This window comes from Sorex fumeus, unplaced genomic scaffold, assembly GCF_029834395.1.
Source record: "Sorex fumeus unplaced genomic scaffold, SorFum_2.1 ptg000101l, whole genome shotgun sequence".
Classification (NCBI taxonomy): Eukaryota; Metazoa; Chordata; class Mammalia; order Eulipotyphla; family Soricidae; genus Sorex; species Sorex fumeus.
This window is the reverse complement of record NW_026606158.1, coordinates 1,232,314-1,302,641: the sequence shown is the minus strand read 5'-3', so window position 1 is coordinate 1,302,641 and position 70,328 is coordinate 1,232,314. Positions and strand designations below refer to the sequence as shown.

At 48.8% G+C, this 70,328-nt stretch overlaps 3 protein-coding genes across 5 annotated transcripts; 2 read left to right on the top strand and 1 right to left on the bottom strand.

Moving 5' to 3' along the window:
- The first annotated feature begins 7,480 nt into the window (after positions 1-7,480).
- Positions 7,481-19,756, top strand: AICDA (activation induced cytidine deaminase). The gene is made up of 5 exons (XM_056134717.1): positions 7,481-7,488; positions 15,407-15,554; positions 17,880-18,150; positions 19,003-19,118; positions 19,703-19,756. The coding sequence occupies exons 1-5, from the start codon at positions 7,481-7,483 to the stop codon at positions 19,754-19,756; spliced, it is 597 nt and encodes a 198-aa protein (XP_055990692.1).
- Positions 19,757-32,979: 13,223 nt separating this feature from the next.
- Positions 32,980-44,090, bottom strand: APOBEC1 (apolipoprotein B mRNA editing enzyme catalytic subunit 1). The gene is made up of 5 exons (XM_056134716.1): positions 44,023-44,090; positions 42,130-42,157; positions 38,114-38,508; positions 35,103-35,221; positions 32,980-33,114 (listed from the first exon to the last, which is right to left on the bottom strand). Exons 1-5 carry the CDS (start codon positions 44,036-44,038, stop codon positions 32,980-32,982), a joined length of 693 nt encoding a protein of 230 aa, XP_055990691.1. The 5' UTR covers positions 44,039-44,090.
- A 6,204-nt stretch (positions 44,091-50,294) lies between these two features.
- On the top strand, positions 50,295-68,286 carry LOC130042511 (C->U-editing enzyme APOBEC-1-like). Of its 3 annotated transcripts, none has more exons than XM_056134692.1 (6): positions 50,295-50,474; positions 51,123-51,595; positions 54,108-54,135; positions 57,810-58,204; positions 63,417-63,535; positions 66,775-68,286. In XM_056134692.1, exons 2-6 carry the CDS (start codon positions 51,580-51,582, stop codon positions 66,916-66,918), a joined length of 702 nt encoding a protein of 233 aa, XP_055990667.1. In that variant the 5' UTR covers positions 50,295-50,474; positions 51,123-51,579; the 3' UTR covers positions 66,919-68,286. The 3 variants fall into 3 exon arrangements, with proteins under 3 accessions (XP_055990667.1, XP_055990665.1, XP_055990666.1); XM_056134690.1 differs by having other exon boundaries at positions 51,101-51,595; XM_056134691.1 differs by having other exon boundaries at positions 50,295-50,505; positions 51,101-51,595.
- Positions 68,287-70,328: the final 2,042 nt, after the last annotated feature.

The window sequence follows — 70,328 nt, the reverse complement described above, 5'->3', positions numbered from 1 at the left end:
AATGTTCCAATTTCCCTTCCACCCACCCCCCCTATCCTTCACACTTCCTCTCCCTCTTCCCCCACCCAAAGCATTATGGCTTCCAGTACAGGTACTGACAGGTTATCATGTATAACCTTTATCTACTTTTAGTACTCAATTCTTGTTCAGAGAGGACTTGTCCAACGGTCATTGTCATACTGACATTGACACTAAAGGCATCTTCAATGATAAAACACCACTGACCAGGGCTGGAGTGATAATACACCAGGTTGGGTGTTTGCCTCGCACGCGGCCAACCAGGGTTCAATTCCCAGCATCCCATGTGGTCCCCTGAGCACTGTCAGGAGTAATTTCTGAGTGCAAAGCCAGGAGTAACCCCTGTACCTTGCCGGGTGTGAAAGCAAAAATAAACAAATGGAACTATATTAAATTACAAGCTTCTGTACCTCAAAATAAGCAGCACTTAAGATATGAAGACAGCCTAAGGAGTAGAAAAAGTTATTTAGCCAATAATATCTGACAAGGGATTAATACCAAGGGCGCTGGTAGAACTGCAAAGCAAAAAACATCCAACCCCATCAAAAAGTGGGGAGAAATGAACAAGCTTCCTCAAAGAAGAAATACAAATGGCCAAGAGGCACATGAAAAAAAATGCTCTAAATAGCTAATCGTCAGGGAGATGCAAATCAAAACAACAATCTCATACCACATCAAAAGAACAAGAGCAGCCAGTGTGGCGTAGATGTGGGGGTGAAAGGACTGTCCTTCATTGTTTTGGGGAATGCCAACCGGTCTGGACTTTTTGGGAAAACAATATGGACATTCCTAAAAAAAACTAGAAATTCAACTTCCATGTGACTCAGCAGTACCATTCTGGGAATATACCCTGGGAGCCCCAAAATGCTTAGCAGAAACCTCATGCACACTTTGGTGTTCATTGCAGCACTATTCAGAATCGCCAGAATCTGGATAATGATTTTTTTATTTGCAACTGACCCAATTTCCCTAAGCCAAGTTTCCTTTCTTACTTTGGACAACCTGGCAGGCTACCGAACGTAACCTGCCCACACGGCAGAGTGTGGCAAACTCCTCCCCGTGGCATACCCAATATGCCAAATACCAGTAACAATGATGGGTCTCATTCTCCTAGCCCTGAAAGAGCCTTGAATATGGCACTTTTTAAAATCTCAGGGCTAGGACGAAGGAGACATTACTGGTGCCTGCTTGAGGCAATCAACGAACAACAGGATGATCATGATCATGATCGTGAAGTTTCCTTTACTAATTTTCCTTCTGTATTGAGCAGCTTTTGGAATACATTATTAGCCACACCGGGCAGTGCTCAGGACTTATTCCTGACTCTGCCCCAGGACCACACCTGGAGATGCTCCGGGGACTATTTGCAGTACCAATGATCCAACCTGGGCTGGCCACATGCAAGGCAAGAGCTTTACCTATGTTACCTCTCTGGCCAGGTGTACATTATTTAAATTATTCTATTTTTTAAATTTTTTCATTTGGTTTGGGGACCACACCTAGCTGTGCACTCAGAGATCATTCCTGGCGAGTTTCGGGGTACCATGAGATTCTGGGGATCAAACCAGGGTTAGCTGCATGTAAGGCCAGCTCGCTACCCACTGTGCTATCATTCCATCCCCCCCCCCTTTTTTTTTAAAGAAATTGGGACAGGACCCACACCTGGTCATACTCAGGACTTACTCCCGGCGGTGCTCACGGTGCCATAGATTGAACCTGAGTCCATTGCTCACAATGTAAGCAAACTACCCACCCCCCACTGTGTTAGAGAGACTTTCTCACGCTCACGTCAGGAGCTTCTCTTGTTCATTTTCCCAAAACGGGGGCTGAAGTAGCACAGCAGGTAGGGCATTTGCCTTGCACGCGGCCGACCCGGGTTCGATTCCCAGCATCCCACATGGTCCCCCGAGCACTGCTGGGAATAATTCCTGAGTCCATGAGCCAGGAGTAACCCTTGTGCATTGAGTGTGACCCAAAAAAAGCAAAAATAAATAAATAAATAAGTAAAAAACAGGGGCTGGGGCCATAGCACAGCATGTAGGGTACTTTCTTTGCATGCGGCTGACTTGGGTTCAATACCCAGCATCCCATTTGACTCCCTAAGCACTAAGAGGAGAGATTCAGAGTACAGAACCAAAAGTAACCCTCAGCACAGCTGGGTATGGCCCAACCTCTAAATCCCCCCCCAAAATTACCCATCAGAAACAAGACCCGAGTGACAGTATAGAGGGGTAGGGTGTTTGCCTGGCATTCGACCATGTCGGGTTCGATACCCGGCATCCTATGTAGAGCCAGGAATCACCCCTGTGCACTGCCAGTGTGACTCAAAATTAATAATAATAATAATAATAATAATAAATAAAAAGAAATGACGCCAAAAAAGGAAAAAGGGAAAAAAAATTTTTAAGTGATGCCTTAATAAAATAACCCTGTTCCCAGAGGCTCTCTCGAGGCTTTTAATGAATGTGTTTTAGTGTTCGAGCTCACTGAACTCCGGGCAGCTGTCTGGCTGAGGTCAAGTGCGTGAGTAATTTCTGTCTATGTTTAAAGGTCTGCCCCTTTCTTCTTGACACCCCCAGAAAAATACAATACCATGACTGGTGGTCGTAAAGTGAGAAAAACAAAATTTGGGAAATGCAGAAGTTGAAGCACTCCAAAAGCCACATTCACCCACACAGACCCCTTTTTTGGGGGCTCTTTCAAAAACAAGCTAGTATCATATTGAGCAATCAACCTGGAGTTCACAAATAGCCACTGGGGAGTCATTGTGGGAGCGGGCTGGCTCTCAGGCCCAGGAATGTACCCCCTGGAGAACCCCGGGGCAGAGGGGCCACTCCGGACCCACACCTTGGGCCCTGTGAAACCCCGGCCTGTTCTCATCGTCAAGAATCAGGACCGTGGCCCAGGTGGCCAGGCTCCAAATTTCCTGACGCAGGTTGTTTTGTTACAATAACGCTAAGCCAGTTGTGCTGCGGTTTTTCAAGAGAAGTGGGTGCGTGGATAGGGGCATGAGTAAGGAGAACGGCGTTGAAAGCAGAGCTGAATAACCCTCCCGCCCCGAGGTAGTTATTTTTCACATCACACTGATGATTGCAAGTCATCAGGAATAAATGTGGCACCCCAATGATACATCTTCGCCTTCCTCGGAAAGATGGTCCGCTTTCAGAGAAACTGTTGTTCGCTAAGCATATACAACATTGCCTTTCTCATACCTGACTTTCTAAATAGCCATTAGAAAGACTCCTTAATTTTGATTTTGTTAGAAGTTTTGTTATTGGGGCCAGAACGATAGCACGGCGGGGAGGGTGTTTGCCTTGCACCTGGCCAAACCGGGTTGGATCCCCAGCATCCCGTAGGGTCCCCTGAGCAACACCCGGAGGAATTCCTGAGCGCAGAGCCAGGAGTCACCCCTGAGCATCGCCGGGTGCAACTCAAAAAGACAGCAAGGACAACGACAACAAAAAAAAAACCGACAACAAAAAGGTTTTGTTAGCAAGTTTTCTGCCAGAAAACTTGCCAGAAGCTTATATGAAACCCAGATAGCACTGATTGTGTGGGTCAGAGAGAGAGTACAGAAGGGTAAGAGGGTAAGGCACTTGTGTTGCACGTGGCCAGCCTGGGTTTGATTCCTGGCACTGCATGTGATCTCCAAGCACTGCTAGGAATGATCCCTGACCACAGAGCCAAGAGTGAGCCCTGAGCACTTTGGGTGTGATACACAAGTCCGAGCACGCACATGCATGCATGCGTGCACGCACACACACAGACACACACACACACACAGACACACACACACACACACACACACACATGCACACTTATGGGCTATGTCTCAAATCAAATTTACAGCTTATAATTGCTAAATACAATAGGAAGCTCACAGTCCCAGAGTCCTGCCTTGGCATCAGCTGTTCCTAAACAACCCCTCCAAGAATCATGTTTTTTTCTTTCTTTTTTTTAATTTTTGGGTCACACCCAGCAATGCTCAGGAGTTACTTCTGCCTCTGCACTCAGGAATCACTCCTGGTGGTGCTTGGGGTACTATATGGGATACCAGGGATCGAACCCAGGTCAGCTGCGTGCAAGGCAAATGCCTTGCCCGCTGTGCTATCGCTCCGGCCCCGAATCATGTCTTCTTACGCATAAACTTTTATGACAGAGGCTGGAGTGATAGTACAGTGGGTAGGGCATTTACCTTGCACGCGGCCGACGTGGGTTCGATTCCTAGCATCCCCTGTGATCCCCCAAGCACCGCCAGGAGTAAGAGCCAGGGAGTAACTGTGCATCGCCGGGTGTGACCCAAAAAGTAAGAAAAAAGAAAAACCTTTTATGATTTCCTTAAGGTCTCCACCAGGTACCGTGCCTGAGGCTTGAGGGCTTGAGGTGGCATGTAGCACCTAAGGAAGATTCTCCTCTCCCTCCAAACTCCAGACACCAAGCGTGGGATCCAAACTCGGAAAAGGAGGGGACCCCTGTTTGAACCGGTTGCCTCAGAGAATCACAGAAATGAGAACATGAGAAAATGACTCTTTTCTCATTTCATCCCACGGTGTAACTGTCCTATAAAGAGGAATAAGGTAAGTGCTGAGGGGCCAGAGCGACGGCACAGTGTGGTAGGGCGCTCGCCTTGGACTCGGTCAACCCAGGCTAGATCCTGGGTTCGATTCTTGGCACCCCAAGTTCCCTGAGCACCACCAGCAGTGATCCCTAAATACATCCGATGGTAAATCCTGAGCACCGCTGGGTGTGCTACCACATTCCCGACTCCCCACACACACACCCCAAATAAATGTAAGAACACATGTGCTGATGGGGAAACGGGTAAGTTGAGGCCATGTACAGAGGCTGGCTCAAACCTGAGCCTCACAAGCATTGCATCCTTTTCCTCTCTCTCATCAGCACCCGAAAGCCTTTAAGTGCTGAGACAACTTGGTTTGATTATTCTGCGGCTAGCCTAATGCCATGCCTGGATTTAGGCCTCTATCCACACAGTCTAGTTCTCCCTCTCGGAGAACCCCACACGGCAGGGCCTGGCAAGCTCCCCCCTGGCGTATTCAATATGCCAAAAACAGTGACAATAACGGATCTCATTCCCCTGACCCTGAAAGAGCCTCCAATATGGCAGCATTAGGAAAGACGAGTAAGGAGAGGCTGCTAAAATCTCAGGGCTAGGACAAGTGGAGATGTTACTGGTGCCCGCTCGAGCAATCAGTGAACAACAGGATGACAATGATCCAGTGATCCACATACACACACATGTTTCTTTTTGAGCTACTTTTTGAGGTGGATGGTTACTAAGGTCCTTCCATTTTGAGGTGCTTCTATTCTGCGGCTTCTAGATTTGTCTTTTGTCAGCATTTAATTCTTTTTTTCCCATTATTTCTTTTCAAAGCCCCATACAAAATCGTAATTCCCCTGAGGAACTATAAAGTATCATGTTGCCCCATTCAAAGCTACTTTATGTTTTTTTCTCATCTAGGATTATGTTGCTTTTGTTTTGTTTTGCTTGGGGGCCCAAACTGGTGATGCTCAGGGGTTATTCTTGCACTCAGGAATTACTCCTGAGGGTGCTTGTGGACCCTCTGGGATGCTGGAGATCAAATTGGGGTTGGCTGCTTACAAGGCAAACCCCCTCCTTGCTGTACCGTCCCACCAGCCCCATGTAAGCTTTCAACACATATTCACTGAACTTCAGTCTTTGAAAACAGTGCTCATACCAGTCCTAAGCCCTGAGCACCACTAGGTATGACCCAGAAAACAAAGTTCTGAAGAGGATCGGAGAGACAGTTTAGCAGGTAGAGTGCTGGCTGACAGCTTTGATCCTTGGCACCCCATGCGGTCCCCTGAGAAACTACAGGGGTGACACTACAGTGCAGAGCCAGGAGTCAGCCCTGAGCACAGCAAGTTGCGGCCCCAAACACCCCCCCCCCCAAAAAAAAAACACTGATTAAATAAATGAGTATTTGCTTATGTCTAAGTACCACTAAGGATTTTTTTTTTTGCAAATGGTTTTGGGGCCACACCCAGATACTTCTGACTCTGTGCCCAGGGATTACTCCTGGTAGGAAGTGGGGGATCATCAGGGATGCCAGGGACTGAACATGGGTTGGCCATGTGTAAAGCAAATGTCTTGTCTGTTTTACTTTCTCCTCCTATTGTGACCATGACTGATGCAATTGTCTCTGGGTCTTTTACCTAGTGGACAGGGAGTAGATAATTTTTTGAAAGGATATCCTGAAAGAACCTACAATTTAAAAAAGTGGCATTCTTGATAGAGTGTTAAGTAGAATTCATCTGCCTCACAGGAATTGGGAGGGGTGGGAGGGGGGTATATTGGGGTTCTTGGTGGTGAAAAATAAGTAGATGAAGGAAAATGTGTTTGATCATTGCATTACCGAAACTTAAACCTGAAAGCTTTGTAACTTTTCCCACAGTGATTTAATAAATATATATTTTTTTAAAAAGTGGCATTCTTGGGGTCCTGACTATCATGCCTAGACACTGCCTCCAGGCACCATCTCAGAGCATGGATGGCCTTGATCCAGAAACTCCCAAATGAATCTCAAAATGGATTAACTCTAGGACCGGAGTGATAGTACAACGGATTGGGTGTTTGCCTTGAACGTGGCCGACCCGGGTTCAATCCCCAGCATCTCATATGGTCCCCTGAACACCGTCAGGAGTAATTCCTGAGTGCAGAGCCAGGAGTAACCCTTGAGCATCGTCGGTTGTGACCCAAAAATTAAAAAAAAAATTAAAAAAAAAATTAACTCCCTACAGAGATGTCTCTGGGCCCCAATCATTTACAATTTTAGACTTCCAGAAGCACGCGACTGCAAAAGTGACCACACGACCTCTCAGGATATTCATAATAAACAATGTAAAAATAAATTATCTAGCATCAGCCCCTGGCAGGCAGCCTTGAACGGTGGTGGGAAAATTCGAAATAATGGTAGTGGGAAGGTGTCATAGTGGTGGGATTGGTACTGAAATATTGAATGTAACCAATCAATGGGAACCTTATGAAAATAAAATTTAAAAAGGGGGTGCTGGAGCATAGGGCGTTTGCCTTGCACACCTGGGCCAACCTGGGTTCAATTCCCAGCATCCCATATGGTCCCCTGAGCAACACCAGGGGTGATTCCTGAGCACAGAGCCAGGAGTAACTCCTGTGCATAGCCGAGTGTGACCCAAAAAGCAAAAAAAAAAAAAAAAAAAAGGAAGGTGGCATCCAATCCTTCTCGCCCGTGTGACCCCGCCCCTCTTCACTGCACCCTAACAGGAGGAAGGCCCTTGGGGTACCCAGTGGTGGCAAAGATGCAGGGGTGGAGGAGGAGGAGCCCTCCAGAGTTGGCTCAAATTTGAATGTGTGGGGCCCTGGTGTTATCAGAGAGGCAGCGCTGCTTGAGCAAGCTCCCCTTGGCCTGGTTTGCTCAGAGAGACAGACACCCTGGATTGCTCTATGGACAGGTAAGGGGGCGGCTGCCCCGGCCAGCTGCATTGGCTTCTGCTCCCCTGACTCACTCACTGACCACGCTGACCTGTCTAGCTCTCTCAGCAGCCCTTCTGCACTCACCCTTTCTCTTCTGCCTGGTTCCTCCCTGGCAGTCCCATTTCAAAGATCTTTTTGCAGGATGTGCAAAAAGAGACCTGGGCTTTGCATCTCTCAGTTCCAACTTATCTTATGGTGCTAATAGGCAGGGAATGTTTGGGAAACCCTCACCATATTAAGGGGGTAGCTCTGGGAGCCAGAGTGATAGCACAGTGGGTAGGGCATTTGCCTTGCACACGGCCGACCCAGGTTCGATTCCCAGCATCCTATATGGTCCCCTGAGCACAGCCAGGAGTAATTCCTGAGTGCAGAGCCAAGAGTAACCCTTGTGCATCACTGGGTGTGATGCAAAAAAAAAAAAAAAGGGTTGCTCTGGCTCAGTGGCTATAAACAGGACGGGGTTCATCATTGTATATAAATAGTCAACTGTCAAAGAGCTTGAAAATGAACTTTCTTGGCTGAATAATTTTGTTACAAAGGAAGCGATTCCGTCATGCCAGAACTGATGGCAGGAAAATAAGGTGCTAGGGCTGTGGCCCCTGACAAGGAGAAAGAAAAGCTGTCACGTATAGTATCGCATATTATTTAAAGTGGCTGGCTCATGGTGGGGCAGCGAAGGGCGCTGTCACTAGATCTCATCTTTTTCATTTCTTCTCTTTTCAATGCGCAATGTGTAAAAAAGAAAAAAAAAAAACCTCACAGCACCTGTGTGTGCTCCCTCGACAGTGAAGTTATTTCCTCAGAAATTCATTCCTAGGGGCTGGATCGATAGCACAGTGGATAGGGCGTTTGCCCTGCATGCAACCAACCCGGGTTCAATCCCCATCATCCCGTATGGTCCCTGAGCACCACCAGGAGTAATTTCTGAGTGCAGAACCAGGAGTAACTTCTGTGTGTCGCCGGCTGTGACTCCAAAAGCAAAAAAAAAAAATAAATAAGAGAGAGAGAGAGAGAGAGAGAGAAAGCTGGAGCTGTAATACAGAAGGTAATAAATCCATCCCTAGTTTTATGAAGAAATGCCTGAGAATCAGACCTAACCACTAGGATTACTCCTGGCTCAGGGATCACTGTTGAGGCTCAGGGCACAATGTGGGATGCCTGGGCTCAAATCCAGGGTGTCTGCATGCAAACAAGCACCCTATCCACTGTACTATCACTCCAGCCCCCAACTTAATTCTTCAGCCATTTCTACTAGAGTTCATTTTTTTTCTTTATTTTTTTAGTGATAGACTAAGTGTTCTTCAGAAAACCTTCCTGAGGGCAAGAAAGCTAAACCTCTGCTTCATTGGCAAATGAAATTTTGAACATTTAGTCTGATGTGTAAGCTAGAGACCAAGGATCTGTAGTCTCTAAGGAAATGCAAAGCAATACACGGTGGAGTTGTTACTTAAAATTGGAAAAAAAAATGATGCAATTCAATCCAAAGAAATTCAGGATTTTCAGGGCTGGAGCAATAGCACAGCAGGTAAGGTGCTTGCCTTGCATGCTGCTGACCCAAGTTCGATTCCCAGCATCCCATATGGTCCCCTGAGCACTACCAGGAGTAATTCCTGAGTGCAGAAACAGGAGTAACTTCTGAGCATCACTGGGTATGACCCAAAAGGCAAAAAAAAAAAAAATCAGAATTTTCTTTTAATCACTGTTTGTACAATATGATCACATGAGTGGCCAGCTTATTTTTAACTCACTCCTCTCTGGCTTGCACTGCTGGGCATGCAGTCACGTTCCGCCTCAAGGGGCACAGCTGTACAGAGCAGCTGTCAGCCTAGGGGCTGGACAAACTACCTGCACAGGGGCCAGAGATAGTAGTGGGTAAGGCGCTTGCCTTGCATGCAAGTCCGCCCTGATTTGATCCCCAGCATGCATGGGGTTCCTTGAGCACTGCCAAGAGTGACTCCTGAGCAGAGTCAGAATTAAGCGCGGAGCACTGCCAAGGATGGCTCCAATGTCAACAACAACAACAAAACAAAGACTCTGCATCAAAAGAGAGTATGGGGGAGATTGTCTGCCATAGAGGCAGGGGGAGAGGCTGGAGCAATAGCACAGCAGGGAGGGCGTTTGCCTTGCATGCGGCTGACCGGGTGCAATCCCTGGCATCCCATATGGTCCCCTGAGCACTGCCAGGAGTAATTCCTGAGTGCAGAGCCAGGAGTAATCCCTGATCATCCCTGGATGTGACCCAAAAAGCAAAAAAAATGGGGGGTTATGAGGAGGAAGGATACTGGGGTTCCTGGTGGTGGGAGATGTGAACTGGTGGAGGGTTGGGTGATCAATCATTGTATAACTGAAACTCAAACAGGAAAGCTTTGTAACTGTATCTCAGTTATTAAAATAATAAAATAAAATTAACATTCTGAATAAAAACAAAATAATGGGGAGGTCATGCCCAATTCAATCACCTTAATCAATGGCTGAATAAATTGCAGTACTCCTATATAAAAAGAAAGAAAGAAAGAAAGAAAGAAAGAAAGAAAGAGAGAGAAAGAAAGAAAGAAAGAGAAAGAAAGAAAGAAAGAAAGAAAGAAAGAAAGAAAGAAAAACTCCCATCAAATCCTTGGAGCCAGGAAGAGAAGAGCAAGATTCTGAGAGAGAACAGGATTCTGGGTAGAATGTAAAGAAAATGATGGCTCCAGAAGGCAACCCAGCCCGAGAGACATGTCACATCCACGGAAAGAACTCATGTCCCATTGGCCCTTGAACAGATCTTGCTGTTGGACCAGAGAGACAAGGCAGCAGGGAGGGTGTTCGCCTTAGATGCAGCTGAACCGGGTTTGATCCCTGTTATCCCATATGGTCCCCAATCACTGCCAGTAGTGACCACTGAGCACAGAGTCAAGAGTCAGCCCTGAGCACCACATCTTGGTGTGTTGTGGGTCCCACACAGAGAGATGCTCTTGCCAACACATGCTACAGGCCAAATGCCATCATTTTTTTAGGAGACAATTGGAGGTGCTTGGGGTTATTCCCAAGGGTGTTCTGAGGACCCTGCAGTGCTAGGAGTCCAATGCTCCGGCCAGTGAAGCTCTCCAAGGCCTGTGAGCCATCTCCCTGCTACTCAGAGCTTTCTCTACCCTTCTTGGTCTTTTGGTTCTTTTCTTTTGGGAGGGGGGGCGGTCACACCCGGCGAAGCACAGGGGTTACTCCTGCCTCATGCACTCAGGAATTACTTGTGTCAGTGCTCGGGGGATCATATGGATGCTGGGAATCAAACCCAGGTAGGCTGTGTGCAAGAAAAATGCCCTACCCACTGTGCTATCGCTCCAGGCCCAGTCTTTGGATTCTTTCTGTTTGTTGGGTTTTGGCCTCACCTGGGTGATACTCAATGCTTACTTCTGGCTATGTATTCAGGGATCACTCCTGGAGGGGTCTTGAGGACCACATGGGGTGCTGGGGATCCAACCTGGGTTGGGTACATGCAAGGCAAGCTCCCTACTCGTACTATTTCTAAGGCCCCAATTTTTTTTTAAATTTTTATTAGTGAGACATCATGAGGTACAGTTGTCGACTTACAAATGTTTGTGCTTGGGTTTCAGTTATACAATGATCAAATGTCCACCCTCCACCAGTGCCCATTTCCCACCACCATGGATCCCAGTATCCCTCCCACCCCCCACCTCCCCCATCTCACCCTGCCTCTGTGGCAGGCCATTCCCTTTTCTTCTCTTTCCTTTTGGGTGTTGTGGTTTGCAAAAGAGGCCTTGAGTGGCAATCATGTTTGGTCTATTGTCTACTTTCAGCATGCATCTCCCATCCTGGGAGGATCCTCCCAACACCCTTTATTTGGTGCTCCCTTCTCTATCTGATCTAAGGCCCCAATTTGTAGATTTTTTTTTTCAGTGCCCCTAACCAATGACCAGCTGTATTTTCATAGGGAGCAGAAGGTAAAAAAGTAGGCACCGATTCCTTCACATCTTTCACTTCTGTTGTTGCAGTTTTTGGTTCTTCAGGAGATTCTCCGACCTCTGTTCTTGGGGGTTGTTCCCTGTGGTTCTCAGGGGACCATTCATGCTGGGAGCCAAACCCAGGGATCCTGATGTGAGGCACTGAGCGGTCACATTTTCATCTCTACTTTTTCCTTCCCTATAACAACAGGATGCCCTGCCCCCACTCCACCCAGTCCCACCTATAATGCCTGATATTCTTATCCATATAACTCAGGGGGGCGTATTACAGGTACAAAGGAGACTATACTTGATGCATTTAACACTGGCCAGGGCCAGAGAGAGTACAGCTAATGAGACAGCTACCTTGCCTGGATTCAATCCGACATCCCATGTGGTCCTCTGAGCACCGCCAGGAATAACCTGTGAGCATCAACAGATGTGGCCCAAAATGCCCTCTACCTTGAAAAAAAAAAAAAAAGTTTGGGACCATGCCTAACATTGCTCAGGGCTTACTCCTGGTTTCCTGGTTTTGCACTCAGGGATCACTCCTTGCAGGGTTCAGGGTGCCATATGGGATGCTGGAGATTGAGTCTGGGTAAGCTGCATGTAAGGCAAGCACCCTACCTGCCTTCCTATAGGTACTATCTCTGTACTATCTCTCCAGCCCTGAAAAAAATCAATTTTTAATATTACTTGACATATGTGTATACAGGTGCTCACTGGAACTCTACCCTAAAGTATATTCACAAGAATTCTGTACATGCGCATGCCTGCAAGTGCACAGACATGTACATCGAAAAAACTCCTGTCCTCCACTAGTAAGGTTGACATTTACCTGTGTCTTTTATCCAAATTTAACTTTGAAATTCAGCATCTTATGCATCGCATTCCCATATTAACATTCTCTGCACAAGAGCAGCCAACGAATCCCAGCGGCTTCCCAAAACGAGCAAGCCATAAGTGTCAGCACACAAGGAAAGGCTTATAGAGGCAAAATTAGCTGCAGAGACGCACAACACCATGAAAGAAAGTTGTGGACACTGCCAAGTGAAAGGAGTCGCACATAACGGAAGAGATCATGCCTGATGGATATGAAATTCTAAGAAATCAGAAAGCTATGGAAAGCAGAAAGAGAAAGTGGAGGCCTGAGTGACAGCATGTAGGGTGCTAGCCTTGTGCACTGCAGACCCGGGTTCGATTCCCAGCACCCCATATGGCCCCCAAGCACTGCCAGGAGTAACCCCTGGGTGCAGAGCCAGGTGTAAGCCCTGAGGACTGTAGGTTGTGGCCCCAAACAAAAAGTTGTGGAAAATAGATTTATAGTGGGCTGGATGAGGGGAGAATTGATTGCAAATGAGTCAGTGGGCCTGAGAGATAGTACAACGGGTAGGGCACTTGCCAACTCAGGTTTTATCCTCAGTCCCCCACATGGTCCTCAGTTCCCAGCCAGGAGTGATTCCCTGAATACAGTCAAGTTTGTCCCCCGACACACCTTCCTTTAAAAAATAAAATGAGGAGCTGAAGAGATAGCACAGCGGGTAGGGCGTTTGTCTTGCACGCGGCCGACCCGGGTTCGATTCCCAGCATCCCATATGGTCCCCTGAGCACCGCCAGGAGTGACTCCTGAGTGCAGAGCCAAGAGTAACCCCTGTGCATTGCCAGGTGTGACCCCAAAAAATAAATAAATAAATAAATAAAAAGCAGTGCGGGGGATGGGGGGAGATGATGGGGGGGAAACTGAGGACTGGGAAATGTACTGGGGGAAACTGAAACTGAGTGCTGGGAAATGTACACTGGTGCAGGGATGGGTGCTGGAACACTGTATGACTGAACCCTAATGATGAACAGCTTCATAAGGGTCTATCTCACAGTGATTTAATAATAAAAAGCTTTGAAAAAAATTTTTGAAAAAATGCAAATGAGACAAGCAAGCCCTGGAAATGTTCTGTCCCCTGATTCTGGTGGTAATTTAGGGTGGTGTTTACATCTCCCAACCTTCATAGAACTGGACAATTTAAATAGGCGATGTATGTAAATTATACCTCCGTGCTTAAAAAAAAAAAAAGGAAAGTAGAGGCAAGTTTCAATTCTCCTGCCAGCAAACCGTATTCAAATTCCTCGCTAGGTTTACTCTGATTAGTTCTCAGCACGTTTGCAAAGACCATTAGGTACCGACAGTGTGACTCTGGGTTGGATAAATGCATTCCTGCGGAAGACTCAGAACTATAGCCAGGGAGCACTCAGCCCCATGCCAGCCACCCTGCCTGGCCTCCCCGGGGGGTGCCCATACCTGCTATTTCCCATAATTGCGATGCTGGTGGCATCTAAGATGTGGCTAGGAGCTAGGAAACAGAACCATCTAGGCCTGATTTAGATTATAACCCCATTTAACAAGCAGCAGTAGGGGGCTGGAGCGATAGCACAGCAGGGAGGACGTTTGCCTTGTACCCAGCTAGCTGACCCAGGTTCGATCCCTGGCATCCCCTAGTGTCCCCTGAGTAACGCCAGGAGTTAAATTCCTGAGTGCAGAGTCAGGAGTAATCCCAGGTGCAAACCCAAAAAGCCCTCCCACCAAAAAAAAAAATATATATATATATATATATAAAGTTAAAATAATTTTTTAAAAAAGCAACAGAAGAGGGGGTTATCTGCTGGAGCGATAGCACAGCGGGAAGGGCGTTTGCCTTGCACGTGACTGACCCGGGTTTGATTCCCAGCATCCCATATGGTCCTCTGATCACTGTCAGGGGTAATTCCTGAGTGCAGAGCCAGGAGTAACCCCTGAGCATCGCCGGGTGTGACCCAAAAAGCAGAAAAAAAAAAAAGCAACAGAAGAGTAGGGAGGTAACACGCAAGGTTGGAGCACCCCCTATTGTATGAAGAAGCCCCTGGCTTGATTCCCAGCACCACAAGCGCCCCCTTTAAGCCCCCCACTAGGAGAGACCCTGCAAATAATCATTTCAAAACTTCAAAGCATCGGAGTATGAAATTACACAAAATTCGAAATCATGTAATTATAGGCCTTACAGAAAACAGGACGGACAAAAAAACTGGTCTCGGACATTATGGAAATTCAGGAGTTTAGCACTGTAATGATGGATAAGAAGACTCACCACATTCAAAGTTCCAACGCCATCCCACCGAAGAACCCTCTAATCATGGTCCCCGTACTATTTTCTTCTCTCCAAAAACCACTTACTGCTATAAATGAGAAACCATTGAGCTTGCTTTTTCTCTTCATTGAAAAAATAATTTTAATTGAATCCCTGTGAGAACACAGTCACAAAGTTGCTCCTGATTGGGTTTCAATCATACAATGTTCTGACACCCATCCCTCCACCAGTACACGTTTCCCACCACCAATGTCCCCAGTATCCCTCCCGCCACCACCCCCATCCCCCATCCCAAGTTTTGCCAGTTCTCTTTCCACTTATTCCCATTCCATTTGTGAGTGAATCCATCCTGTGTCTTTCACTTCCTGACTTATTTCACTCATCTTTTCCCATGATTTTCTGCCCAAAGGCAAGCTGTTGGAGGGGCACACTTGGCAGTGCTCAGGGCCAGTACTCGTGACTGTCCACTCAGGGATTCCATCCTGGAGATTCTCATAGTGATTCAATAAAAAGTTTTTTAAAAAATGGATGAGGGGCTGGAGTGATAGTACAGCGGGTAAGGCATTTTTGCCTTGCATGCGGCTGACCGGGGTTCGATTCCCAGCATCCCATAAGGTTCTGCGAGCACCGCTAGGATTAATTCCGGAGTGCAGAGCCAGGAAGAACCCCTGTACATCATCGGGTGTGACCCAAAAAAGCAGAAATATAAATAATGGATGAGTGGAGTAACTAGGTAGAAGCTGGAGAAGCCCACACAGCAGGAGGAACCCAGGGCTGGGGTCGGGTGGGGGCTGGGAGGTCACCAATCTGTATTCTTCCCTCTTTCTCCCTGACTGCAGCCTCCTAATGAAACAGAAGAAGTTTCTTTACCACTTCAAAAACGTGCGCTGGGCTAAGGGGCGGCATGAGACCTACCTGTGCTACGTGGTTAAGCGGCGAGACAGCGCCACATCCTTCTCCTTGGACTTCGGTTACCTTCGCAACAAGGTAGGGACTTCAGCCACTGGCTGCGGAGTGACTTCCTGCTAGTCCTCAAATCCCTTCCCCCAAAATACACTTTTTTTTCCCCCTCCTTATGGGTCACACCCGGCGATGCTCAGGGCTTACTCCTGGCTCTGCACTCAGGAATGACTCCTGGCAGTGCTCGGGAGAACTTCTGGGATGCCGGGGATCGAACTTGGATCCACCACGTGTGAGGCAAACACCCTCCCTGCTGGACTATTTGCTCCGGTCCCTTGCTTCCATTTAGATTGTGGAAGTACCTTTCTCCAATTGTCTCCCTTGCACTCTGGATGGGCTGGAGCAATAGCACCGCAGTAGGGCGTTTGCCTTGCACTGCGGCCAACCTGGCCGACCCAGGTTCGATGAACCCGGCAAGCTACCATGAGTATCTCACCCACACAGCAAAGCCTGGCAAACTACCCATGACATATTCAATATGCCAAACACAGTAACAACAAGTCTCCTGATTGGAGACGTTACTGGGCCCGTTCGAGTAAATCAATGAACAACAGGTGGACCGTGCTACCATGCACTCTGGATGGAGTCGGTGACATGTGGGCTTTGCTCTCATCCTTAACACCTAGGCAGTGATGCAGTTCAAGGGCTGGAGCATAGGCTTAGCAGGCTGGAGTGGAACTTGCAACCCCAACGCTTTAAGTTCTCCCTTGCCCTGCCTCACCCAACACCTTCTGGAACAATCCCTGACCTTCCAGATGTGGCCCAAGTACAACAAAAAAGCCAAACAAGAAACAAGCAAGCATGGGAAGGTGTTGGTCTGAGCTCATGGACTGTGCTTTTCAAGTTGCTGTTGCTTATACCGCTGTAACATGTAAAGACAGAAGTACAGGAAGAGGGGCTGGAGCGATAGCATGGGGGTAGGGCATTTGCCTTGCACGCAGCCGTCCCGGGTTCGATTCCCAGCATCCCATAGGGTCCCCCGAGCACCACCAGGAGTGATTCCTGAGTGCAGGAGCCAGGAGTAACCCCTGAGCATCGCCAGATGTGACCCAAAAAGCAAAAAAAAAAAAAAATACGAGGAGTAAACTGGAACCATAGTACAGCAGGTAGGGTGCCTGCCTCGCACCCTACCAGATGCCAGGCATCCTATAATGGTCCCCCCTCCCCGCAGAGCCCACAAGGATTGAGCCCTCTGTGCAGAGCCAGGAGCTGGCCCTGAGCACTGCCAGGGACAAGCAGCAACAACAAAGGAGCAAGGGGCCAGAACAGTCATCCAGCAGGTAGTGCACTTGCCTTGCCTGGGGGTTCAATCCCCTGCACCCCATTAGGGTCTACTGAGCCCAATCAGGGGTGATCCCTGAGTGCAGAACCAGAGCATACTCAATAAGCCCTGAGCATAGCTGCAAACAATAGCACCGAGGGCCCAAGCAATAACACAACACATTAAGCACTTGCCTTGAACCCGGGTTTGAATCCCAGCACCCCATGAGGGTCCCCTGAGCCCAGCCAGGATGATCCCTGCGTGCAGAGCCAGGAGTCAGCCCTGAGGATAGCCGGAAATGAACAAGGAAAGCGCAGAGGGCCAGAGTAATAACAAAACAGGTAGGGCGCTCGCCTGGTACCCGGGCTCAATCCCCTGCACCCCAGAGGGCCCCCCTGAGCCCAGCTAGAGCAGAGACAGAATATACTCAGTGAGCCCTGAGTATAGCAGGAAACAACAAAAGCTCAGAGGGCCGGAGCAATAATTCGATGGATAGGGTGTTTGCCTTGAACCCGGGTTCCCTGAGTCCAGCCAGGAGTGATCCCTGAGTACAGAGCCAGGAGTCAGCCCTGAGGATAGCTGGAAATGAACAACAAAAGCCCAGAGGGGGGCTGGAACGATAGCACAGCCGGTAAGACGTTTGCCTTGCATGAGGCTGACCTGGGTTCCATTCCCAGCATCCCATAGGGTCCCCCAAGCACCGCCAGGAGTAATTCCTGAGTGCATGAGCCAGGAGTGACCCCTATGCATCGTCGAGTGTTATCCAAAAAGTGAAAAAAAAGAAAAGAAAGAAAGAAAGAAAGAAAGAAAGAAAGAAAGAAAGAAAGAAGCGCAGAGGGCGCTCGCCTGGTACCCGGGATCAATCCCCACACCCCAGAGGGTCCCCCTGATTCCAGCCAGAGCAATAGTACAGCAGGTAGGGCGCTCGCCTGGCACCCAGGCTCAATCCCTGCACCCCAGAGGGTCCCCTGATGATCCCAGCCAGGGGTGATCCCTGACTGAGTGCAGAGCCAGCGGCCGGCCCTGAGCACCGCCGGGCGCGTGGTGGCCCCCAGAGCCCCGGTCACGCCCGCTGTCTGCTGTCCCCGCAGTCCGGCTGCCACGTGGAGCTGCTGTTCCTCCGCTACATCTCCGACTGGGACCTGGACCCCGGCCGCTGCTACCGCGTCACCTGGTTCACGTCGTGGAGCCCCTGCTACGACTGCGCGCGCCACGTGGCCGACTTCCTGCGGGGCAACCCCAACCTCAGCCTGCGCATCTTCGCCGCGCGCCTCTACTTCTGCGAGGACCGCAAGGCCGAGCCCGAGGGGCTGCGGCGGCTGCACCGCGCAGGGGTGCAGCTGGCCATCATGACCTTCAAAGGTGCCTGCAGGGCAGGGCGCGGTGGGGGAGGTTGGGGGGCCGGCCAAGCCCCAAATTGTGCACTGGAATGGGGTGGGGGGAGGGGTGTCAGAGTAGGAAAAGATGAGAAAAGATGAGAAAAGGGGCATCTAGTTGGCACCAACTCTGGTTTTATTTGGGGGAGGGGGCGGGGTGGCCTCACACCCGGTGATGCTCAGGGCTCACTCCTGGCTCTGCATTCAGGAATTACTCCTGGGGATGCTCGGGGGACCATATAGGATGCTGGGGATCGGAAGTCCAGGTGGACCGCATGCAAGGCAAACGCCCTCCTTGTTGTATTATTACTTTCAGCCCCTAGCTGATGTCAGTCTGATGCCCAAACACACACAGGATGCCTCTCCCAGCAAAGAGCCAGGTAGAGCCCTGGGCACTACCAGGTGTGGTCCCCCAAACCCTCAAATTAAGGGGGACTAGAATTTTATTGTTTTGAAATCATCTTGTCCACCCTCCATGCTCCAAGCCCGTTTTAAAATGTTTTGGGGGGCAGGAGAGATAGTATAGTGGGTAGGGTGTTTGCCTTGCAATGCAGCCAACCCGGGTTGGATCTCCGGCATCCCATATGGCCCCCGGAGCACTGCCAGGAGTGATTCCTGAGTGCAGAGCCAGGAGTAAGCCCTGAGCATCGCCAAGACAAAACAATAATCTAAAATACTTTGGTTTTTATTTGGGGGCGGTACCCAGTGGTGTTCACAAGCTTACTCAGGACTCGGTGCTCAGGGATCACTCCTGGCAGGGCTTGGAGGACCGCGTGTAGTGCTGGGGTTGAGCTTGGGTCGACTTTAACCGCTGTGCTATCTCTCTGGACCTTTAAAGATTATTTTTATTGCTGGAATACTTTTGTGGAAAACCGCGAGAGAACCTTCAAGGCCTGGGAAGGGCTGCACGAAAATTCGGTCCGTCTTTCCAGACAGCTGCGGCGTATTCTTTTGGTACGTTTCCTTAGTGTTTCTTTTTTTTTGTTTTTGTTTTTCCTGGCTTTTTTTCCTTGTGCATAACTCACATTTTCACTCTATCCTATACATCAAACCCAACACGCCTGAGTATACTTTTTTTTGGGGGGGGGGGGGTCATGCCTGGCGTTGCACAGGGGTTCCTCCTGGTTCATGCACTCAGGAATTACTCCTGGCAGTGCTCAGGGGACCCTATGGGATGCTGGGAATCGAACCCGGATCGGTCGCGTGCAAGGCAAATGCTCTACCCGCTGTGCTATTGCTCCCGTGTATACATTGATATCGTCTGTAATCACACAGAAAATACACTCAGCATGTATTTGTCACTTGGCCCTTTATGAAATACTTGTTTTCTCTTGTGTTTTTTTGTTCTTGTTTTCTCTTATGTTTTTTGCACTTTTCCTACAATAGCTGGTTCTATATTTCATAGTCCTAAGATTCCTTTCCCTTCCACCCCGGTTCTCATGTTCAATTTTCCTTCCCTCCTGGTCCCTCCGGGGCCTCTTCCCTTTCTTCCAAAGCCTCAGCCATTCACTCCTTTTCTTTCCTCTCTTCCTTCACAGCCCCTGTATGAAGTGGACGATTTACGTGATGCATTTCGTACTTTGGGACTTTGATACTGATACCTACAACAAACTGCCTCCGAAGTTTTCCGTTTTTCTACTTAGAGAAACATATGACTTGAAAAGAGAAAAAAACCCTTGAAAATCGGAGCGGAGGTATAACTGGACATTGTTAAGGCTATGCCTCCCCCTGCTGGGATATGATGGAATTGCAGGGTCTGGGACCGCCTTCTAGGGCTAGTCTCCAGGAAGGTCGAAAAGCAAAATAGAATTTTCAAAATCGTTTTATTATGAGTATACAACGAAATTGGGTTTTTGTTTTCCTCTTTTCCTCTGGAGCTTACTCTGAAGTGATGTCTCAGATGCTCTTAATGAGGAACTACAGCACCAACCTCTCCAGAGCATGAATATCCATGCACATTTGGCTGATTGGTTTTTCTTTTAGAGCTGATGTTTTTGTGCCTGGGATGGAGATATAGGAGAAGCATCCACTTAACCTCTGAACTTCGACCCCTAGGACGTTTTCCTGTTAGTACAGTTTTTTTTTTCCTTACCGTTGAATAGGTAAGGTCACCTTCTGACTAGGTTATAAAGGATCATAAATTATGATCGTGAATTTAACTTTACACGTGAATTGAAGGCCAGAAGGATAGTACAATGGGCGGGGTGTTTGCCTTGCACGCAGACCACCCTGGTTCCATGCTCAGTACCCTACATAAATGGTCTCTACCAGGCGTCACCCCTGAGCACAGGGCCAGGAGCCGTTACTTGGTCCTAGACACCAAAATAAAGTTTTAATCGATGCCCTGATGGAGCCAGAAGCAGGATTCTGGGAAACAGCTCACCTTCCAGAAGTTACCACGACCCCTCTCACCCTTGACACATGATGATTGCAAGGCGAGTCCTACAGGGCTGGATAGAGAAATTTGCCCCAAGCAGGTCAACCAGCAGAAAACACTTAGCACTGCCTGGAGTCATCCCACATCCTAAGCACTGCCAGGTGTGGCCACAATTCTTCTCCACACAAATAAAACCCGTGAGACTACACTTATTACAAAGTACCCTTGCATGAAGATGAATCGATTCAAAGGTGAAAAGTTAGAACGTGGGATGGGGAAATAGAACAGGAGGGATGGCGCTTGCCTCGCATGGAGCCAACCCGGATTCAATCGCAGGCGTCCCATATGGTCCCCTGATCCTGTCAGGAATGATTCCTGAGTGTAGAGATGGTAGTAATGTCTAAGTACTACTGCCTGGTGTGTGACCCCCAAAACAAAAGATAAGTATGTTGCCTTGTTTTAATTTTATTGTACATAAATTTGTAAAAAAAAAAACAGTTAATTAAAATCTCTCATCTGTTTTATATTATACTGCCTGGAGTGTCTTTTTAACTTTCTTTGCCGATAATAAATGTATTTTAATTATTTCGTAAGTTTATGTTGGAAATAAATGAAAACAAATAACTAACGTAGATGAATATTGTAATCGTTTTGCTATGAAAGCTTTTTTTTATTTTTCGTACATGTTCCCATTGCAAATTTCACTCTTGCTTAATTCAATCAACTGAACAAATGATTATTTTGGAGGTACTAGGAAAAAAATCATTCCAGGGACCAGAGAACACAAGGTGCTAGCCTTGCACAAGGCCAATAAGGTTCACTCCCCAACACCTCATGTGGTCCACCAAGCACTGCCAGAAGTAATCCCTGAGCACAGTCAGGAGTAAGCCCTGAGGCACAGCCAGGTGTGACTAGAGAGATAGCAGGTAAGGCACTTGCTTTGCACGTGACCAACTCCAGTTGATTCCCGGCACCAAATTTGGTCCCCAGAACATCACCAGCAATCACCCCTAAAGACCACTGTGTAGTTTTCTCCACAACACACACAACCACCACCACCACCAAAATTAAGCATGCTGGACTAGGAATCAGCCAGTACACTAATGCCTGTACCCACACAAAAGGCAAAGGGGCCAGGACATGCTGGAAATATTCTTGAAACAAATGGTTTAGGAACTGCAAAAGAATTCATGTGGTCCCCTGCCACCTGTCGTGTGCAAAAATTTTAACTCAAAAAAGTGTTTGCGGGGCTGGAGCAATAGCACAGCAGGTTGGGCGTTTGCCTTGCACGCGGCCGACCCGGGTTCGATTCCCAGCATCCCATAGGGTCCCCTTAGCACCGCTAGGAGTAACTCCCAAGTGCAGAGCCAGGAGTAACCCCCTGTGCATCACCAGGTGTGACCCAAAAAGCAAAAAAAAAAGTGTTTGCTTTTTGGGTCACACCAGCAATGCTCAGGTGTGACTCCTGACTCTTGCACTCAGGAATGACTCCTGGCAATGCTTGGGGGACCCTATGGAATGCAGGGGATCGAACCCGGGTTGGCCGCGTGCAGGGCAAATGCCCTACCCGCTGTACTATCACTCCAGCCCCCAAATAACTCAGAATTTGTAGAATACCTAAACATGGGGCCAGAGAGATAATACAGCACATAGGGGCACTTGCCTTGCACGCAGTTGACCTGGATTCAATGCCCAGCACCCCATATGATCTCCTGATTCCTGCGAGAAGTCATTCCTGATCACAGAGCCAGACAGAACTAAGGCCTGAGCACAGCCAGGGATGCTCAGGGATACCCAAACCCAAACCAAACCTGAATGTGGAAACTAAACTATAGAAAAAGTGTAGTTTGAGCATTTACCCTTCCCAGAGGTGCGTCAAAGCTACAGTTTACAGTAGCTTTACTGTCTTGCAGAAAACTGACCCCTAGAAGAAATCTTTGTGACCTTGGATAAGACAATTCTCAAAGAATTAGGCCAAGGTCCCTCCTCACCACAGCATGCACCAGCTTCTCCCCTGCACCGGGTGTGGCCCCCAAAGCAAAAGGAAAACAAACGAATTCTCAGTTTGTTTTTTATTTGGTTTGGGGGCCACACCCAGTGGTGCCAGGAATTGGGGGGAGAGCGGGCGGGAAAGGAAACTAATGTTTTTAGTTTATTGTCACAACAGGCTGTGCTCAGGGATTACTCCCGAGGCTCTGCACTCAGGGATCACTCCTGGTGGACCGAGGCGACCATATGGGGTCCCAGGGACTAAATCCCGGATCGGCCATATGCAAGGCAAGCTAAACAGACTAAGATGTTTGGGATGCTCAAGCCTGGGTACCACGTGGTCTCTTGAGCATAGCAAGGAGTGGACACTGAGCTAGGAGTCTGCTGGAGCATTGTTGGCCGCCGACCCCCCACCCCCCCCAAAAAAAAACACCTTTTTTTCCCTCAGAAATGATGTTGAAGCTATGGAGCCATACAGGAGTCAGACACAGCAGTGCTCAGGGCTTCTTCCTGGCTCTGTGCTCAAGAATTATTCCTGGCATGCTCAGGGGACCATATGGGATGCAGGGGATTGAACCTGGGTGGGAGGGAGATGGCAGGAAGGAATAGATGAACTAAAAGTGACATAAGAATGGGGGTGCGGGGGGAGTGGAGTGATGGTCCAGCGGGGAGGGCAACACAGCCGACTTGGGTTCGATCCCCAGCATCCCATATGGTCCCCTGAGCCAGGAGTGCCCCGAGCAAGGTCAGGAGTAATTGCTGAGTGCAGAGCCAGGAGGAATCCCTGAGCATCGCCAGATGTGACCCAAAACAAGCCCAAAATATATGTGACATGAGTCAGGAGGTGTCTTAGGGACTTTGATGTTTGAGGGGGTGGGTGTAGTAACCGTACAAAGCCATAAATGTCACCTCCTCTATAAACTTTTTACCCAAAACACAGTTAAAAAGATCTTTGAGAGTCAGAGCAATAGAGCAGTGGGTAGGTGCTAGCCTTGCACGCAGCCGACCTGGGTTCGATTCCCGTATTTGGTCCAAAGAGCCCCACCAGGAGTGATCTTTAAGCTCAGAGCCAGGAATAAGCCCACCCTTACCCCACCGCCCCCGAAAAAAAAAAAAACAACTTCTCCAGGTTTTCCCCAAGCTCCTGGGGATCAGGTGAGTTCAGTGGGACGCCAACATAGACTATACGTTTCCCATTCGCAACACAGCAAAGCAAATCACGATCCCACAGTCAAAAAAAAAAAAAAAACCACGCCAAATTCACTTTCTCCCGAACAAATCCAGTTTTTCCTGCCGGCACTCCCAAACTGTTCAGAGAGCCCGGCAAACTACCAAGAGTATCCTGTATCCTACCCACACGGCAGAACCTGGCAAGCTCCCCGTGACATATTCGTTATGCCAAACACAGTAACAGCAAGTCTCACAATGGAGACGTTACTGGTGCCCCCTCGAACAAATCAACGAACAATGGGAGGACAATGGGAAAGTGCTACTCCCAAACTGTAGGGCCCAAACTCAAACCAGTCCCTGCGAAACCATCAGTGAGGGTGGGAAAAACAAACAGGCTTACCTCCCAAGGCGCAGGCAGGCCAAGCCAAGCAAGCTGTAATGCTGGACGTGAAGTTTGTGACTGACTGTCAGCCAGTCTGCAAGAGCCTTAACGCTCTGGCTTTAAATCCTGCCAAGGGTGGGGTTCATGCCCAATTGAATCAGCTTAATCAATGGCTGAACAAATAGCAGTACTCCTACATTATTAAAAAAAAAAAATCCTATCAAAGCCCGGAAGCAGACCCGCCTACATTCATTCCCCAGGAAGCCCACAGGTCAGCTGATGTCACAGTGAAGGAGCATCTGTGATACACCTCAGAGCCACACCCAGCATGTCTCTGGGTCCTAGCTAAACTTTAGTTTGTTGGGAGCTGGAGTGATAGCAAAGCGGGTAGGGCGTTTGTTTGCCTTACATGTGACCGACCCGGGTTCGGTCCCCAGCATCCCATAGGGTCCCCTGAGCACCGCCAGGAGTGATTCCTAAGTGCAAAGCCAGGAGGAACCCCTGTGCATAGCCCAGTGTGACCCAAAAAGCAAAAAGTAAATAAATAAACTTTTGTTTTGTTTGGGTTGGGGGTCACACCCAGCAGTGCCTAGGCTCCGGGTTCTACTCTCATTCCTGGACGGGCTCCTGGGGACCGTTATGGGGTGTCAGGGATCAAACCCAGGGTGCCGGGCCACTGCCCTACCTGCTGTACTCTCTCTGCCCTCCTTTCTAGCTAAATTCACAAGAGGAAACGTTATCAGGGCCAGAGATACCTCAGGGCCATGGTGCCTGCCTTCCAGTAATCCTTACATCCTCTGGTGTCGTAAGCACAGAGATGAGAGTCCCCCCCACAAACCTTGGTGTGGCCCAAATCACCTTGCTCCCTCCCCCTCCCAAAAAAAAGACACAAAAAGAATATAGAAAGCATCAAAGTTAGCATTTTTGATTGGGGGGCCCAGGGTGATAGTATAGCAGGGACATCTTATCAAAATTTGGACAAACTTGCAGGCTATCGAATGTAGCCTGCCCACAGGGCAGAGTCTGGCAAACTCCCCGTGGCGTACCAAATATGCCAAATACCAGTAACAATGATGGGTCTCATTCTCCTAAAGAGCCGTGAATATAATCTCAGGGCTAGGATGAAAGAGACGTTACTGGGGCCTGCTCGAGGCAATCGACGAATAACAGGATGATGAAATGAAAAAAGTATACTAGCACAGAATTTTAAAGAGAGGGGCCAAACAATAGTACATCAGGGAGGGCGTCTGCCTTGCACGCAGCTGACCCCAGAATCCCAGATGGTCCCCCGAGCACCACCAGGAGTAAATTCCTGAGTGCAGATCCAGGAGTAACCCCTGAGCATCGCTGGGTATGACCCCAAAAGTACTGTAGCACTCTATCACTGTTGTCCCGTTGTTCATTGATTTGCTCAAACAGGTACCTGTAATGTCTCCATTCGTCCCTGTCGCGTGCTAGTGTAGCCCAATGGCATCTGCTCGCTTCAGGAACACAAAGTGAGACTTGTTGTTACTGTTTTGGGCATATCGAATATGCCAGGGAAGCTTGCCAGGCTCTGCTATGCAAGCGGGATACTCTGGGGAGCTTGCCGGGCTCTCCGAGAGGGACAGAGAAATCAAACCCGGGCCGGCCGCATGCAAGGCAAACGCCCTACCCGCTGTGCGATGGCTCCAGTCCAAAAAGCGAAAAAGAAGCGTTTTAAAGAGAAAATGAACATTTTTGACTTTACTTGCTGTCTGTGCTTCAGACCTCCCGTCCCGCCCCCCAGACCTTCCAGTAAGCTTCCAATGTCAGCTTTTCTAAAGTGGATTTAAAGGGGATCTGCCAAGGAGGTGGGGTGCATATTCAGCTGCTCCAGGCACTGCTCCCTCCCCAGCCCTGCTGGCCTTGGTGGCCTAAAGCAACATCAGCAGCCCACCCCGCCCAGAGCCTTAGTATAGCGGGGAGGGCATTTGCCTTGCACATGGCGACCTGGGTTCGATCCCCGGCATCCCATATTGTTCCCCAGCACCACCAGGAGTTATTCCTGAGTGCAGAGCCAGGAGGAACCCCTGAGTATCGCCCCCCAAAAAATAATTTTAAAAGAACAGCATGGTGGCACATGGGACGTAAGCATTCAGTGGCTGAGAACCGTTCCCCTGGCTGGTCCACGGTGATGGATGGAAAAAGGACCGAGAATGGAGAAACAGGGCGCCAGTCTGGTTGCTAGACAGATTATTTCTCTGTCCTCCCCCCATAGTTCCATCTCTCCCCTGACGTAGTCATAGTTTTGGTCGTGGTCCCAGTCATCATTGTTCCATCATTCTAGTCTCCTCGTAGGCCTCAAAAAAGTGAAAGAGGAAAAAAAAAGAAAGAAAGAAAGAAAGATGGGGCTGGGCCAGAGCAATAGTACAGCAAGGGTAGGGTGTTTGCCTGGCATGCAGCCGACCCAGGCACACGGCAAAGCCTGGCAAGCTACCCGTGATGTATTCAATATGCCAAACAGTAACTTGTGTCACAATGGAGACGTTACTGGACCTGCTCAAACAAAATTGATGAACAACGGGGGGAGGGGGGGAGGAGGACAGAGGACAGTGTAGTGCTACAGTGTTTGTTGTTGTTGTTGTTGTTGTTTTTGCTTTTTGGGTCACACCCAGCAATGCACAGGGGTTACTGGCTCTGCGCTCAGGAATTATCCCTGGCAATGCTCAGGGGACCATATGGGATGCTGGGAATCGAACCCGGGTCGGCCGCGTGCAAGGCAAACTCCCTACCCACTGTGCTATTGCTCCAGCCCCAACAGTGTTTTTTTTTAAATTTTATTTATTTATGGCTTGGGGCCCACACCCAGTGGTGCTATAGGGCTTACTCCTGACTCTGTGCTCAGGGATGACCCTTGGCAGGCTCAGGGGACCCTATGGGATGCCGGGGATTGAATCTGGGTTGGCCACATGCGAGGCAAACACCCTCCCCGCTGGATTACTGCTCCAACCCCAGACCTGGGTTATTTTTTAGAGCCAGATATAGACAGCGTTGCCTGAAAACACACCAACACATGGAAAAGGGGGGCTTCGGTGGCATGAAGGTCACCAGTGCGGGCTAGAGAACCGTTTCTGAGAGAGGAAGGAGTCAGGGCCGGTTTAATGTGGAGAGAGGTGGGGTGGCTTAGAAGATTCCTGGAGTGTTTCGGGGAGAAGGTGAGCACATGCAATTGAGGGGCACGCAATAAACACACACTATGTGTGTGCAGGGAAGTATTGGGGTGTGATATTACATGTTTGGGGGGTTAACCCATGAAGCAGGGTTCAGGGAGCCAGAACAATCAATAGTGGGGCTGGAGCAATAACACAGTGGGGAGGGCGTTTGCCTTGCACGCAGCCAACCCGGATTCTATCCCTGGCATCCCATAGGGTCCCTTGAGCACTGTCAGGAGTGATTCCTGAGTGCAGAGCCAGGAATAAGTCCTGAGCATTGCCCAAAAAAGCCAAAAAAAAAAAAATCAATAGCACAGCTGGTAGGATGCCGGCCTTATGTGTAGCCAACCCCATTGCAACCCCGGCACCCTGTTTGGTCCCCCAAACCCTGACATGAGTGATCCCTAAGAGCAGAGCCAGGACTAAGCCTTGAGCACCGCCAGGTGTGGCCCCAAAACCAATAACAACAACAACAAAAAGCCGGCCATATGCCACCTGAGCCCATGTACTGCTTGTGCCCACGTGGCCGAGCACACGTGTCCCCCCGTATCTCCCCTCTTGAGATTGATGTAGGCAGGTAGACAGGGAAAGGTCCTTGGCAATAAAACTTAGGTCAACAGGGACTGGAGCGACAGCACAGCGGGTAGGATGTTTGCCATGCAGGCGGCTGACCCGGGTTCAATTCCCAGCATCCCATATGGTCCCCTGAGCACCACCAGGAGTAATTCCTAAGTGCAGAGCCAGGAGGAACCCCTGTGCATCACTGGGTGTGACCCAAAAAGGAAAAAAAAAACCACAGCAGCTTAGTCCTGGCTCTGCTCTTAGGGATCACTCATGTCAGGATTTGGGGGACCAAACATGGTGCCAGAGATTGCAATGCGGTTGGCTGCATGCGAAGCCTGCATCCTACCAGCTGTACTATTGATTGTTTCTTTGTTTTTGGCTTTTTTTGGCCACACCCAGCAATGCTCAGGGCTTTGCACTCAGGAATCACTCCCGGCAGGTCAACAGAACTTATGGGAGGAAAATCCTAAGACTGATCCACCCTGTGGATACAGAAAACAAACCCTGATAAGACCTTCAGCAGAACCCGAGGAGGTTGGACCCCTCCCCATGAAGTTCCTCAAACCCTAGGACCTCTCCCTTAATCTGATTAAAATGTGATCCAGCCCCGAGAAGATGCCAGAACTTCCAGATCAATACGACCCATGAAGAGCCTATAAAAGACACCTTGAACAAAGAAAGTGTGCGCATATGCTGCCCAAGTCCATGTGCTGCCCACGTGGTCCAGCACATGTGGTGCCTGAGCACATGTGTGGCCCGCGTCTCTCTCTTGAGATATATACTTTCACGCTTTCATGTCTAATGCTGGGATGTGTCTAGGGGCTCTCTCCACCCTTGGAGAAGCCCACGTTCTCTCTTGAGTGCATTACCCCCCACCCATCTCTCACTCTCTCCCTCCACACCTTCAAAAACCCTCCAAATAAAATCTCTTTTACTTCACTGCTTGTCTACTCCTGAAATTCCTTTCTGCGAGGCGAGACAAGAACCCAATAACCCCGAGTCCCAGGTGGCAGAGGTGGATGGGGAGAAAGTGACCGTCTTTCTCCCTGCTTCACATAAGTCACTCGCGGGGCCCGCTGACATCAAGATCTGCACTTTCACACACTTCCTTTCCACATCTAATGCTGGACTGTTTGTCAGGGCTCTTTCTGCCTTTGGAGAAGACCACTTTCTCTCTTGAGCGCATTATTCTCTCTTACTTCGGAAGAAGAAGGAGGAGGAGGAGGAGGAGGAGGATCCCATATGGTCACTGGGTGTGATCACTGGGTGTGATCCAAAAAAGCAAAAAAATAAATCACTATCACAGTCATCCTGTTGTTCGTGGATTGTCTCAAGCAGGAACCAGTAATGTCTCCTTCGTCCTAGCCCTGAGATTCTAAAAAGCGCCACATTCAAGGCTCTTTCAGGGTTAGGAGAATGAGACCCATCTTTGTTACTGGTATTTGGCATTTTGGGTACGCCACGGGGAGTTTGCCAGACTCTGTCGTGTGGGCAGGTTATATTCAGTAGTCTGCCAAGTTGTCCAAAGCAAGAATGAGATAATAAGATGTGGCATGGCCGCAAATGCAAAAAAAAAAGCCAGCCTCAGGGGCCATCCTCAGTGACTCTCAGCCATGTGGGAGTTGGGGCCCGCTAGAGCTGGGAACCACTAGGGCCACCAGAACAAGCCTGGGGACCTCTAGGGCCACCCCCAGAGATGCTAGGCTGGGGAGGGGGAAGGGGGCAGGAAGTGGTGCTGAGATTGAACTGGGATCTTGCGGCCTCACCTCAGTACGAGCTCTCCAGTGAGTCCTGGAGCACCGGAAGTGGACTGTTTGGGATTTGGCGGCAAAAGAAAGAAAAGTGAAAGTCAAACAGGATTCATCTGGGGCTGGAGTGGTAGCATAGCGGGTAGGGAATTTGCCTTGCATCTTGCCAAACCAGGCTCGATTCCCAGTATCTCATATGTTCCCCTGAGCACCGCCAGAAGTAATTCCTGAGTGCAGAACCAGGAGTAACCCCTGTGCAACACCGGGTGTGATCCAAAAAGAAAAAAAAAAAAAGAAATAAAAACAGGATTCATCTGCCTGGTCCATTCACCTGGCTGCTACTGACCAGTCAAGGTGACCTTAAGGTCTCACCTTGGGTCACAATCAAAGATCAAAGAAAGTGCTAGGCAGCTCCAGGATGGGTGGGTAGGGGTGGAGTGAGCTTATAGCTACCGGCTCAGGCCAGTCTGGTCCAGCTCATCCTAACCCAGGAGACTCATACATTTAGGAAGGGGTGGGGGTGAAAAAAAAGGAGCGAAATTGCAGGATGCTTTGGGCTCAGTGGGAGAGTACTTGCTTTGCCCGTATGAGGCCCCAAATCCGGGCTCCTGCGCCCCATGCCTGAGCATGGGAGCACCAGGAGGAAGTGACCTCAAGCACAGAGCCCAGAGCAGCCCCCAGGCACTGCTGGGCCCAGCCCCAAAGCAAACACTCAAGACCTTGCAAAGAGCTTGGACTGCTGTGACTGAGGACGCATTGAAAATAGAATCACAGGGGTTGGAGAGATAGCACAGTGGGTAGGGCATTTGCCTTGCACCCGGCCAACCCAGGTTCGATTCCCAGCATCCCATATGGTCCCCCAAGCACCGCTAGGAGTAATTCCTGAGCAAAAAAAAAAAAAAAAAATAGAATTACAGCCTTAGACTACTTTTTTTTTTGGCTTTTTGGGCCACACCCAGCGATGCTCAGGGGTTACTCCTGGCTCTGCACTCAGAAATTATTCCTGGCGGTACTCAGGGGACCCTATGGGATGCTGATAATCGAACCCGGGTCGGCCGTGTGCAAGCACTCCAGCCTCTCTCTTAGACTACTTTTTCTTGCCCTTTTCCAGGAACCAAGTCACCTCCATCTCCCTGACACTTCCTTCTGCTCAACTCCCAGATTTTCACTTCCTCTGTGGACCAGAAGTATTTGGGGGGGGGGGGGGTTGCAGGGTGGTTTGAGTCGCACCCAGTGGTGCTCGAGGCCAACTCCTGGTTCTGTGCTCAAGAATCACTCCCAGGGCTGGAGCAATAACACAGCGGGTAGGGCGTTTGCCTTGCACGCGTCCGACCCAGGTTCGATTCCCAGCATCCCATATGGTCTCCCAAGCACTGCTAGGGGTAATTCCTGAGTGCAGAGCCAGGAGTAACCCCTGAGCATTGCTGGGTGTGACCCAAGAAGAAAAAAAAAGAGAATCACTCCCAACAGGGCTCTGAGGACCATTTGGGGTGCCAGGAAAGCGAATATGATGCTCAGATTCGAACCATGTTTGCAGCTGCTGTAGCCACATGCAAAGCAAGTGCCCCACTGTTCTATCCCTCCAGCCCAGGTCCCTATATTCATTTATTGTGAAGTAAAATCATTTTATCTAGAGAAATATGAGGAGAGGTGGGACAGAGACAGAGAGACACATAGGGACAGAGACAGACAGACTGAGAGAGAAAGAGCTACATGTTTAAGAGAGAGAACACAGGCTTCTCCAGAGGGAGTAGAAGCCAATACAATACCTCTCATGGTGAAATGCAGGCAGGTCTCCAAGACAAAGGCTATGTCAAAATCCCAGAGTCTTTTCTTTTCTGTTTTTTTTCTTTTCTGTTTTTTGGGTCATACCCAGGGATAATCAGGGGTGACTCCTGGCTCTGCATTCAGGAATTATTCCTAATAGTGCTGGGGGAGGAGGGGCTGCAGTGGGTAGGGTGTTTGCCTTGCAAGCGGCCAACATGGCCAACCTGGGTTTGATTCCTCCGCCCCTCTCTGAGAGCCCGGCAAGCTACCAAAAGTATCTCACCTGCACGGCAAAGCCTGGCAAGCTCCTCATGACGTATTCGATATGCCAAAACACAGTAACAATTGTCACAATGGAGATGTTACTGGGCCCGCTCGAGCAAATGGATCAACAATGGGAGGACAGTGACAGTGCTCAGGGGACCCTATGGGATGCTGGGGATTGAACCTGGGTGGGCTGCATGCAAGGCAAATGCCCTACCCGTTGCGCTATCGCTCCAGCCCCAGTTTTCATATTCTTTTTTTTGCTTTTTGGGTCATGCCCGGCAATGCACAGGGGTTACTCCTGGCTTTGCACTCAGGAATTACCCCTGGCGGTACTCAGGGGACCCTATGGGATGCTGGGAATCGAACCTGGGTCAGCCGCGTGCAAGGCAAACGCCCTACCCACTGTTCTATCACTCCAGCCCCAGTTTTCATATTCTTAACAGTGCTCCTGCAGTAGTGCCAGTTATTGAAACAATATGCACAGCCACCAGAAGTTGTATCAGAGTTTAGGTTGGGGGCCAGAGAGATAGTACAGTGGGTAAGGTGTTGACTTTGCACATAGCCAACCTGGGTTCGATCCCCAGGATCCCATCAGATTCCTGGAGTACTGCCAGGAGTAACTCCTGAGTACAGAGCTAGGAGTAACCCCTGAGCTTCACTGGGTGTGGTCTACAGCCCCCAACCCCCCAAAAATTAAAGAATTTAAGTTGTTTTTTTTGGGGGGGAGGGAGAGGTCTATAGTTGGGTCACACGGGGCAGTGCTCAGGTCCAGGTCTTACTCCTAGCTTTGTACTCTGAGATCCCTGTCAGTGCTCAGGGGGCTATATGGGATGCCAGGGATCAAACATGGGTTGGCCGTGTGCAAGACAAATTCCCTACCCGCTGTACCACCTCTCTGGCCCCTCCTAAGAATTTAATTTTGCACCTGAGTGATAGTACAGCAGGTAGGGAACTTGCCTTGCTTGCAGTTGACCTGGGTTCGATTCCCGACACCCCATATGTTTCCCTGAGCACCGCCAGGAGTGATTCATGAGTGCAGAGCCAGGAGGAACTCCCTGGGCACTGATGGATGTGGCCCAAAAACAAAAATAAAAAATTTTACAAACAATTTTGTTTTAAAGTTTGTGCTTTAGGGGCTGGAGCAATAGCACAGCAGGTAAGGCGTTTGCCTTGCACACGGCCAACCCGGGTTCGATTCCTAGCATCCCATATGGTCCCCTGAGCACCGCCAGGAGTAATTCCTGAGTGCAGAGCCAGGAGTAACCCCTGTGCATCGCTGGGTGTGACCCAAAAAGCAAAAAATAAATAAATAAATAAAATAAAGTTTGTGCTTTATAAAATGTTTATTTCTTCCTTCCATTCTTGGGTACAAAAGGATTTAGTGGAAGTGACTTCCTATCTCAAAAAGGATATTAGGCGGAATCCTTTGGTAATGACACACTTGGGGAACGAATCTGAAGATGATGAGTTCATCCTGCTTTCCTTTTGACACCTTGAAACAGGAAGGGAGACCCTGGAGTGAAAACAAAAATGAGGACATTTTTCTTAATATAACTATTTTCTTTTTCTTTTTCTTTTTGGCTCATACCTGGTGATGCTCAGGGGTTACTCCTGACTCTGCACTCAAAAGAGTCACCCCTGGCCCTATGTGATGGCGAGGATCGAACCCGGGTCAGCCGTGTGCAAGGCAAACTTCCTACCGGCTGCAATATCACTCTGGCCCTATAACTATTTTCATGAATACATAAAAACAGTCATTGGGTAGGGTGGGATAGGGGGATGGGGGGAGGGAGGGATACTGGGATTGGTGGTGGTGGAGAATGGGCACTGGTGGAGGGATGGGTATTCCATCATTGTATAACTAAAACCCAAGCACAAAAATTTGTAAGTCCACAAAAAAAAAGAAAGCCAATCATAAATTACTTTGTAATTTTATGGTTATAAAAAGCAACAAATATGTGTATATATATGCACACACAAACACACACACACAAAAAAAGTCATTAGACTAGTATGTTACTGCCGTGTTTATCTACAGAATGTTATTAACTAGAACACAATGCTTTCAAAGTTTAAGTTAATATTATATATTTTGTATAAATATATATGTTTATAGTGAGCTATATATAATGAATAGTTTGAAAGCTTAACAAATGCTCTAACCTTCTAGTGACCAAAATCCTATCTTCTGGGTGTTTTCTTGTCTTTTTACTTTTAATTAATGAGCCATTGTTAAATCCAAGTCCACTTTTACTGAAAAAAAAAGTGTAAACTGAACATTTGCACATGTACAAGATGTTCAGTTTTTTTTTTTTTCCTGTTAAATTAACCTAAGTCCCTGTGTTTCTTTTGTTTGGTTGATTTTTTTTTTCTTTTTGGGTCACACCCAGCAATGCTCAGGAGTTACTCCTGGCTCTGCATTCAGGAATTACTCCTGGCGGTGCTTGGGGGACCATATGGAATGCCAGGGATTGAACCCGGGTGGGCCGCGTGCAAGACATAACGCCCTATCCATTATACTGTTGCTCCTGTCCTTGTTTGTTGTTTTTAAAGAAAATAGTCATTAGAAGATAATTGAATGACTCTAAGTGAATGCAAGTGGATGGGAAGTCAGTGATGGGAAAGAGTAAAGTCTGCAGATCCGTGGAGATTGTGTGTGTGTGACAACAACAATAATTAAATTCTAGGGGCTGGAGAGATGGTATGGTGGGGAGGTCATTGGCCTTGCACACAGACCACCTAGGTTTGATCCCTAGCATCCCATAGGGTCCCCCGAGCACCATCAGGAGTAACTTTTGAGTGTAGAGCCAGGAGTAACCCCTGAGCATTGCAAGTGTGGCCAACACCCCATACCCCTACGAAAGAAAGAAAGAAAAAAAGAAAGAAAAGAAGGAAGGAAGGAAGGAAGGAAGGAAGGAAGGAAGGAAGGGAAGGAGGAAAGAAAGAACAATAATTAAAATCTAGGGCCAGAGAAATACCTCAATGGGCTGAAGTTGAATACTGCATCCCCAGCAATGCGTGGTCACCTGAGCACCACCAGGAGGGACCCCTGAGCTTTGAGTTAGGAGCAGTTCCTAAGTCCTGAAGGTGTGGTCCCAAACCAAAACACATATACCCCCAAATCTCAAGAACATATGATAACTGGGTCTAGATATATCTTACAGTCATTTATCAGTACCCACAATTTTTTGGAGGAGGTCACACCCAGTGATGCTCAGGGGTTACTCCTGGCTTTTCACTCAGGAATCACTGCTAGTGATGCTGGAGGACCATATGGGATACTGGGAATCGAACCTGGATCAGCCGCATGCAAGGTAAACGCCCTACCTACTGTGCTATAGCTCCAGCCCCACAAATATTTTTAATGGACCAACTTGTCAAATAACTGAGTAACTATCTACATATCAAAGAAGTGGTGAGGGAAATACTTGTCAAAGTGAAGAGGAAAGAAATTTGCAGAAGGCACCATTTGGACATCTTGATCTGCCCCGTGTCACTTACTAGAATCACACAGTGTAGTTCCAATGCATACAGCCCCAGGAACAGAGGCGGGTACCTTGGGCATTGGTGTTCTCCGCCAGGCGGGTAGTTCACGAAATTCCTCCAACAGTAATCATACTCTAAGGAAACACATAGTTCACATCATCCCATCAATACAACAGAAATTTACTTCAAGAGCCCGACTTGTGGGAAAAAAATAATTCAAGGGTAAAGATGCCGTCTGACTCACTCATCTGTCACTGTCACTGTCCTCCCGTTGTTCATCGATTTGCTCGAGCGGGCCCAGTAACGTCTCCATTGGAGACTTTGTTGTTACTGTGTTTGGCATACGAATACATCATGGGTAGCTTGCCAGGCTCTGCCATGTGGGCGAGATACTCTCGGTAGCTTGCCGGGCTCTCCGAGAGGGGTGGAGGAATCGAACTCGGGTCGGCCGTGTTGGCCGCGTGCAAGGCAAACGCCCTACTGCTGTGCTATCGCTCCAGCCCAGAGCATAATTTGAATCCCTGTCAGTGAACATACCCCAGGAGTTAGCCCAAAGCAAAGTTTTCTTTTTTTTTTATTTATTTATTAATTTATTTATTGAATCGCTGTGGGAAAAGTTACAAAGCTTTCAGGTTTAAGTCTCGGTCATGCAAATATCAAACACATTTGCCTTTCCCAATACTTATTTTTCACCATGAAGAACCCCAATAAACCCCCCCACCCTCCCAATGCCTATGAGGCAGATGAATTCTAGATAACACTCTATCTACTTTGATTAGATTCATTGTTTCGACAATGATGCACCATTATTATTTAGAGTTTACACCCCCAAATCAGACATGCTGAAAAGGCATTGTGAAATAATTTGTTTTCTACAGCTGGTCACAAGAATTAAATGATGTCACGCGGCCGCAGTAGTGGCCGCGCGATTTTGGATTTCTGGTATTTTACTTATTAAGCCTGGAAGTATTTCTGCCGAGAGTCAGATAATTATGAGATTGGTTTCTGTGCTCTGGAGCCATGGCCATGCGGGAGAGACGCTCGTGGGGGGGGGGGGGGGCAACTCATGACCTCGGTAGGGCGTGAAGGATGAGCCGGGAACGCCCCCCTTCCCATGAGGTTTCAGTCGCCCCATCATGAACGGCTCATACCTGGCCTTCCACAAAGCTCCAAAGCAGCTGCCATCTTTCTTTCCAGAGGGAAAAAAAGCCAAAGCAAAGTTTTCTTGCCAAAAAAAATAAATAAATAAAGGCAGCGCCAAAGAGTGAGTACAGTGGGTAGGGAGTTTGCCTTGCACACGGCTCACCCAGGTTTGATCCTCAGTAACCCATAAGGTTCCCTGAACCCTGCCAGGAATGACTCCTGGGCCCAGAGCAGGAATAAACCCTGAGCTCACCTCCAGGTGTGTCCCCAAAAAATAAGCAAACAAAAACTACAACATATTTAAAAAAAAAAATGCAGGGCTTAATTGAGAGTACAGCAGGGAGTGTGTTTGCCTTACACACATTCCCTGAGCAGAGCCAGGAGTGATCCGTGAACACAGCCAAGTGTGACTCAAAGCAAGACAAAACCAAAAGAGTTTAAAGTTTTTAAATTAAAAAAAAAATTTTGGCTTTTGGGGTCCCACCCGACAATGCTCAGGGGTTCTCCTGGCTCCGCACTCAGGAATTCCTCCTGGCATTGCTCCGGAGATCACATGGAATGCCGGGGATTGAACCCAGGTCAGCCGCGTGCGAGGCAAATGCCTTATCTGCTGTATTATTGCTCCATCCCTAATAAAAAAAAATTTTAATTAAGAGGGGCCAGAGCAATAGCAGAGTGAGTTGGGCATTTGCTTTGCATGTGACTCACCCTGGTTCTATCCCTGGTATCCCATAGGGTTCCCTAAGCATGGCCAGGAGTAATTCCTCAATGAAGACCCAGGAGTAACGCCTGAGCATCATTGGGTGTGACCCAAAAAGGAAAAAAAAAAGTGAAGAAATAAACAAAACAAAAAGAAGAAGAAATTATGGCCAGAGAGAGCTCAAAGGGCTAAGTGCATGAAGAAGGTTTAATTCCTGGCACCAGATGGTTCCAGAGCACCACCAGGTATCACTGTATCACTATATCACTGTCATCCCGTTGATCATCGATTTACTCGAGCGGGCACCAATAACGCCTCCATTCATCCCAGTCCTGAGATTTTAGCAGCCTCTCCTTACTCATCTTTCCTAATGCTGCCGTATTGGAGGCTCTTTCAGGGTCAGGGGAATGAGACCCGTTATTGTTACTGTTTTTGGCATATTGAATACGCCACAGGTAGCTTGCCAGGCTCTGCCATGCAGCACCACCAGGTATGACTCCCAAACCAAATAAATTCATAAGAATATACCACATAGCGCATATGCTGCCTGAGCCCATGTGCTGCTTGCGCCCACGTGGCTGAGCACATGTGGTGCCCGAGCACATGTGTCGCCCGCATCTCCCCTCCTTTTTTTTTTTTTTTTTGCTTTTTTTGGGTCACACCCGGCAATGCACAGGGGTTACTCCTGGCTCTGTACTCAGGAATTACCCCTGGCGGAGCTCAAGGGACCATATGGGATGCTGGGAACCGAACCCGGGTCGGCCGCGTGCAAGGCAAACGCCCTACCCGCGGGCATCTCCCCTCTTGAGATGTGTACTTTTATGCTTTCGTGTCTAATGCTAGGATGTGTGTAGGGGCTCTCTCTGCCCTTGGAGAAGCCCATGTTCTCTCTTGAGTACGTCACTCTCTCTCCCTCTCTCTCCCTCCACACCTAAAAATCCTCCAAATAAAATCTATTTACTTAAAAAAAAAAAAACCATATATAGGGCTGGGTAGCTCTCTGGCACATTGGAGAGACCTCTCAGATCTGAAACCTAGGACTCCTTGTGCTCAGGGCTCACTCCTGGGGGTGCTTGGTAGACCACGTGGGACCAGGGATTGGGTACCCAGGGTTTTCCCACATGCAACACGAGTGCTCTAACCCTGTGAACTATCTCTCTCACGTTTTTCCTTCTTCCTGTACCTGAGGCTCTCATCGTCTGGATGGTCACTCCGCTGTTAATGAGCTCCCGAAGTCCTTGCCGGTTCTGTCCATCCATGTGCCAGTAGAGTCGTGCCACATAAATGACGAGAGTCACACTTGGGTGCTGAGTCACAAACTCTCGGATAGTCTTGGAGCATTCCCAGCAGGGACTCCAGGACAAGAACCAGGTGATGGAGCAGCGGACTGAGGGATGGAAATGCCTCTCTGTGGTCAGCCTCTCTAGGAAGTTGATCTCGACGTGCTGGGTGGTGTTCCTGGCTGTGTGCGTCCATTTGCTCTTACTGCCCCACTGGACTTCGTAGAGCAGGCAGGCTTCCTTCCGGAGCTGTCTGGGGTCGAAGAAATTCTCAAACTCCCAGGGTTCAATTCTTCTCCTGAAATAGAAAACAAGAGGAGGGGGGTGCCTGGTGGGCTTCTGATGACAGAGGGACTACAGGCTACTCCACCCCACTCTCTTTCCTGGATTCCCATGGACAGGAAGTTGACAGATCTTTCTTTTGCTCGCTTTTGGGGATTTTGTGCGTGTGTGTTGTTTTTGTTTGTTTTATGGCTTATACCTGGCAATGCTCAGGGGTCACTCCTGGCTATACCTGGCAGTGCTCAGGGGTCACTTCTGGCTCTGCACTCAGAGATCACTCATGGCAATGTTTAGGGGACCATATGGGGTCACTGTCTCTGTCACTGTCCTCCCACTGTTCATCGATTTGCTCGAGCGGGCCCAGGAACGTTGTGAGACTTGTTACTGTGTTTGGCATATCGAATATGTCACGGGTAGCTTGTCAGGCTTTGCCATGCGGGTGAGATACTCTCGGTAGCTTGCCAGGCTTCTGAGAGGGGCGGTGGAATTGAACTCGGGTCGGCCACATGCAAGGCAAATGCCCTACCTGCTGTGCTATCGCTCACCAGGGGTAAAACCCAGGCTGACACATGCAACGCAAGTGCCCTGCCCACTGCACTGTACTCTCTCTCTCTCTCTCTCTCTCTCAATCTCTCTCTCTCTCCCCCCCCAAGTGGACAGATATTAACTAAAGAATATACCCAAATTCTCCAAATTAGCCAAAGTGATTTTGCAGGGAAGAAAAAAAAAAAGATGGGCAAAATTGCATGTTCTGACTTTAAATTTTACTGTATTTTACTATGTTTTAAAGTTTTTTACTATGTTTTAAAGTTACAGGAATCAAAACTGTGTGGTACTGGAATAAAGATAGACTCTCAGACATTGGGCCGTGTGCCTTACCTGCTGGACTATTACTCCAGACCCAACACCAAACCCCCTTTGAAAGAGTCTCATTAAGGATCAGAGTGATAGCACAGCAGAAGCTTGCCTTGCATGCAGCTGACCAGAACTCGGTCCCCAGCATCCCACATGGTCCCCTCCCTGCTCCCTGACAACCACTAGAAGTAATTCCTGAGTGCAGAGTCAGGAGGAACCCCTGAGCATCGCTGGGTGTGACCCAAAAAAGAAAAAGAAAGCCAAAAAAATTAATAAAAGAATCTCATCATCTTCCTTTTTGTGTTTGCTTTTTGTTTTGGGACCCACCTAGCAGTGCTCAGAGGTTACTCCTGGCTCAGCACCCAGGAATCACTCCTAGCTTGGGACACCCTATGGGATGCTGGGGATTGAACCAGGTCAGCTGTGTACAAGGCAAATGCCCTCCCTGCTGTACTACTGCTCCGGCCCTCACTCTATCTCATAGGGCTAGGTGGTTTGTTGATTTATTTTTTGGGGGGGATACAGGGGCAGGGTTGGACCATACCCAGCAGTCCTCAGAGGCGACTTCTATCTCTGTGCAGAAGACTCATTCCTGGTGATGTCCAGGAAAACGTAAGGCATCGAGGATCAATTTGGTGTTGGCTGGTGCTGGTCAAAACTTATCTCTCCCCAAGAACAAGGGGGAGTGCCCTGCCACAGAGGCAGGGTGAGATGGGGGGGATGGGGGGGTGGGAGGGATACTGGGATCAGTGGTGGTGGAGAATGGGCACTGGTGGAGGGATGGGTATTCGATCATTGTATAACTGAAACCCAAGCACAAAAATTTGTAAATCTACAACTGTACCTCATGGCGTTTCACTAATATAAATCTAAAAAAAAAAAAAAACAAAACTTATCTCTCCCTTAACTCTCTGACTTGCCTACCTCCATTTCTTTACAGCTAACCAAATCATCAGCAGGCGTTGTAATGTGGACTGTCCCCAGTGAAACACCAATGTCATTGCAGGCAGCTGGACTGAGTAGTAAAGTGAAACCTATCCTCGCAAGGGTGGCAATTAGCACTCGTGAGACTGAACACTATATGACAAGTCTTGAGTCATAGTTTATTATGTCTGTGGGGAGCCCACTCATCCCAAAGGTCTCTCCTGTGTTTATTACAGATTAGACCTCCCTTCCACCGAGCTGACACAGTCACTGTTAATAGTCTCCAGTTTTAATGATATGTTTAGAAAAGGAGACTATTCTATAAAGTAATACCAAGGGGCTGGAGTGATAACACATCGGGTAGGACGTTTGCTTTGCACACGGCCAACCCGGGTTCGATTCCCAGCATCCCATAGGATCCCCCAAGCACCACCAGGAGTAATTCCTGAGTGCAGAGCCAGGAGTAACTCCTGTGCATCGCTGGGTATGATCCAAAAAGTAAAATAAATAACTAAATAATATCAAAGTCGCATATATATAAGAAAAATGCATCTCCCCTGTGACTTTACAGACAGAGCTGGAAACTATGATTTTTGTTTGTTTTTCTGGGCCACACCTGATGACCCCAAAACGAAAACAAACAGAAAAGGAATTTAGGGTCAGAGAGATAGTACAGAAAGCAAGGCTGGGGGTCAGAGCCATAGTACAGCGGGGAGGGTGTTTAACCTTGCATGCAGCCGACCCAGGTTCGATTGTCGGCATCCCATATGGTGCTCTGAGCACCACCAGGAGTGATTCCTGAGTGCAGAGCCATGAGTAACCCCTGAGCATTTCTCAAGTGTGGTCCAAAAACAACAACAGAAAGGGGGGAGCGTGCTGGAGAGATAGTCAAGCAGGTGGGGCGCTTGCCTTGGATGCAGCCAACCTGAATTTGATCCCCGGTACTTCGTATGGTACCCCGAGTCTGTCAGGTGTGAAGCCTGAATGCAGAGCCAAGAGCAATCCCTGAGCACCACGATATGTGTTCCAAATTCAAAAGAAAGAAAGGGGGAAAAAACAGGAGCAAGGAAAAGAGAAATGGCAAGCTAAGAGACTAACTTCTAACTATAATTGGGCAAGGAGCCGTAGTAGACTGGGTAGGGCACTTGCCTTGCACACAGCTGACCCAGGTTCAATCCCCGTTATCACATATGGTCCCGTGGGCCCATCACTCCTGAGTCAAGCATTAGGCGTAAGCCCTGGTGATATTAGGTGTGGCCCCAAAGTTAATAATCGGTCACTGCCACTGTCATCCTGTTGTTCATCGATTTGTTCAAGCAGGCTCCAGTAACGTCTCCATTTGTCCCAGGCCTGAGATTTTAGCAGCCTCTCCTTACTTGTCTTTCCCAATCCTGCCATATTGGAGGCTCTTTCAGGGTCAGGGGAATGAGACCCGTGATTGTTACTGTTTTGGGCATATGCCAAAGTTAATAAAATAATAATAATAATAATATATTATATATAATATATAATAATATATAATATATTATAATATATAATAATATATATAATAATAATAAACAACTAATATATAAGTCAAAACCTTTTAACCACACTCTTCTTGAATTATATGCATTCTATCATTCTTACCTCAAGGCGGGGCTGGAGCGATAGCACAGCGGGTAGGGCGTTTGCCTTGCACGCAGCCAACATGGCTGACCCGAGTTCGATTCCTCTGCCCCTCTCGGAGAGCCCGGCAAGCTACCGAGGGTATTTGATATGCCAGACACAGTAACAACAAAGTCTCCGATGGAGACGTTACTGGGCCCGCTCGAGCAAATCGATGATCAACGGGAGGGCCTTTACTTACTTTACTTACCTCAAGGTAGGATCTGCAGCTGAGGAACCTGTTGACCCAGAGATGAGCATGTCAGACAAATCCATATACACATAGAGATACTAAGGGGAAAGTTGCTTCTTCGAAATCCAACCAAGCCATAGTAGAAAATAAAATTTTAATTTTTTTCTTTTCGGGTCACACCCAGCGATGCACAGGGGTTACTTCTGGCTCTGCACTCAGGAATCATTCCTGGCAGTGCTGGGGGACCATATGGGATGCTGGGGATCGAACCTGAGTTGGCCACATGCAAGTTCCTGCTGTACTATCACTTCGGCCCTCAAAAAAAAATTTTTTTTTCTAGGCTGGGCTAGATGCTTGCTTGCTTGCTTGCTTGCTTGCTTGCTTGCTTGCTTGCTTCCTTCCTTCCTTCCTTCCTTCCTTCCTTCCTTCCTTCCTTCCCTCCCTTTTCTTTCTCTTTCTCTCCTTTATTTTCTCTTTCTTTCTCTCCCTCCCTCCTTCCCTTCTTTCTCTTTCTTTCTTTCTTTCTCTTTCTCTTTCTTTCTCTTTCTCTTTTTTCTTTCTCTTTTCTTTCCTTGTCTTCCTTCCTTCTTTCCTTCCTTCCTTCCTTCCTTCCTTCCTTCCTTTCTTCTTTCCTTCCTTTCTTTCTTTCTTTCTTTCTTTCTTTCTTTCTTTCTTTCTTTCTTCCTTTGAGGGGGACATTGTTTGGGCCACACCCAGCTGTGCTCAGGGCTTCCTCTTGTAATCTGGGGTTCAGAGAATTGAACCCAGGTCAGCTACAAGCAAGGCAAGTAAGTGCCCCACCTGCTGTTCTAGCATTCCGTCCGACGCATCACTGAGAGTCTCAACAGAGGGAGAAGGTCCTGGAGTCACCATCGCTGTGTGCGGGAGAACCCAAACCAGAGCTCCGTCATTAGCCCCCACCCCCACCACGTGCTGGTGGCCAGGCCCGTTAGCCTGCTGTTGGAGTAAGGGGCTTCAGTTGACCTTTCAGCTGTTTCCAGATTCGCCAGGTTTCCTTTGCTCCAAAAGAAACGGGGCTTGGGACTAGAGAGATAGTACAGCGGGTAGGGTGTTTGCCTTGCATGTGGCCGATCCAGGTTCGATTCCTGTTATCCCATAGGGTCCCCTGAGGACTGCCAGGAGTGATTCCTGAGTGCAGAGCCAGGAGTAACCCCTGTGCATCTTTGGGTGAGAAAGAAAGAAAGAGAGAAAGAAAGGAAGGAAGGAAGGAAGGAAGGAAGGAAGGAAGGAAGGAAGGAAGGAGAGAAGGAAGGAGAAGGAAGGGAAGGATGGAAAGAAGGAAGGAAGGAAGGAAGGAAGGAAGGAAGAAAGAAAGAAAGAAAGAAAGAAAGAAAGAAAGAAAGAAAGAAAGAAAGAAGAGAGAGAGAAAGAAAGAAAGAAAGACAGAAAAAGGGCTGGACAGTAACACAGGGGTTAAGGCATAGCCTTGAATGCCGCAGACCCAGTTCCATCCCGGGGATCACAATGTCTTCTAGATACAGTTGGGTCTGGGATTCCCCCCACCCCATATCCCAATACAGCTGATGTCCACACCTCAGAACTCAAGTGGCAAAGTATCCCCCAGAGAATGGGAGCACCCCTCTTTCCCCAGCGAAGGGGAGCACCCCTCTTCCCCCCAATAAGCAACTTCAACTTGCTTGATCTGGTACAAAGACCCTCAGCATAGAGGGGCCAAAAAAATAGTACAGCAGGTACTACACTAGGCTTGCACACGAACCACCTGGGTTCAATCCCTGGAACCCCATAGGGTTCCCCCAAGCCCGCCAGGGCCAACCCCTGAGCACAGAGCCAGGAGTAAGCCCTGAGCAGTGGGTGTGTCTGAAATAAGCAACAAGGAAAGACTCTGGAATTTGCCTGTCCAGCCCCCACCCCGCCCCCAGCCCCTCTTACTGCTCCCAGAGGTCATGGCGCTCTGTCACCGGTTGGTCCTGCTGTGCCGAAGTGAAACTCAGGCAGCCATGTGACAACGGGCTTATTCTGTGTCACTGCTGCCATCGACTCCACCGAGGGGTGACTCAGTTCTGAGTTTCAGGAAGTTCCTGGGTGCCTCTGCTGGACACTCAGCAGCCAATCAACTTGCTTTAGGAGTTGGCCTCAGTGCGTCGGTGACGAAAGTTTATGGTGCGAATCACGTCGATTCTGAACTGTAGCTCATGGAGGCCCCACTCATTCCCAAGTTCTTCCCGTGACATCTGGCCTCAGGATCCTTTTATCCATTCCAACGAAGTAGGAGTGGCCCAGGGTCCCTTTTCTGGAGAGAAAAACATGAAGAACAGAGAGCAGGAAGAACACACAGCATCTCGCCCTTAGATTGTATTCACCTGATTATCATTTCCTCTTAGTTTGCTCTTTGCCCTGAAACCCTCGGAGGAAAGGGAGAGTCACTTGAGCTGCAAAATCAAAAGGACTTTGGCTGCTGAGTCAGATAATTAGCACACACACTGAGGGGAGCTCTCTTCCTCCTGGAAACTAGAGCTAGGGTATGGCCAAATGCACTGCAGTGAAAAGGTGAATACTCTAGCCCGTGTTGCTGCTAGCCCTGGGGCCTGGACATCCAGGGGGACTCCTCTGCGTCATTTCTTTCTTTCTTTTTTCTTTGGGGGGGGGGGTCACACTCAGTGATGCTCAGGGGTTACTCCTGGCTCTGTTCTCAGGAAACTCCTGGTGGTGCCTGGTGCACTCCATATGGAATGCCGAAGATCAAACTCAGATCGGTTGTGTGCAAGGCAAATGCCCTCCCCGCTGGACTATCGCTCTGGTCCATCCTCTGCATTTCTGCACACACTCCGAGATCACAGCTCCATCCCTACCTTATCCTGGCTCTGTGCTCAGGGATCACTCCAGGTGGAGCTTGGGGGACTATATTGGGGACCAGGGATCAAACCAGGGTTGGCCATGTGCAAGGCAAGCTTCTTTTATTTATTTATTCATTCATTCATTTAGGCTTTTTAAGTCACACCCAGAGATGCTCAGGGGTTACTCCTGGCTCTGCACTCAGGAATTGCTCCTGGCAGTGCTCGGGGGACCCTATGGGATGCCGAGGATAGAACCCAGGTCAGCCGAGTGAGTTCGAGGCAAATGCCCTACCCACTATACTATCACTCCCAAGGCAAGCGTCTTACATGCTATGCTATGGCTCCAAGCCCTCAGTTGACTCCTTTGGGAGCTAGAATTGGTCACCCTCAAATATGTTTTAAGGAAAGGGCTTTTTTTAAGTGAGGGGCTCTGAAGGCAGAAAGGAGGTGACTTAAGTAGTACTTGACAGTCATTCCCAGCGGCTGCCAGGAACGATCTAATAATGGAGAAGAACTTAGGGGCTGGAGCAATAGTACAGCTGGGAGGGCATTTGCCTTGTAAGTGGCCGACCTGGGTTTGATTCCCGACATCCCATAGCATCCTCTGAGCACTGCAAAGAGTAATTCCTGAGTGCAGAGCCAGGAGTAACCCCTGAGCACAGCCAAGTGTGACCCAAATACCCCCCGCCCAAAAAAAGAACTTATTAGTAATCTCTTTCTTCTTCCTGAAATCTTCTGCCTTAACAACATTGAAAGATTTTAAGATTTTGTAGGCAGGAGAGATAGTACAGTGGGTAAAGCACTTGCCTTGCACACAGATGACCCAGATTCAATCCCTGGCACCTCATAGTATCCCCTGAGCATGGCCAGGAGCGATCCCTGAGCACAGAGCCAGGAATGAGCCCTCAGCACTACAGGGTATGACCCCAAGTTTTAAAAAAAAAATCATCAATAAAGATGATATCTTGACAGGAGTATAGCTGAATATGTCGGGGTACAGGCTTTGCATGCTGGGGGTCTGGATGGTCTCCGACACCACATGGTTTCCCGAGGACTATTAGGAGTGAGTCTTGGGCACTGTTGGGAGTGACTCCCAAACACTGTTTAGGAGTGATTCCCAAGCACTGTTACGAGTAACTCCATGCACCAAGGCAGGAAATCCACTGACTGCCATCAAGTGTTGGTCCAAAACCAAAACAATTTTTTTTTTTGCTTTTTGGGTCACACCCAGTGATGTTCAGGGGTTACTCCTGGCTCTGTACTCAGGAATTACTTCTGGTGGTGCTTGGGGGACCCTATGGGATGCCGGAGATTGAACCCAGGTTTGCTGCATGCAAAGCAAACGCTCTCTCTGCTGTACTATCACTCCAGCCCCCAAAACCAAAACAATTTTTGAAGATTTATTTATTTAGGTTTTGGGACCACACCCAGTAGTGCTCAGGGAGTCATATGAGGTACCAGGGATAGAACTGAGGTTGGCCACATGCAGGCAAATGTCTTACCTGTTGTCCTATTGTTCTTGTCCCCCCAAAACAATTTCTAAGGGCCTGGAGAGATAGCATAGAAGGCAGGGTGCTTGCCTTGTGTACGGCCAACCTGGCTTCAGTCCCTGGAACCTCAGTGTTCCTGATTTTCACCAGGAGTGATCACTGAGCACAGTCCCATACTCACTGTCATGAGTAAACCCTGAGCACCACCGGGTGTGGCTGAGAAACCAACACACACACACACATACACAAACAAAAAAACCTACCAAAAACAATAAAGAAAAAAAAGCCTAAAATTTTTATTGTATTTTAAATAGATGTATATTTTTTATTGAATGACAGTGAGATACACAGTTACAAAGTTGATCATGATCAAAAAATCCTGCAATTTTTTTTTTCTTTTTGGGTCACACTTGACGATGCACAGGGGTTACTCCTGGCTCTGCACTCAGGAGTTACTCCTGGCAGTGCTCAGGGGACCATATGGGATGCTGGGAATTGAACCCGGGTCGGCCGCGTGCAAGGCAAATGCCCTCCCCGCTGTGCTATCTCTCCAGCCCCAACCCTGCAATTTTAAAAAATAAAGATGATTCCAAAGACCATGTGGGCAAGACACTAAGCTTTCCTGGTTCTCTCTCTGTGTGCCCTTATTGATGAAAGAACCCCTTGAAGCGGGCATGAGTGATGGGTTAGTAAGAAAATTTGCCCCAACAATAGGCCTGGCAAAAGCAAAGTGGGATATTTATTAGAGCTGCATGGGCCACATTAGACGCAGCAGAGAACTTCCTAAGAGGGAGACCTGCCAGGATATTTTGGGGCGAACTTTTTAAAATTTATTTTATTCAGCTTTAGGAAAACACCTGGCAGTGCATAGGGCTTACTCCCGGCTCTGTGCTCAGCGGTCACTCCAGGTGTGCTGGAGGAATCCATGTGTGATATTCGGAATTAGACTGAGTCTGGCCACTTGCAATTTTTAGGTCACATCCGGTGATGCTCAGGGGTTACTCCTGACTCTGCATTCAGGAATTACGCCTGGAGGTACTCGGGGGACCATATGGGATGCTGGGGATTGAACCATCAAACCGGGGCCAGCCGCATACAAGGCAAATGCCCTCTTGGCAATACTATCACTCTGGTCCCTAATCCCTGTTTAGTCCCTGTACTATCTCTCTGGGCTGGAGCAATAGCACAGCGGGTAGGACGTTTGCCTTGCATGCAGCCGACCCAGGTTGGATTCCTCTCAGAGAGCCCGGCAAGCTACCGAGAGTATCCTGCCCGCATGGCAGAGCCTGGCAAACTCCCCATGGCGTATCACAATGGAGATGTTACTGGTGCCCGCTCGAGCAAATCGATGAACAACAGGTGGACAGTGCTACATCTCTCTCCAACCCTTGGGAGCTCTCATTATCCTTATGGGAGGAAGTTTTATTTCAGGAATATTGTGAGTTTGGGGTTCTGTAAGTCGGGGATTTTGCCACTGACCGTTAACTAAATGGAGAAGTTGTTGTAAATTCTAAGTTCATTTGGGTCCTTGATTGTGTCTCAACAGTTTCACCTTTGTGTAAATTGGAGGACCTTTCTCCCCCCGAAGCCCCCACAGGAGTGATCCCTGTGATGGAACCAGAAGTAAGCCCTGAGCATAGCCAGGTGTGACCCAAAACCCGACCAAACCAGCTTCTATCTGATTTGCCCTAGAGATAGTACCTGCTTCAAGTTGCTGACCTGAGCTCTGACTCCCAGCATCTCATAGGGTACAGTTAGGTGTGGCTGACAAACCAACCAACCAATAAAGGGGGAGGGGGTGTCTTTCATGGGATTTGAGTCAAAGCATGTTTGTAAATTGTGGACTTAACCACAGTGAAATTATTTTCTTCTCAGGGGCCAGAGTGAACGCACAGCAAGGAGGGAGTTTGCCCTGCATGTAGCTGACCTGGGTTCAAATCCCAGCATCCCATAGGGTCCCCTGAGATCTCCAGGAGTGATTTCTGAGCACAGAGCTGGAGTAACTCTGATCATCGTCAGGTGTGATCCTAAATAAATAAATACATTAACCACTCTAATATAAGTAGAACAATAATTTTCATTTTCTCTCTTATTCATGCTTGCTTTTTTTCTTTCTTTCTTTTTGGGTCACACCTGGCGATGTTCAGGAGTCACTCCTGGCTCTGCATTCAGGGTTGACTCTTGGTGGGTCTCAGGGGACCCTATGGGATGACAGCGATCTAACCCTGGTTGACCATGTGCAAGGCAAATGCCCTACCTACTGTATTATTCTCCAGTTCAGTTCATGGTTTGTTTGTTTGTTTGTTTGTTTGTTTGTTTGTTTTGCTTTTTGGGTCACACCTGGCGATGCACAGGGCCTACTCCTGCTACTCCTGGCTCCTGCACTCAGGAATTACCCCTGGCGGTGCTCAGGGGACCATATGGGATGCTGGGAATCGAACCTGGGTCGGCCGCGTGCAAGGCAAACGCCCTACCCGCTGTGCTATCTCTCCAGCCCAGTTCATGTTTTTTTGATTATTGAAAGAACCCAGGTTAGGGGGGTAGAGACAGAGCAATAGCAATAGTACAATAGTACCTCAATTAATAATTTTCCTCTCAGAGGCCAGAGTGAAAGTACAGAGGAAAGGGTGCTGACTTTGCATGTAGCCAACATAGGTTTGATCCCCGGTATCCCATTGGGTCCCCCCGAGTCCCACCAGGACTGATCCCTGAGCACAGAGCCAGGAGTAAGCCCTGAGCACCACACTAGTTACGGCCACCAAACAAACAAAAACCCAAAATGATCTCCTTTTTGCCCTGTGCTCAGATACGCTTCAGGGGACTGTACGGAGGCTGGCCCTGATTTCTTTCTTTCCTTTTGTCAATACTTTTATCTTTTATTTCTTTTTGGGTCACACCCGGCATTGCTCAGGGATTCCTCCTCCTAACTCTGCACTCAGGAATTACTCCTGGTGGTGCTGGAAGGAGTTGGGGGAACTATATGAGATGCCAACGATCGAACCCGGGTCGGCCACGTGCAAGACAAATGCACTCCCTACTGTCCTATGGCTCAGGCCCCTGGCCCTGATTTCTCTTCAATGGTAAGGCCTGTCCAGCCGTGGCTAGCCCTGGCTCACTCCTGGCTGTTCGGGGGACCAGGTGGAATCGGGGATCAAACCTGGAACTCCATCATAGACTGGTGGCTCCAGACCTCAAAGCTCCCCCTAACCCTCCAGTATCCCACCCCCAACTCCCAGGATTTCAGGCTCCAGAAGTCAGGCCCTTGCCGAGTTTCAGCTCTTGAGTGCCACCACCAGGGGTCGCTTTTGAGCAGAGGACAAGTACGATCCCCTCCCCCCGCAAAAGGCAAGCCCTAAACCCTAGAAACAACAGTAGGGAAATCCCTAAGGGGTGTGGCTCCAAAATCAAACACGAAATAAAATTAAAAAGTAGCAAAGAGGGGGCTGGAGCAATAGCACAGCGGGTAGGGCATTTGCCTTGCAAGCGGTCGACCCGGGTTCGATTCCCAGCATCCCATAGGGTCCCCTAAGCACCGCCAGGGGTAATTCCTGAGTGCAGAGCCAGGAGTAACCCCTGTGCATCGCCAGGAATCTCCAAAGCTGCCTAAACGCGAGACCTGCCAATGCCCCCCAAGCCCCCCCCTTCCCCCTCATCCCCCACCCCACCTCCTGTGCCAGCTCTCGGGGTCCCATGGACCTTAACTTCTAGAGGACCAAAAATTGCTACACAAATTACCTAAGAAGCCAAAGTCCTCCTGATTGTATCTAAAAGCAGTGTCACAACTCCACCTCTTTGTTTTTGTTCTGTTTTGGTTTTGACCACAGCGGTGGTACTCAGGGCTCAACCCTGGCTCTGCGCTCAGGAATCTCTTCCTCCTGGCTGGCCCCGGGAGCCTGTGGGATGCTGGGGATGGAACCAGAGTCAGCGATGCAAGGCGAGTACCCTCCCTCCTGGTACTGTCTCTCCAGCTCGACCCTCCCCTTTCTTGAAGGAATTTGAGGCAAAGAGAAAACTAAGGGGAAGTTATCGAATGAGTGAATAAAAGCCCAGAAAGCAGGTGAGCATCTTCCTGATGGACAAAAAAAAAGGTGAATTCTCTCTTCCTGGTGCTTGCTTTTCTCTACACTGAGGGTTGACAGATGGGCCTAGGGGTGGCTCAGCGTGGGAGAGCTCTTGGCTAGCATAAGTAAACCCCTGAATTTTATTCCCTGCACTCCAAATAAAAGGTAAAAAGGTACAGGTAAAGGCCGTCCCGTTGATCGTCGATTTGCTCGAGCGGGCCCAGTAACGTCTCCACTGGAGACTTTGTTGTTACTGTGTCTGGCATATCGAATACTCTCGGTAGCTTGCCGGGCTCTCCAAATAAAAATTTAATTTTAATAAATAAGCAATGGGGGGTGGAGGGGGGTGGAAAGATAGCACAGCAGGTAGGGCGTTTGCCTTGCATGTGGCCAACCCGGTTCGATCCCCAGCATCTCATAGGGTCCCCCGAGCACTGCCAGGACAGATTCCTGAGAGCAGAGTCAGGAGAAACTTGGGTTCGAACCCTAGCTCCCCATATGATCCCTCAGCCCCCACAAAAGTAATAAGGAATGAGGATCCGTTTATTTTTGTTGTTGTTGTTGTTGTTGTTTTGTTTCACACTCCACAATGCTCAGGGTTTACTCCTGGTTTGAAACTCAGGACTCACTCCTGGCTGTGCTAGGGGACCCTATGGAATGCCGGACATCAAACCCAGGTCGGCTACGTGCAAGGCAAAGGCCCGTCCCACTGTCATATGGCTCCAGCCCCGGAATGTGGATCAGTCTGGCTTTACCCTTCATTTGAAGGAAAAGAAAAGAAAAAAAAAAAAAACCCTGAATGGCGATGTCACCGGAGAGAAATTTGGAGTTAGCCGGGTCTTCAACGAGCTACAGTATAGGATTTGTATTATTGGCACTATCAACCTCCTTCCACTGCCCCCTGACTGATACCAATTCTGAAAGCAAGCGTCCTCCTGATTAGCTGCCCCAGCTATCGACCTAGAATCTTCCTGAAACTCAGCAATGAGTCACCCATTGCTGAAGCACATAGCTGTGGTGACACTTAATAAATTGGCATGCGGCCACAGAAACTTTGGCACAAAGCATATCACTAGAGAACGCGACCAGTAGAAGAACGCTATGGCTTCTGGCAGAGGTAAGCAGTACTGGAAGTTCCATAGTCTCTTCTGGGCTGTGTGTGTGTGTGTGTGTGTGTGTGTGTGTGTGTGTGTGTGTCTGTCTGTCTGTCTGTCTGTCTGTCTGCCTGTCTGTCTGCATGTGGGAGAATTTTTTTTCCCCAACTTTTCTGCTTCTTCTTCTATCCATATTCTTCTGAAGTGAGATGATTTTTGTATCATTATTGTTATGACGATTGCTTATACTGCTGTTCACACAAAAATTTTGTTCAGGTGACACTTAAGTCAATGTTTTCGCATTGTCAAACCTTGAACCGTACCAGTGTGAAAATAGCCATCTGAGGGGCTGGAGGGATGGGATGGTCCAGCAGGTTGGGCTCTTGCCTTGCATGCGACTGGCTTGGATTCAATCCCTGGCACCTTGGGTTCAATCCCTGGCACCTTGGGTTCAATCCCTGGTCCCCCAAGCACCGCCAGGAGTGATCCCTGAGTGCAGAGCCAGGAGTAAGCCCTGGTGGAGGTCTTGCCTCCCTCCCCAATGGATAAGTTCCTTGATGAACAGAGGGTATTGGAAGAGGAGGCCTTGCTCAGAGGAACTTATCCAGGGGACAATTGGCAACTCGATTTCATGCGGATGGCAGGCGCTCGGACGTTTGGGGTATGACTATCTATTTGTTCTTTTTCTTTTTTTCTTTTTGGGTCACACCCGGCAATGCTCAGGGGTTACTCCTGGCTCTGCACTCAGGAATTACTCCTGGCAGTGCTCAGGGGACCATAAGGGATGCTGGGAGTTGAACCCAGGTCAGCCGCGTGCAAGTCAAACGCCCTACCTGCTGTACTATCACTCCAGTCCCCTATTGGTTCTTGTACCCTGAGCATTTGAGCATTTGTCATTTGCTTTTCTGATCTCTACTGAGAAAGCGAGAGAGAATGGCTTGGTGTTCCTATGTACGTTAGAAAAATCTGGACACAGGAAGTCATTTTCTATCAACCAAGAAGTTGTTCCTTTCCATTTTTAGAACGGAAATGGCTATGGCATTTTATTGCTACATTACTCTACCTTTTGTGTTTTCTCTAGCAGCAAAATCACTTCACCCTTCACCCTTGTTAAGTAGGAGAGGACCCTTTTTTTAAAATTTTTTAATTTTTTTTTAAAAATTTTATAGTGAAACTCCATGAGGTACAGTTGTAGATTTACAAATTTTTGTGCTTGGGTTTCGATTATACAATGATCAAACACTCATCCCTCTACCAGTGCCCATTTTCCACCACCAAGGATCCCAGTATCCCTCCCACACCCATCCCCCCCATCCCACCGTGCCTCTGTGGCAGGGCATTCCCTTTTTTTTTTTTTTTTCACTCCAATTTGAAGAGTAATTTTATTTTGTTTTAAAACATAATTGCATTTTTTTCCCTTTATATTATTTTATTTTTTTTAAAGTTGTAGATTTACAATTTTTTGTGCTTTGGTTTCAATTATACAATGATCAGATACCCATCCCTCCACCAGTGCCCATTTTCCACCACCATGGATAATATCCCTCCCACCCCCATCCCCCCACCCCACCCCACCCCGTCTCTGTGGCAGGGCAATCCCCTGTGTTCTCTCTCTCCTTTTGGGTGTTGTGGTCTGCAAAAGAGGCATTGAGTGGCAAACATGTTCAGTCCATAGTCTACTTTCAACATGCATCTCCCCTCCTGGGAGGATCCTCCAAACACCCTTTATTTGGTGCTCCCTTCTCTATCTGAGCTGCCCTTTCCTCTAGGATACCCGGCTGGCCTCTAAGTTATGGAGTAATCCTCCTGGTGCTGATCTCAGCTATTCTTGGGTATTAATCTCATACTTTGTTACTTTATATCCCCCAGATGAATGCATTCCCTTTTGTTCTCTCTCTCCTTTTGGGTGCTGTGGTTTGCAAAAGAGGCATTGAGTGGCAATCATGTTCAGTCCATAGTCTACTTTCAACATGTATCTCCCCTCCTGGGAGGATCCTCCAAACACCCTTTATTTGGTGCTCCCTTCTCTATCTGAGCTGCCCTTTCCCCTGGAGTGCCCGGCTGGCCTCTAAGCCATGGAGTAATAGGAGAGGATCTTTTACTCCTCCAAGGTCTGGTCTTTTTTTTTTTTTTTTTTTTTTTGCTTTTTGGGTCACACCCAGTGATGCTCAGGAGTTACTCACTCAGGTGGGATGGGGGAGAGAGAGAGACAGAGAGAGATAGAGAGAGACAGAGAGAGGGAGGGAGGGAGGGAGAGAGATCTTCGAAGAATTTGGGAGAGAGAGATCTTCGAAGACTTTGGTTGGGTTGCCCAAACCTGCATGCAAAGCATGCACCCCTGACCATTGAGCTATCTCTCTGGCCCCTCCTGCTTTACTTGATGCAATGCATAGCTTTGGTCCAGTTAATTCAGGGCAAAACATCTTTTAACTCCATTTCCTGTATGGTTTGCTGGTTTAGAAAATGCAACCCTCCCCCTCAGTACCTTCACGTACATGTGGATGTTGTCTGATACGATCCTCTTTGGGCCCACAGGTTCCTTGGCTGAGGATCCTACCTTGAGGTGAGAGACAGCCCCACTTTGCACTTCAAGCCCATCTTCACCCTTGAACGTGCGTCTCCCTTGTCTCTCTGTCTCTGTCTCTCTCTGTCTCTGTCTCTCTCTCTGTCTCTCTCTTTCTTTGGATTTTTGGGTCACACCCGGCGATGCTCAGGGGTAACTCCTGGCTCTACATTCAGGAATTACCCCTGGCAGTGCTCGGGGGACAGGCCACATGCAATTCAAATGCCCTACCAGCTGTCCTGTCGTTCCGCCCACCCCCCTCTCTGTCTCTCTGATTACTTACTTGTTCTTATGAGCAGGTGTTCTCTCTAGAATCCATGTTTCCTTCTTTCTCCACCCCCACTCTCATCTTTCCAAATACGTATCCATTCAATAAAAACTAGCTTGCTTTTTTTTAAAAAGTTTCTGTTTCACTTCACTTAATCACTTAACTTCCCGTTAGTCGTCGATTTGCTCGAGCGGGCGCCAGTAACGTCTCCATTTGTCCCTGTCACGTGCTAGTGTAGCCCAATGGCATCTCTTCGCTCCGGGAACATGGAGGGCCTCAAACCGATCGTTCATGATCTTGACAAAGAAGTCTGACCATCTGGTAGGTGGGCGGCCACGCGGTCTCTTGACATCCCGTGGAATCCAATCAGTAACAGCTCTAGTCCAACGGTCGTCTTTAAATCTCATTACGTGACCAGCCCATCTGATTTTCGACACCTTGGCAAATGAGACAGCGTCCCTGATCCTTGATCGTCGACGGATGTCAGAACTCCGGATTCGTTCTCTCATTTGAGTGAAACGTGATATTCCAAGCATAGCTCTTTCTATTCTTCTTTGGGAGACCTGAATGGCGTTCTCATCTTGTTTGCGTAGGGCCCAGGTCTCTGAGGCATATGTTAATGCAGGAAGAACAGTGGAATCAAAGAGATGTGCCCGGAGCCGGAGGTTCTTCGTCCTCTTAGCTATTTCTTCGACGTTCTTGAAGGCGTTCCAAGCCGCTCTCTTCCTCCTGCGCAGCTCGGGTGCCAGGTCATTTGTCATGTTGACCTCTCGACCTAGGTACACATAGCTGTTGCATTCGGAGATGGTCGTTCCATTGAGAGCGAATGGGGCGTCAGGAACAAGGCTGTTTCTCATAAACATTGTCTTCGTAAGATTCAGCTGTAGTCCTAGCTTTCCACACTCACGGTCAAAGTCGGCCAGCATTTGTGCCGCTTGGCTGATGTTTGGTGTTATTAAAATAATGTCATCAGCAAAGCGGAGGTGGTGTAGTTGCCGACCATCTATCTTCACTCCCCTTCCTTCCCATTCCAGTCGTCGCATGATGTTCTCGAGGGTGGCACTGAAGAGTTTTGGTGAAATGGTATCACCCTGCCGCACCCCTCTCTTGACATCAACGATCACTTCTTTGTAGAATGGTGAGATCCTGGTAGTGAATCCGCAATAGAGCTCACGGAGGATCCTGATGTATTGGGCTTGAATGCCCTGATTGGCTAGGGCTTCAATGACCGCTTCCGTCTCAACAGAATCAAAGGCCTTCTTTAAATCAATGAACGTTAAGCAGAGCGGCATCTTGAACTCCCGAGAAACCTCAATGAGCTTGGTTACCGTGTGGATATGGTCGATGGTGCTGAATCCTTTGCGGAACCCTGCTTGCTCGCATGGTTGTCCTTCATCTAGTGTTCTGCCAATCCTATTCAGGATGACTCGAGTGAACAGCTTGTAGATGACAGACAATAGGCAGATCGGGCGATAGTTGCCAATGTCATGGATGTCTCCCTTCTTGAACAGTAGTACGGTCCTGCTGGTTTTCCATTGGGACGGAACCTTGCATTCAGACAGGTAGCGAGTGAAGAGCCGAGCCAGTGTATTGATGAGTACTGACGGCAGGTTCTTCAGGTGTTCAGGTCTGACCTTGTCTGGGCCGGGTGCTGTTTGCTTCTTTACCAACGAAATGGCGTGTCGGATTTCGGAAGGGAGAACGTTAGGAACAACATACCCATCCTGTGGAATTTGGTATGTCGGCAAGTGGACATGGCTATCGAAGAGATTTGAGTAGAAGTCATGGATAATCTTCTCCATTGCCGTTCTGGAGGATGTGATGGATCCATCAGGACATCGGAGGGCAGTCATCTTGGTCTTATAGTTGGCGAAGGACAGGCGGGCGCTACGAATACTTTTCCCGGCTTCTGCCGCATCTACCAGTACTTCTGCTCTTCTCTCTTTGAGGTCTTCCTTGATCGCATCTCTGCACTGCTTTGCGAGCTCGGACGTTAGCTTGCGGTTGCCTGAGGCATGCGCCAAACCACGCTGGCGAATTAGCTCAAGAGTTTTCGAAGATAGGCGACTTTTTGTGGCTATCTCTCTCTTGGCTATCTTTCTCCACCCCCACTCTCATCTTTCCCAATATGTATCCATTCAATAAAAACTAGCTTGCTTTTTTTAAAAAGTTTCTGTTTAAAAAAAAAAATGATGCTGGGGCTGGAGCAATAGCACAGTGGGTAGGACGTTTGCCTTGCACGCGGCCGACCTGGGTTCGATTCCCAGCATCCCATATGGCCCCCTAAGCACCTCCAGGAGTAATTCCTGAGTGAATGAGCCAGGAGTAACCCCTGTGCATTGCTGGGCGTGACCCCCCCCCAAAAAAATTTTAATTTTTAAAAAATTTTAAAAAGGATGCTGACTGAAGTGATAGTCCAATGGGGAGGGCGTTTGCCTTGCTCGTAGCTGACCTGGGTTCGATCCCCGGCATCCCATAGGGTTCCCCAAGCACCACCAGGAGTGATTCCTGACTGCAGAGCCAGGAGTCACCCCGGAGCATCACCAGGTGTGACCCAAAAAGCCAAAACTAAGAAAAAAATACTGATGTTCACATACAAGACATTAAATTTAGCCAAGAAAAACTGTGTGTGTAAGCGATGTAAAAATATAGCTTTCCTTTTTTTTTTTCTTTGTGGTCCCACCTGGTGATGCTCAGGTGTTACTCCTGGCTCTGCACTCAGGATTTACCTCTGGCCATGTTCAGGGGACCCTACAGGATGCTGGGGATCGAACCCAGGTTGGCCGCATGCAAGGCAAATGACCTATCCACTGTACTATCACTCCAGCCCCAAATTTCCTATTTTCTTTGATTACCAAAATCCCATATTTTTTTCTCTTTTCTACCTTATTCTTCTTAAGCATCACTTTATAAGTTTTAGACTTTTTTTTTCTTTTTGGGTCACACCTGGCGATGCACAGGGGTTACTCCTGGCTCTTCACTCAAGAATTACTCCTGGCGGTGCTCAGGGGACCCTAGGAGATGCTGGGAATCGAACCCGGGTTGGCCGCATGCAAGGCAAACACCCTACCCACTGTGCTATCGCTCCAGCCCCAAATTTTATACTTGTTTTTGGTTGTTGTTTAAATTCATTCCTCTCCAGGGACTGGAGAGATATGGGTTAAAAAAAAAAAAAAGCTTATGTTATGTGTATCTAATCTGAGTTCTATCCCTGGCACCACATATGGTCCCTTGAGCCCACCAGGAGCACAAAGCCAGGAGCAATCCCTGAGCACTGTTGGGCGTGCCCCCACCCCTACCAAAAAAGCAAAAAAGAGGTGGGGGGAATGAGGTGGCTGGCAGAGTCCCACTCGGATGACAAGCTCCCACATGGGTGTAATTTTTCTATTTCTGTTTTCTATTTCAGGAGAAAGATTGAACCCTTGGAGTTTGTGAATTTCTTCGACCCCAGACAGCTCCGGAAGGAAGCCTGCCTGCTCTACGAAGTCCAGTGGGGCAGTAAGAGCAAATGGACGCACACAGCCAGGAACACCACCCAGCACGTCGAGATCAACTTCCTAGAGAGGCTGACCACAGAGAGGCATTTCCATCCCTCAGTCCGCTGCTCCATCACCTGGTTCTTGTCCTGGAGTCCCTGCTGGCAATGCTCCAAGGCTATCCGAGAGTTTGTGACTCAGCACCCAAGTGTGACTCTCGTCATTTATGTGGCACGACTCTACTGGCACAGGGATGAACAGAACCGGCAAGGACTTCGGGAGCTCATTAACAGTGGAGTGACCATCCAGATGATGAGAATCCCAGGTACAGGAAGAAGCAAAAAAAATCTTGGGGGGGCGGGGCTGTAGCAATAGCAAGCGGGTAGGGTGTTTGCTTTACATGCAGCCGGTCCGAGTTCGATTCCCAGCATCCCTTTTGATCCCCCGAGCACCGCCAGGAGTAATTCCTGAGTGCAAAGCCAGGAGTAACCCCTGTGCATCACGGAGTGTGACCCAAAAAGTCAAAAAAAAAAATCTTGGGTGTCCATGACACTGTCAGGGGGGCTTCATTTCAGGCCAGGGAAACAGGAAACGGTGATCCCAGAAGGAATATGATGAAGCACTGTCCTCCCGTTGTTCATTGATTTGCTCGAACGGGCACCAATAACATCTCCATCGTGAGATTTATTGTTACTGTTTTTGGCATATCAAATACATCACGGGGAGCTTGCCAGGCTCTGCCGTGCGGGCGGAATGCTCTCAGTAGCTTGCTGGGCTCTCCGAGAGGGACGGACGAATCGAACCCAGGTCGGCCGTGTGCAAGACAAACGCCCTACCCGCTGTGCTATCACTCCAGCCCAAAAGGGAGATTGAAGTAAAAGTCCACATTAATAGGAGAAATTTTAGGAAACCATCAAAACTATTGTTTTGGTTTTTTTTTATAATTTTTTTTTAAATAGTGAGACATCATGAGGTACAGTTGCAGACTTACACATTTTTGTGCTTGGGTCTCAATCATACAATGATCAAATACCCATCACTCCACCAGTGCCCATTTCCCACCACCACGGATCCCAGTATCCCTCCCACCCCCCATCCCCCATGTTTTGGTTTATTTTTAACCCTTTTTCCTGCCCTGACCACTAATGTATCTCAACCATCTTCAAGTGAGATGCCATTTTAGGAATGCACAGTGGGGAAGCATTGTGGGAATATTTACACACACACCCCCCAAAAAATAGGCCAAGGAGGCAGAAGATATAGTACAGTGAATAAAATGCTGGCATTGGATGCAGCTGACCCAGGTTGGATCCTCACACGATCCTCCAAGCCTACCAGAAGTGATCCCTGAGCACAAAGACAGGAATAAGCCCTGAGAACTGCCAGGTATGGCTCCAAAACCAACAATATCTAAAGATATAAATATAGGGAGATAGGGGCTGGAGCAACAGTATAGAGGTAGGGCGTTTGCCTTGCACATAGCCAACCCCGGGTTTGATTCCCAGCATCCCATATGGTCCCACGAGCACCGCCAGGAGTAATTCCTGAGTGCAAAGCCAGGGGTTACCCCTGTGCTCACCGGGTGTGACCCAAAAAGTTTATAAAAGCATATACTATATATATATATAATTTATGTAGTGACCAATCAGACAACTACCATAAGGATAGAGGCACGTGCATTCAGTCTTCCTGGGCTTAACACCCGGCACAGACTACAGGTTCCTGAGTACCAAAAGTGACCTCTGAGCACAGAGCTGCTGGGTGTAACCCCAAAAAATAAAACAATGATAAAAATAAATAGGTTTTGGTTTGGGGTCCACACTAGGTGATACTCGGGGCCTATTCTTGGCTGTTGGCTAGCAGAGCTCAGAAGAGCAGGTGGAGTGCAGAGAAATGAACCTAGGTTCACTGTGCGAGAGGTAAACACTTTACTGGCTCTAATATGGCCCCCAATGGGTGTTTTATTAAGGGACAGGGGATGGGATGTCTGGGAGCCACATATGGCTGTGCTCGGTGGACCACATGCAGTATAAGAAATAGAGCAGGGGCTGGAGTGATAGCACAGCAGGTAGGGGGGGTAAGGCATCTGCCTTGCACATGGCCAACCCAGGTTCGATTCCCGGCATTCCATAGGGTTCGGCAAGCACCACCAGGAGTAATTCCTGAGTGCAGAGCCAGGAGTAACCCCTGAGCATCATTGGGTGTGACCCAAAAAGACAAAAATAAAAAGAATTCGAACATAGGCCAACCACATACAGTACAAGAATTCGAACCAAGGTCATAAGCACACGCTAGGTGTGCAGCTCTGCCTCTGGGCTGTCTCTTCAGTCCTGAGGCTTTATTTATATATATTTTTGCATGTGTGCTGTTTGCTTTTGGACCACACTGGGCTGTGTTCGGGAGTTATTCATTCGCTTAAGGGCCAGGGGACCAGGGGTTGCCAGCTGTTGAACTTGGATGGTCTGTGCAGAGCATGCGCTCAACCCTTTGAGTTTCCAGCCCTGAAGAAAATTTTCTTTGTGGGGTTGGAGAGAGAAGACAAGGAACAAGATGCTTGCCTGGCATGTCACATACCCCGGTTTCATCCCCAGCAGTCCATATGCCCCCCCCAGCCCCCCACCCTCCCCCATTCTGTTATTATTCCTGAGCACATCACCAGGGATATCACGATCATGATCACGACCATCCTGTTGTTCGTTGATTTCCTCGAGCAGGCCCCAGTAACGTCTCCTTCATCCTAGCCCTGAGATTTTTTAAAAAGTGCCATATTCAAGGCTCTTTCAGGGTTAGGAGAATGAGATCCATCATTGTTGCTGGTATTTGGCATATTGGGTACGCCACGGGGAGTTTGCCAGACTGCCGTGTGGGCAGGTTACATTCGGTAGCCTGCGAGTTTGTCCAAAGTAAGAATGAGATAATAAGATGTCGCACAGCCGCAAATTCCTCTGCCTTTGTGGCCTTTCTTCCTCTGCTGGTACCTTCATGCGTGTGGAGAGTGGTCTCAGCATGGTGGTGGCTGGTTCTGGAGGTCTTCGGTTGCCGGAGCCCTGGTCAGGGCGGGGAGGGAAACTCAACCTGCTCCTCTCCAAGGGGCCCCGGTGAGGACAGCCAGGCCCGGGGACAGGAGACTCTGCGCTGTTCTCTTCCGGGAGCTGGGTTTTATAGTCTATGGGTCTTGGCCGTTGATGGGATTACAGGGTGCCAGGGGGCCAGTTGGTGAGTGTGACCCCTGCCTACTGGAATATGGAGGATCTGGGTGGAGAATGCTCAGCCCCGATCTGAGCAGGCTTGGAGATCTCAGCCCCGGGACCCGCATGCCTTTGTTCCTCTGCCGGTATATAGCCCCTACAGATCTGGAAAGATTGTACAGCAGGTAGGGCGCTAGCCTTGCACAAGGTCAACCAGGTTTGGGGCTGGAGAAATAGTACAGTGGGGAAGGCATTTGGCCGACCTGGATTCAACTCCCAGCATTCCATAGGGTCTCCCAAGCACCACCAGGAGTAATTCCTGAGTGCAGGGCCAGGAGTAACCCCTGTGCATCGTCAGGTGTGACCCAAAAAGAAGGAAAAAAAAAGGAAAGGAAAGGTCAACCAGGTTTTATCCCTGGCACCTGGCACCCTCTCTGGGCCCACCGGGACCGTCAGGAGTGATCCGTCAGGAATGATCCGTCAACTGAGTCAGGAGTGAGCCCTAAGCATAGTTGTGGCCGCAAACGAAACGAAACCGAAACAAGAATAGTACCATTGGGTGTTACTCACTCTCTCTGGATTATTTTCCTTTTCATTTTTCTTTTCTTGGAGTGGGGCCACACCCCGGAGCGCTTAAGGGCTAATGTTTGCCACCTGCTGACCCAGTGAGTGCCGGCTGGCATTAAGCCCAGACCTCCTGTGTTAAAAGCAGGTGCTCTTCCTTTGGACCTTCAACCCATTGTGCTCGCTTGGGCCCCTGAGTTGTTTTTTGCTTTTTGGGGGGGGGGGGTCCTAACCCAGCACTCATTGATCACTCCTGGCAGACTCGGAGACCCTGAGGGGTATTGGGGTTCGAACTTAATTTGGCTGCATACAAGACAAGCACTCTGCTCACTGTTCTGTCTCTCCGGGTCACCGGAGTTCAGTTTTTCTTTGTTTGTTCGGCTTTTTGGGTCACACCTGAGCCCAGCGGTGCTCAGAGGCTCCTCCTGGCTCAGGAATTACTCCTGGTATTGGTCGGGGGACCATATAGGATGGTGGGGATCCAACCCAGGTCAGCTGTGTGCAAGGCAAATGCCCTCCCTGCTGTGCTATTACTCGAAACCCCTGAGTTGGTTATATTTTTTTCTTTTTGGGTCACACCCGGTGATGCACAGGGGTTCCTCCTGGCTCTGCACTCAGGAATTACTCCTGGTGGTGCTCAGGGGACCATATGAGATGTTGGGAATCGAACCTGGTTTGGTAGCTTGCAAGGCAAATGCCCTACCTGCTGTGCTATCGCTCCAGCCATGCCCTCTCCTCCCCCCAACCCCGCAGTTATTTTTAAGATGCACTATCTTAAAGTAAACTTCTGTCTCTGGACTCAAGGTGAACTCAAGGAGTAATTCCTGGCAGGGTTCAGGGAATCCTATGGTACCAAAGATCAAACCTGGGTCAGCCATGTGCAAGACAAGCTCCCTACCCACTGTACTCACTCTTCAGCCCTCTGTCTTTTTTTTTTTGACTAGCAAACTGTGCTCAGGGTTTACTCCTGGGGTACACACATATGAGGGGGGGAGGGCATATGCGTCCCAGGGAATCAAATTGTGCTCTAGCACGAGCAAGTCAGAAGGCAACTTTATTTATTTTTTTTTTCATAATTCACTTGGATTTATTTCAATTTTCACTCATTACACTAAACAACATTGCAAAGGTTATTTAACTTCTGTCTCTTTCCCATGAGGAGGATGATAGTAACAACTTACTGATAATAGGTGATAACACCCCCAAAAGGGTAGGAAGTATAGATCTTTTTTAATATAACTAAAACACATATTCATAAGCTCTAATTTTGTCTTGGGTCACAATTCTTGCTTCTAGTAAACATGAATACTCCATAATATGATTTGTCATATCCAAGTAACTAAGTAAATTCATTCTTTTCTTTTTTTATTAAAAATTTTTTTAATAGTGAGACATCATGAGGTACAGTTACAGACTTACACATTTTTGTGCTTGGGTTTCAGTTATACAATGATCAAATACCCATCCCTCCACCAGTGCCCATTTCCCACCACCACGGGTCCCAGTGTCCCTCCCACCCCCCATCCCCCCGTCCCACCCTGCCTCTGTAGCAGGGCATTCCCTTTTGTTCTCTCTCTCTTTTTGGGTGTTGTGGTTTGCAAAAGAGGCAATGGGTGGCAATCACGTTTGGTCTATAGTCTACTTTCCGCATGCTTCTCCCATCCTGGGAGGATCCTCCCAACAAGAAGGCAACTTTACCCCTGAACTATTTTCTCCTGCAAGTTGGGGTCTTGAAGTAAATTTCCATTGTATTGATTGAATGACATAAACTGTGCGTTTCCTTAGAGTATGATTACTGCTGGAGGAATTTCGTGAACTACCCACCTGGGGGAGAACAATGCTGCCCAAGATATCCGCCTCTGTTCCTGGAACTGTACACATTGGAACTCAACTTCATAATTCTAGTAAGTGATCACAGAGCAGACTTTGTTGCCCAAACGGTTCCTTCTGCAAACTTCTTTCCTGTTAACTTTGGGTTTTTTTTATTTTATTTATTTATTTATTTATTTTGCTTTTTGGGTCACACCCAGCGATGCATAGGGGTTACTCCTGGCTCTGCACTCAGAAATCACTCCTGGCAGTGCTCAGGGGGACCCTATAGGATGCTGAGAGTCGAACCCGGATCGGCCGCATGCAAGGCAAATGCCCTACACACTGTGCTATCACTCCAACCCCGTTTCCTGATAACTTTGATACATACATCCCTCACCACCTCTTTGCCATGCACATACAGACGGATTTTATTGTTGTTTTTTCTTCCAGTCTTTGAGTCAAAGCCTGCACTCAGGGGTCACTCTTGAACTCTGCACTTAGGAATTACTCCTGGCAGTGCTCAGGGGACCGTATGAGATGCTGAGGATGGAACCTGGGTTGACATATACTTGAAAGCGCCCCACACACTATACTATCTCTGCAGCCCCCAGAGTCAGTTATTTTAACTAGTTGGCCCATTCAAAAAATTATGAGGCTTGAGAGACAGTACAGTGGGAAGCCATGCATACACCCAACCTATGTTCAATTCCCAGCATCATATATGGGCCCTCAAGCCCTGCCAGGAGTGTCTCTGAGTCAGGAGTAAGCCCTGAACACCTCTGGGTGTGACCCCAAAACGAACCGAAAGTACAGCAAGTAGGGCATTTGCCTTGCATGCAGCTGACCCCGGTTTGGTCCCCAGCATCCCATAGGGTCTCCCAAGCACTGCCAGGAGTAATTCCTGAGTACAGAACCAAGAGTAACCCCTGAGCATCACTGGATGTGACGCAAAAAAAAGCCCCACCCCAAAAAATTAGCTTTGAGGGGCCAGAGAGATAGTACAATGGGTAGGGCACTTGCCTTGCACATAGCAGACCAAGTTTGATCCATTGCGTTCCATCTGGTCCCCCGAGCTCTCCAGAAGTGATGCCTGAGCACAGAGTCAGGAATAATCCCTTGAGCACCTCTGAGTATGGCCCCAAACCCAAAATAAATAAATAGGTCTTAAAACAATAACCTTGTTTTACATGGAGAGTATCATGCTGAGTGAAATGAGTCAGAAGGAAAGGAGCAGATATAGAATGACTGCATTCATTTGTGATATCACTGTCATCCTGTTGTTCATCGATTTCCTCGAGCAGGCACCAGTAACGTTTCCTTTGTCCTAGTCCTGAGATTTTAGAAAGTGCCACATTCGAGGCTCTTTCAGGGTCAGGGGAATGAGACCCATCATTGTTACTGGGTTTTGGCATATCGAATACGCCACGGGGAGTTTGCCAGACTCTGCCGTGTGGGCAGGATACTCTCGGTAGCCTGCCATGTTCTCCAAGAGTAAGAACTAGATAATAAGAGGTCATGCAGCCTTCCAGAGCTGGATTTTATAGTGTCTGGGTCTTGGCCGTTGATAGAATAACATGGCGCCCTGGGGCAGTTGGTGGGTATAACGCCAACCTACTGGAAGATGCGGGATCTGGGTGGAGAAGGTCCAGTCCCGATCCGAGCAGGCTTGGAGATCTCAGCCCTGGGTCCCATATGCCTGGGTTCTTCTGCCGGTTCCTTCATGCGTGAGGCTCTTTCGAGTTTGTGGAGAGTGGTCTTAAGCATGACTGTGGCTGGTTCTGGAGGTCTTCAGCTGCCGGGGCTCTGTTCGGGGTGGGGAGGAAAACTCAATCCGCCCCCCTCCAAGGGGCTCCTGTGAGGACAGCCAGGTGCAGGGGCAGGAGACTGCACTGTTGTCTTCCGGGAGCTGGAAAATATATTTTAATATATTTGTGATATTAAAATACATATATATATAACATATGTCGCCCGCACGGCAAAAGCCCGGCAAGCTACCGTGACGTATTTGATACGCCAAAAACAATAACAAGTTTCACAATGGAGACATTACTGGTGCCCGCTCGAGCAAATGGACGACAGTGCTACCGTGCTGCAACTCTCAGAGAGCCCAGCAAGCTACTGAGAGTATCCCGCCCACAGGGACAGAGCCTGGCAAGCTCCCCATGGTGTATTGGATGTGCTAAAACCAGTAACTGTAACAGGTCTCATTCCCCTGACCCTGAAAGAGCCTCCAATCATTGGGAAAGACTGGTAAGGAGAGGCTGCTAAAATCTCAGGGCTGGGACAAATAGAGACATTACTAGTGCCCGTGGGCTGGAGCGATAGCACAGCAGGTAGGGTGTTTGCCTTGCACGCAGCCAACAGGGCTGACCGGAGTTCGATTCCTCCTTCCCTCTTGGAGAGCCCAGCAAGCTACCGAGAGTATCCCGCCCACACGGCAAAGCCTTACAAGCTACCCATGACGTATTTGATATGCCAAACACAGTAACAAGTCTCACAATGTTACTGGGCCCACTCGAGCAAAAACGATGAACAACGGGAGGACAGTGACAGTGACTGGTGCCCGCTCGAGTAAATCGACGAACAACAGGATAACAGTGATACAGTAATATATGAAGAAGAATATCTATGGCCAGGGAAAACAGGGGCTAGGAGGACTGGTCAGTGGTTGGAACTAACCACAAGTGTGTGTGGGGCTGAGGGTCGATAAGATAGAGACCAGTATGACAATAATAGCTGGGAATGATCATACTGGACAAGATCTGAGGGTTAAAAGTAGGTAAGGGGGGGGGCACTGGAGTGATAGCACAGCGGGTAGGGCGTTTGCCTTGCACGCGGCCGACCCAGGTTCGATTCCCTGCATCCCATAGGATCCCCTGAGCACTTCCAGGAGTAATTCCTGAGTGCAGAGCCAGGAGGAACTCCTGTGCATCGCCGGGTGTGACCCAAAAAAAAGCTAAAAAAAAAGTAGGTAAAGGGATATTGTTGATAACCTTTCAGTATCAATATTGCAAACCACAAAGCCCAAAAGGAGAGAGAGAGAGAGAGAGAGAGAGAGAGAGAGAGAGAGAGAGAGAGAGAGAGAGAGAGAGAAGAAAAGCATCTATCATAGCAGGCAGGGGGTGAGGGGGTGGGAGGTGGGGGGTGATGGGAGGGACCCTGGGGACCCTGGTGCTGGGAAATGTACACTGGTGGAGGGATGAGTGTTGGCATACTGTATGACTGAACCCTAATCAGGAACAGCTTTATAAGGGTCTATCTCACAGTGACTCCATTTAAAAGTTAATTAATTAATTAACTAAAAATAACCTTGTTTCTTTATTTGCAACAGGGTCTTCCTCCCTGCATCAAGATTTCAAAATTAGGGTGGGGTCCGTTTGCCAATTTCAGTGTTATTCCTCAAAACCATCGTTCCCCTATGACCCCTCCCCTGTTTGGTATCTACAATATTGTAAAGCGTTTTCCGATGACCTGAAGACAAATACGATCATCCGCATGTATATGGTTTCAAGACTGGGCATTGGTGATCCATGGAAGAATCAAGATTCACCCTCCTCCTTTTATTTTTCCCTCACGAAGAGGATCTGGTAAACCAGGAAGGAACCCCGCCCCTCCCCCCACCCATCCTTCCACCAAAGCTGAAACCAGGGGGCTGGAGCGATAGCACAGCGGGTAGGGCATTTGCCTTGCACGTGGCTGACCCGGGTTCAATTCCCAGCATCCCATAGGGGTGCACCCCCTGAGCACTGCCAGGAGTAATTCCTGAGTGCATGAGCCAGGAGGAACCCCTGTGCATTGCCGGGTATGACCCCCACCCCCCAAAAAAAAATAAAGCTGAAACCAGGCCTAGAGAGTTCATGAAGGGGTCCAGGGGTTTGCCTTGCACACAACCAACCTGGTTCAATCCCCACATAGGGTCTCCGGAGCTCCCAACCCCACCTCAGGAGTCACTCCTGAGCACAGACCCAGGAATAATCCCTGAGCACTGGCCAGAGGGGACTTCGAAAAACAAAACTTGAAACAAGACCCCACCCCCCAAAAAATGGGGGGAAGGAGATGTACACACGTTTCCTCCAAGAAAACCTAAACACAGCCGCCAGGTCCGGGCAGAGGTATTCATTATCACTCCTTCTTGGGGCAAAGCAAGTCAAAATCACAACGAGATATCCAGAAGAGTGAGTGATCTGTATGGAAAAGACTGGAAACAATGAGTGATGGAAGGGGACTCTCAGAGACTGCTGGTGATACTCTTGTCTGGTTCGGTCTCTTTGGAAAAAAATGGCTTGGAGACATTTTGCAACTTTATGAATAGAATTTCCATAGAAAGGACCCAGGAGAAGACAAAAACATTCATCCTACGAGAACTGGGTGCTGAAAGTCGGTAGAAGGATATACGTGAGGGGCTGGAGTGATAGCACAGCGGGTAGGGCGTTTGCCTTGCACGCAGCCAGCATGGCTGGCCCAGGTTCGATTCCCAGCATCCCATATGGTCCCCCAAGCACCGCCGGGAGTGATTCCTGAGTGCATGAGCCAGGAGTAACCCCTGAGCATCGCGGAGTGTGACCCAAAAAGCAAAAAAGGATATACGTGATAACTTTATGGTACCATAAACCATAATAAACCAAAAAGGCGGGGGAAGGAGAGAGGAGAGGGGGAGGGAGAAGAGAGGAGGAGGAGAAAGAAGAGAGCGGCAGAGAGAAAGAAATGAGGATGAGAGAGAGGAGAGAGAGAGAAGAAAGTCTGGTCAAGGCAGACTGGGGTAGGGGTTGGCAGGAGGGAAACTTGGGGACATTGGTGGTGGGAAACGTACCCTGGTGAAGGCACGGGTGTTGGAACATTGACTGATGAAATCCCATCAGGAACAGCTTTGTAACTGTGTATCTCACGGTGACTGAATTAAAGAATAAAGAAATGAATCCTAAAAGAAATACGTTCCCTGGTCTTCATTGCAGCACTGTGTGCATTAGCTGAACTCCGAAAACACCCCAAGTGACAGGCCACGCAGTAACAAGAGACTCTTCGCTAGCTAGAAAGAGCCATGTTTGGGCAAAGGGTATTCGGACTCATCTGGAGAAAGGATGAGCACCAGGGGGTGGCCACCCAACGGGCTGCCCAGGGACACGCTGTTGGGCTCAAAGTGACACACAAGTGCCTCCTGCAACTCTGCGATAAGTTCCCTCACCCCTTCCTTGGCCTCTGGAGGAAGCTGTTCTCTCTCTCTCTCTCTCTGTCTCTCTCTCTCTCTCCTTTCTCTCTCTCCTCTCTCTGTCTCTCTCTCCTCTTTTTGTCTCTTCATCTCTCTCCTGTCTCTCTCCTGTCTCTCTCTCTGTCTCTCTCCATGTCTCTCCTCTCTCTGTCTCTCTCCTCTCTCTTTATCTCTCTCCTCTTCCTCCTCTCTTTTTCTCTCTCCTCTCTCTCCTCTCTCTGTCTCTCTGTCCTCTCTCTCTATCTCTCTCCTCTTGATTTCTCTCTCTCCCTGTCTCTCCCTCTCTGTCTCTCTGTTTCTCTCTCTCTCCACCCCCTTCTCTCCCCTTCCTCAAAATCGCTTAATAAAAGTCGTTTATTTTAGGGGCTGGAGAGATAGCACAGAGGGTAGGGCATTTGCCTTGCACGCGGCTGACCCGAGTTCGATTCCCAGCATCCCATATAGTCCCCTGAGCACCGCCAGGAGTAATTCCTGAGTGCAGAGCCAGGAGGAACCCTTGTGCATCACCAGGTGAGACCCAATGAGCAAAAAAAAAAAAAAAAAAAATCGTTCATTTTACTTTCCTGTTTGTCTCCTATGGAAATTCTTTTCTGTGAGGAAAAGGAGACAAAGCTAAGGAGCCTGGGTAAGCCCCAGGACTCCCGCCTTCCGTGCAGAGAGCAGTTCCTCGCTTGTCCACGCTCCTCAGGATCTGGTGGCTGGAATCATCTCCCATACCGTGCGGAGCCAGTGGGCGTCAGGTGCAGTTTGACGGCTGCCTAGTGGGGCTGGAGAGGCGTGAGGTCTGTGCTGTGCCAGGGTTCCTGGCAGACTTTCATCAGTCCTAAAGCTTCCAGATGCTTCCTGGGGTGACAAAGGTGCTTAGGGAGAAAGCAGGGGTTTCTGTCACCTCTGTCCTCCCTACTTCACACAAATCACCCAGGGAGCCTCCACCAACAACCATATTTATCATAAAGCATGATACCTCATACCTTCTCCAACCAGACCCCCCATCTTCCAGTAGGTAGGCATCACACCCACCAGCTGCCGCCAGCGTCAGGTTGGTCCCATCAATGGCCAAGACGCAGAGACTATAAAACCCAAAACCCAGCTCCCGGAAGAGAACAGCAGAGAGTCTCCTGCCCCCGCGCCTGGCTGTCCTCACCAGAGCCTCTTGGAGGGGGGAGAGTTGAGTTTCTCTCCCCGCCCCCCCCCAGCCCCGAGCAGAGCCCCAGCAGCTGAGGACCTCCGGAGCCAGCCATGGCCATGCTGGGACCACTCTCCACACGTCCAGAGGGGCCTCATACATGAAAGAACAGGCAGAGGAACCCAGGCATGTGGGTCCCGGGGCTGAGGTCTCCAAGCCTATTCTAATTGGGACTGGGCCTTCTCCACCCAGACCCCCCATCTTCCAGTAGGTAGGCGTCACACTCACCAGCTGCCAACAGCACCAGGTGGTCCCATCAACGGCCAAGACGCAGAGACTATAAAACCCAGCTCCTGGAAGCACACGGGTGACATCTTATTAACTTATTTTTCTTTTGGAGAATCCAGCAGGCTACCAAAAGTATCCTGCCCGCACGGCAGATTCTGACAAACTTCCCGTGTCATGCTCAACATGCCAGATACCAGTAACAATGATGGGGCTCATTTTCCTAATCCTGAAAGAGCGCTGAAATGGCTCTTTTAAAATCTCAGGG

Coding starts and splice junctions, on each gene's coding strand:
- AICDA (XM_056134717.1), top strand. Junction 15,555..17,879: donor TCGGTTACCTTCGCAACAAG/GTAGGGACTTCA, acceptor CTGTCCCCGCAG/TCCGGCTGCCACGTGGAGCT. Junction 18,151..19,002: donor GGCCATCATGACCTTCAAAG/GTGCCTGCAGGG, acceptor GGACCTTTAAAG/ATTATTTTTATTGCTGGAAT.
- LOC130042511 (XM_056134692.1), top strand. Junction 54,136..57,809: donor GCTGAGGATCCTACCTTGAG/GTGAGAGACAGC, acceptor TTTCTATTTCAG/GAGAAAGATTGAACCCTTGG. Junction 58,205..63,416: donor CCAGATGATGAGAATCCCAG/GTACAGGAAGAA, acceptor GCGTTTCCTTAG/AGTATGATTACTGCTGGAGG.
- APOBEC1 (XM_056134716.1), bottom strand. Junction 38,509..42,129: donor GCTGCAGATCCTACCTTGAG/GTAAGTAAAGTA, acceptor TTTCTATTTCAG/GAGAAGAATTGAACCCTGGG. Junction 35,222..38,113: donor CCAGACGATGAGAGCCTCAG/GTACAGGAAGAA, acceptor GTGTTTCCTTAG/AGTATGATTACTGTTGGAGG.